Source organism: Zootoca vivipara, chromosome 6 (genome assembly GCF_963506605.1).
Source record: "Zootoca vivipara chromosome 6, rZooViv1.1, whole genome shotgun sequence".
Lineage (NCBI taxonomy): Eukaryota > Metazoa > Chordata > Lepidosauria > Squamata > Lacertidae > Zootoca > Zootoca vivipara.
The window spans coordinates 5,191,163-5,260,758 of NC_083281.1; the positions used below are offsets into that span (position 1 = coordinate 5,191,163).

General features: G+C 47.5%; 2 protein-coding genes across 4 annotated transcripts; both read left to right on the forward strand.

Annotated features, from left to right (window-relative positions):
* The first annotated feature begins 5,197 nt into the window (after positions 1-5,197).
* Positions 5,198-13,957, forward strand: SPMAP2 (sperm microtubule associated protein 2). Its single transcript, XM_035117237.1, has 6 exons — positions 5,198-5,280; positions 7,040-7,098; positions 7,485-7,551; positions 10,781-10,907; positions 12,647-12,734; positions 13,770-13,957. The coding sequence occupies exons 1-6, from the start codon at positions 5,198-5,200 to the stop codon at positions 13,955-13,957; spliced, it is 612 nt and encodes a 203-aa protein (XP_034973128.1).
* Positions 13,958-18,808: 4,851 nt separating this feature from the next.
* On the forward strand, positions 18,809-49,152 carry MIER2 (MIER family member 2). 3 transcript variants are annotated; one of them, XM_035120740.2, is made up of 13 exons: positions 18,809-18,844; positions 24,310-24,397; positions 25,918-26,078; positions 28,854-28,979; positions 31,107-31,230; positions 34,540-34,646; positions 35,963-36,032; positions 36,476-36,627; positions 38,550-38,631; positions 38,829-38,923; positions 40,126-40,229; positions 42,503-42,639; positions 45,650-49,152. In XM_035120740.2, exons 1-13 carry the CDS (start codon positions 18,836-18,838, stop codon positions 46,108-46,110), a joined length of 1,716 nt encoding a protein of 571 aa, XP_034976631.1. In that variant the 5' UTR covers positions 18,809-18,835; the 3' UTR covers positions 46,111-49,152. The 3 variants fall into 3 exon arrangements, with proteins under 3 accessions (XP_034976631.1, XP_060131321.1, XP_034976632.1); XM_060275338.1 differs by lacking the exon at positions 18,809-18,844 and adding an exon at positions 19,762-20,559; XM_035120741.2 differs by lacking the exon at positions 18,809-18,844 and having other exon boundaries at positions 24,385-24,492.
* Positions 49,153-69,596: the final 20,444 nt, after the last annotated feature.

A 69,596-nucleotide genomic window follows, 5' to 3' on the forward strand; every position in this document is an offset into this window, starting at 1 on the left:
TGCAAATGTATTTCAAACAATTCCAGTGCAGATGAAAGGAGAGAGCTTCACTTGAATGGCTTGCTGGAAGAGGAAGGTCTTTGGTAGCTGGCAAAGGACACCAGGGCAGGTGCCACCACACTGAAGGCCCTGATTCCTGTTTAGGCCCTGGTTCCTGTTTCCTACATTGTGCCCTGCAGATTTGTCTTTCTTTGGTTTTGTTTAAGTTTGCAACACAGCTGTAAAATATATATTATTCTTTTTTAGAAAAATAGAAATGGGGGGGGATAAGGGCTGTGATGTCAAAGGTCAGGGAATTCCCACGTATGGGTACTGCCACACTCCAAATTATTACAGTGGAACCTCGCTTTATGAACACCTCGGTTTACGAATTTTCGGTTTACGAACGCCGCGGACCCATCTGGAACGGATTAATTCACTTTCTATTACTTTCAATGGGAAAGTTCGCTTCAGTTTATGAACGCTTCAGTTTATGGATAGACTTCCAGAACCAATTATACCCATGCTTTGGGTTAAGTACGCTTCAGGTTGAGTACTCCGTGGACCTGTCTGGAACGGATTAATCCACTTTCCATTACTTTCAATGGGAAAGTTCACTTCAGTTTATGAACGCTTCAGTTTATGAACAAACTTCCGGAACCAATTGTGTTCATAAACCGAGGTACCACTGTATATCATTCATCAACCTTTTTATTCCTAGGATCTCAAGGCAGTGTACATAATCCCCCTCTTCCCCATTTCATCCTCCCCACAACCCTGTGAGATAGGTTAGGCTAAGAGATTGTGACTAGCCCAAAGTCACCTAGTGAGCTTTCATGGCTCATTTCTGCCCGGGTCAGACCACGCCTGGAGTCCTGTGTCTAATTCTGGGCACCACAATTTAAGAAGGATGTTGAGATGCTGGAAGGGGTGTGCAGAGGAGGTGATCAAGGGTCTGGAAACCAAGCCTGATGAGGAATGGTTGAAGGAGTTGGGTATGTTTAGCCTGGGAAAGAGAAGGATGAGCGGGGATATGACAGCAATCTTCAAATATCTTAAAGGCTGTCACATGGAGGATGGAGCAAGCTTGTTTTCTTCTGCTCTGGAGGGTAGGACTACATCCAATGGATTCAACCTACAAGAAAGGAAATTCCGACTCAACATCAGGAAGAACTTTCTGATAGTAAGAGATGTTCACCAGTGGAACGGACCCCCTTGGAAGGTGGTGGACTCTCCTTTGTTGAAGGTTTTTAAGCATAGGTTGGATCGTCATTTGTCGGGGATGTTTTAGTTCAGATTCCCACATTGCAGGGGGTTGGACTAGATGACCTTTGGGGGATTCCTTCCAGCTCTACAATTCTATAATTCCATGCACAGGCTCAGAAATTCTGTTCTCATGTTCTGAACCGCCCTGAGATCTATGGATATAGGGCGGTTTACAAATTTAATAAAAAATAATAATAATATTCTTTGCCATGTTTCAATTTATTTATTTTCTTGCACACATATATTTATATATTAAAAACATCCCGCTTTCTTCCATTGTGGGCTTAGATTGTGCCAGGCTGGGAGTCCCAGTCCTAAACATCGTGAGGGCGCCAGGTTCAGAAAGGCTTTGCCAGATGGACCATTTCGCCTGATCCGGCAAGGCACCCTTCTGATGTTCCCGTTGCCACCTAGGTATTTGGTCCAAAGGGGTTTCCCTGGCAACGGAAGACGCTGTCACCATCTCCGTGGCAACAGATGCTAGCACTGATGCACTCTGTTGAGCCATGGATAGACTCAGGACAGGCTAGTATCTTGAAGGGGGGAAAGGGGGGGATATATGGGGAGGGGAACCAAGGCTGGAAAGAAAAGGGGGGCACTATATATTTAAACCACTTTAAGCAGCCACAGCTTCCCCCCCCCAATAATCCTTGGAAGTGCATTGTTTGTTGTGGGTGCTGAGAGATCTTCAGAGACCTCAGTTCCCCCCACTGAGCTGCAATGCCCATAATTCCCAGGTTTTTAACCCCCCCCCCAATGACAACTCTCAACACCCTTCGCAGTCTCAGCTTCCCCCAGTGGCTTCTCCTATCCATTCTCTACAGTTGCCAACGTGGTTTAACAACCAATCCCTCTTCGAAGGGCACTCTGGGAACTGTATGAGGGGAACTGGGGTCTCTCAGCAACTCTCTGCATCCTTTAAAAATGTTGTCCCCCATGGCATCTCCAGGTGGGACCAGAAATTTCCCCTTGCCTGAAGCCCTGGAGAGATGCTGTCAGCCAGAGCAGACAGCACAGAGCTCGATGGACCCAAAGATCTGTCTTGGGGGGGGAAAGCATATTGAGGAAAGGGTGACACTTATTTCTCAGGGCGGGTGAATCTATTTGACATGAATCTGGGGAGCGACACATGAAAATTCTGTTTGTTTTCTCTCAAAATGTACAAAATGAAAATGTGATTTTAATCAGATTCGTATTTGCTAGAACCCGGAAAGGAGACAGTATCCCCACAAAAAGAAGATTGGATAAATAAATAATGTGAATTCATAGATTTAGCTAAATTAACGGCAGCCATAAGACACCAGACAAATCGGAAACTTAGGATGGAATGGCAATGTTTTGAGGACTACCGGTATATGAAAAGATACTGTTCTAAGGGCAACATGTTGATACGCATAGATTAAGTATGTAAAGTTGATATCAGGCTAAAATGGACAAAACTAATCCTGGGAATAGATTGAATGATAATAAGATGACAATGATAATAAGACTCTACAGTATAAAGAATGTCAAGCTGAGGTAGAGGGAAGTCATATAAAAGGTAAAGGGACCCCTGACCATTAGGTCCAGTCGTGACCGACTCTGGGGTTGCAGCGCTCATCTCGCGCTATTGGCCGAGGGAGCCGGCGTACAGCTTCCAGGTCATGTGGCCGGCATGACAAAGCCACTTCTGGCGAACCAGAGCAGCACACGGAAACACTGTTTACCTTCCCGCTGTAGCAGTCCCTATTTATCTACTTGCACTTTGACATGCTTTCGAACTGCTAGGTTGGCAGGAGCTGGGACCGAGCAACGGGAGCTCACCCCGTCACAGGGATTCGAACCGCTGACCTTCTGATCAGCAAGCCCTAGGCTCAGTGGTTTAACTCACAGCGCCAGCTGCATCCCTAGAGGGAAGTCATATAGGTGTAATTTTATTTTTATAAGAATTGTAAAAATGTTTTCTTTTCTTTTCTTGAATAAATTTTTTTTACAAAAATAAAATTTGATTTTAATCTTTTTCTCTCCCCCGCCCCTTCTTTTTCTTTTTCTTTTTTTAGCTAAGGACTGTGTCAGTGACTATTTCGGAAGTGTGAGATCTGGTAGATAAGAGATACCTTCTGATCACATTTGCCCAGGAGGTGAGTATTTCCTGTTGCATAAATAATTCCCCAAGCATCCCTGTCTATAGATTAGGCCTAATTCCCGCACAGTGGTCATGGCAGAACAGATTCACCTTTGCAAATAAAACACAGTGTGCATATTTTTGCCAGGGCTGCGCCCTAGTGGTGATGGTCAGTATTAACATTTTCAAATACTGTAATAAGACGGTACAGTATATATTTTCTAATATAAGGTTTATACCAATGACAGTTTTCTAGATAGGCTTATAAAATGGCATTGGTGGGCTTGCTAGATTTGTGACTCAACCTCCAACCTCCCCAGAACTGTTGAAGCTGTAAAACACCCTAAAACGTATTGCGGTTTAAAAAATTTGATCGGGAATGGGGACGGAGTGGTGGTGGCACTGATGCTTGAGTAAGAATGAGTGCATCTGTCAATTTTGGTTTCTCATTTCTGCAGCAATTTGCAATTTAATTTAAAAAGATTTAATTTAAAACCCTGTCCCAATGCTAACCAACGTTTTAGAGCAAATTTTCCCAAATTTTGCAGGTAGCTTTGACTAAGGTGCACTCAAGTTCCCCTAACAATACATTCCCCCACACACACTAATGTATTGTTATTATCAACCTGCCCTTTGAATCATAGAATCATAGAATTGTACAGCCAGAAGGGATTCCATGGATCATCTAGTCCAATGTCTCTCAACTGGGGGCCATATATTAGGGTTGCCATATTTCAAAAAATGAAAATCTGGACACAGAACAACACTTGCCATATGCCTGGGTTTCCCCCGGACATTTTTACTGATTTTGGAAATTCCACGCAGACGCAATTTCCGACAAGATGAACCCCAGATATGTCCATATGGCAGTCCTACCATATGGGCCCCTGGGGCCCCCCCCCATAGATATTCCAAGTGGTGCCACAGGTGAAAATCATGTAAATTGGGGGGGGGGTGAGGTCATGGCACAAGATTAGGGGGCAATGGAGGGAAGTGAGAAGTGGAGAAAACAGAGTGGGCCACAGGGAGGAAACAAGGTCGGAAGGGGGCCACGGTCGGGAAAAGGTCGAGAAACACTTACCTAGCCGATCCCCCTGCAATGCAGGAATAAGGGCAAGTTGGGGCAAGTTGCAATAATTTAAAGTTTAAAGCAAGTTACGGTCACAAAAATTAGGGTAAACCCTAAAAGTACACCTCTCTGGTGCCAAACATAAAGAAGTGTGAATATATTTTAAGGCATATATTGACCAACGGACCCAATTTGTCTTGGTTGGATGTCAGCGCAGAATTCAGGGAATTCTGCTCTGGAGTCTTCTCTTTGTAGGCAGGGGAAGTCCCTAACTCACCAAGGGTTTGAGACCCATCGGCTACCCTCACCTGGTTTAGAGTGTGTATGGGCTTGGGGTGTTAGAGGGTTAGTACCCCTGGTGGGGGACACATTGTGCTCCTTCTGGGGTAGTCTGTCCGCCTTTGGTCCCAGCTCTCATCCATGGTTCCTAAAAGCCGACAGTCTCCACTCCCCGCAGAATATAAAGGGAAGAAATAGATTAAACACACTTGGTCACTAGGTTGAACTATTATAAATTGTTTCCTTTGGTCTTCCATGTTGCTGTCTCTACATCTGACATCGACAAGTAGTAATGGAACTAAACTCACATTCAAGATTTGCTCTGTATGTTTTGTTTTTTACTATGTATTTTTGGGTTGTCTGAGGAAATCAATCAGTCAACTTAAATTATATATATATATATATATATATATATATATATATATATATATATAATTGCTGGCTGCCGCTGGCTGAAGCACTTTCTAGGAGGTCTCCGGAGTCAGGTGCCCTGTCGACTCATGCTTCCGAAATGGGCTCGGGAGCAAGACCGTATCAGCATCCTTGCCCGGCCGAAAATTATCCACCAAACCGTCTTCTGCAGGTGAGAGCCTGGTTGCTGGACTAATAATAATAATAATAATAATTTTATTCCCCAGCTACTCTGGGCGGCTTCCAACAAAACATTAAAATATAGTAATTCATCAGATATTAAAAGCTTCCCTAAGCAGGACTGCCTTCAGATGTCTTCTAAAAGTCGGATAGTTGTTAATATCTATCCTCTGCCTGGTTCCCTGTAGTTTTGCTTCTCGCTGTGAGGGAACCACCAGGAGGCCCTCGGAGCTGGACCTCAGTGTCCGGGCTGAACGATGGGGGTGGAGACGCTCCTTCAGGTATACAACACCCACAGAAGCAACCGCCATTTTAAGTTTTCACATAGCATTTCCAGGGTTGCATCCAGCTAAATTGTGCTGTGGCCTTATCTGCACTGTGCATTTAGAGAACATTAAGAGTCCTGCAGGATTGGCACAAACAAGAGTACTTTCTCCTCCTGCTGGCTTCTGGCAACTGGTGTTCTGAAGTATCAGTGCCTCTGACCGTGGAGCCAGAGCGGAGCCATCATGGCGAGGAGACACTGACAAACTTGTCCTGTCCCCCACCCCACCCGACTTGGTCTAATCCTCTTTCAAAGCCATCTGAGTTGGTGGCCATCCCTGCCATCATGTGGGAGTGAGGTCCATAGTTGAGCTATTTAATATTTATTTATTTTTAAAATTTTAAAATTTTCTATATATTTCTATGTATTTTTAATAAAAAAATCTCAAAGCCGTGTAAAGCATATTAAATCAATAAAACAATAGCCAGGCGATGTTCCTCCGGCCTCATGAGGAGCCTATTCATGTATTGCATGAAGAAGATCTTCCACCCTGGAGAACCATGGCTCCCTTTCAGCAAATCCTGGGAGCTGTATAGTTTCTTACGAGCGCTGAAAGTTGTCGGCGGACCCAAATTCTCCTCGTACAGCTGCAATTCCCAGTGTTCCCTGGGAAGAGGGATTGCAGGTTAGATCAAGGACTTTGTCACGCAAACTTCCCTTGCCAAGGCAGAATCAGGGACACACCTTAAGGTTCCTGATCATTCATTGGCTGCTGAACCTCTTAACTGCCCAGCGCCTGACGTTGTATATGATGGGAGGTGCCCACAGTTTTGGTGAAACGGCATTGCCAGGCGAGGTCTATGGGCTGGATGGAGGGAGTTCTGCCCATCCCTCCCTCACCAGCACCTGCTTCATCAGAGCAGTTTACGACAATTGCACATTAAATTAGACAGCAGAAACCATGCAGAAATGTTAAAATCAGATGGAACAATGCGTTCTTCACTGTCTGCACAAGCCTGGCGGAACGGGAAAGTTTCCAGCAGGCGTTTAAAAGCTTGAAAAGGAAGTTCCAAAGGACTGGGTCGGTGACTTGGTTCCTTGTTGTGTTGAATGAACTTTGCCAATTCAGGGAATGACCATCTCGGTGATCTCCCCACCAGACCCACCCTCCTCGCGCAGTTTGCAGGAGGAGGAGGAGCTTGAATATGTGAAAAGAAAAGAAAAAGGATGCTCGCTTTTCTAGGGATGGGTGGCAACCCTACTCTGAGGTGCCCCCGGGCCTAAGTTGATCAGGGCTTTGTAAATTAATATTCATTGATACTAAAAGGTGTGGGGGGGTGCAGATAAACACCAAAACCGAGGCCAAACAGAAGTGGCTTGAAGGGAGCAGCAGAATAGGTGTCACAATTGCAGGAGAGGGAGATATTATGCCAACTCATCTCTAACCATCTTTTCCTCCATGCCTTCTTCCTTTCTCTTTCTGCAGGCCTTCTGTATACTGGGTAGATAAGATACCTAAGGCACAGCCTAGAACAACAATTCCAGGCAAGTTTTTTAATAAAAAAAAGAATTTAAGTGTTTTCTTTATCAGGTGCTGCCTTGCGCATGCTCTATCCTAGTACATGGATTTTTCTGTACGCTTTTCTTGGTTGGAGAATTGCATTGCAAAATTCGGGAAAGTGCAAATTTTGGAAGGAGGGTTGAGTTGCTGTTTGCATGTTGTTTTGGAAAAGGGGTGAATTAGGTAGGTTTGCCCTTAAATGAAAATTGAATCAAATTTCTCTCCCGCCCCCCCTAATGTCAAGCTAGGGGAGAAGACGATGTTCTTGGCACAGATGGGCTAATCTGATCACGTTCTGGCAAGGCTATATCAATGTTCACATCTATTTACCTTTCTTTCCCCCCTTCTTCCTCCACCTGTTCTTTTGCAGTCTTAACTCCGCGGCAGGAAATGCTGTCTCGATCCAAAACGGTTAATGCAGACTTCAGCGGGGACAGGTAGGGGGAGAATGTAACCAGACCAAAAAAGCACCCAAACAAAACAACATACTGGGTGGACGGGCTTTTTTGAGGGGGATAACAGCTGTAAACAGAAAATACATACAGTGGTACCTCGGGGTAAGAACTTAATTCGTTCTGGAGGTCCGTTCTTAACCTGAAACTGTTCTTAACCTGAGACACCACTTTAGCTAATGGGGCCTCCCACTGCTGTCGCGCCGCCACTGCACAATTTCTGTTCTCATCCTGAAGCAAAGTTCTTAACCCGAGGTACTATTTCTGGGTTAGCAGAGTCTGTAACCTGAAGCGCCTGTAACCTGAAGCATCTGTAAACCGAGGTACCACTGTAGATGTATTTTGGCTGAAACTTTTTTTTTTTTGCCCATTGCATCTCATTTAACTCTGGGTGATTTACAGGCCCATTAAAATTCATGCCAATGTTTTGGACAATGAAATCAATTATAAGTAATAAAAAGGATAAACGGTAGTAACCCTCAAACCCAGCATAGACAAAGCAGCTAAAATGCATTTGTAGAGCTTGGTGGAAGAATCAAGGAGCAACAGAAAAATATTCCCACTGTACAGTGGTACCTCTACTTACGAATAACTCTACTTACAAATGTTTCTACTTATGAATGGAGCTCCGTCCGCCATCTTGGATGCGGTTTAGATAGGATTTTTTTCTACTTACGAATTTTTAGATAGGGTTGTTTCTACTTACGATTTTTTTCTCCCAATGCATTCCTATGGGATTCGACTTACAAATTTTTTCCTACCGGTATGGGATTCGACTTACAAATGTGTGTTCGGAACGCATTAAATTCGTAAGTAGAGGTACCACTGTAACTGAAAAAGCCTGGGAGAAGGAAATACCTGCCTAAAAGATTATGGAGTGGGCATCAGGCAAGCCTTTCTGGGGAGTGTATTGCATAATCAGCGGGCCACCACCAAGAAACATCTGGAGGTCACCAAGTTTTGGGTGTGACAACTTTGCTCTGTTCAGGGGACAAATTTAAGCCTGGTTTCTATGTAGGAGAATCCAAGTTGGACAGTTAGGTTTTTCGCCTTAGTTCCCTCTGTAACAACAGCCACATTGAAGGGGCAAATCCTTTACATATCTCCACACAAAAAATCTAGTGCTCAAGGACGAGTATTCGGGAATACATTCACTTTGCTTAGCAGAACTTAAGCATTGCAGAAAGTAATATAAATGAGGTCAATGGCATTAAAAATAAACATTAGAAAATACTAGCATTACAAATGTAGAATGCTGATTATTTTCATGCAGAGCTGAGAAACCCTAGTTACGGTAGATCAGGCACAGGCAAACTCGGCCCTCCAGCTGTTTTGGGACTACAACTCCCATCATCCCTAGCTAACAGGACCAGTGGTCAGGGATGATGGGAGCTGTACTCCCAAAACATCTGGAGGGCCGAGTTTGCCTATGCCTGAGTTAGTTCATAGTTACTTGAATCAGCAAAGTTAGAACAGCAAGCGGCTCAGTCAGCAGAGCACGAGCCTTTTAATCTCAGGACTGAGCGTTCAAGCCCCACATTGGGTGAAAGATTCTTACATTGCAGGGGGGTGGACTAGAGGGGTGGACCCTTGTGGTACCCACTCTACAATTCCATGATTCTACGATACTGCTGTGAAATGCCCCGAGATTGTTGGAGGAAGGGTAACATACAAATTTAATAAATAATACTAATAAAGGGTGAGAGATGCTCAGAGGGAAGGAATATTTACACCCAATCTTTCATCTTTCTAACCTTAGATGGGCAATGTCTCTTGAACCAGATAAAATGGGACAGAAGTGAGAATATTTTATTTCTCTTTATAAAATTTATATACCGCTTGATTGTTGTTGTTGTTTTAAAAAAACAACCCTCAAAAGTGGTTTACAAAAAGAATAAAATAATTAGTAAAAATGAAACATTTTAAATAATTAAGACCAGCCATAAACTAAAAATGCACCATTATTCTTGTCCGAGCAAAAGGTGCTGAAAGAGGGCAATGAAGGTGCCTGCCTGAGGTCAATAGGCAGGGAGTTCCAAAGGTGTCACACTAAAAGATTGTCTTCTTACTTACTTTTTATTTATTAAATTAATAATAATAATAAATTTTATTTATACCCTGCACTCCCCAGTCAAAACCAAGCTCAGGGCAGCTAACACCAATAAAATTACAATAAGACATAAAAGAAAAGAAAACAATTAATTAAAATACAGATTAAAATACAATATTAAAATTTAAAATGCAGCCTCATTTTAAGTAGTCCATAAATCCAAACCATGAGGGAGGAAAACACAGGGGTCAGACTGAATCCAACCCAAAGGCCAGGCGGAACAGCTCTGTCTTGCAGGCCCTGCGGAAAGATGACAAACCCCGCAGGGCCCTGGTCTCCTGTGAAAGAGCGTTCCACCATGTTGGGGCCAATACTGAAACGGCCCTGGCCCTAGTTGAGGCCAATCTAGCCACCTTATGGCTCGGGATCTCCAGAATATTGTTGTTTGTGGACCTTAAGGTCCTTCGCGGGGCATACCAGGAGAGGCGGTCCCGTAGGTACGAGGGTCCCAAGACTTCCCTTCATCCAAAGAGGGCAGTTTGCAAGATAACTGATGCAGGTATTACGTGGCACCTGTAACATGACCAGTTCTAAATACATAGGGCACGGTGAACTAGTCCCAAGTTGGGTATTTGCCACAAAGACTGCCAGGCCCGGCTCTAGGTAGACCCCCGGTGGCGCAGGGCACCATGGCGCCGGCCCGCCAGAAAGGCGCCGCGAGCTGCGCCTGCCCACTGGCCGGCCGATCCGCTGGCCCGCCGCGCAGCTGCGCCTGTGGGAGCCGCACTGCGCGCGGCGCCCACCCGCCCACCGCGCTGGGAAACGGGGTGGGAGGGCGCCAGAGAGATCGTGCTGTGCCTGCCCGCCCGCCGGCCGCTGCGCCCACCCGCCCACCGCGCTGGGAAACGGGGCGGGAGGGCGCCGGAGAGATCCGGCACACCACAGCGGCACGGGCGTTTAAGACGGCCCTGAAGACTGCTTTTATTTGCCTTATACTTCTTGACTTTTGAAGGTGTGGGTGGGTCTTCTTCTTCTTCTTCTTCTTCTTCTTCTTCTTCTTCTTCTTCTTCTTCTTCTTCTTCTTCTTCTTCTTCTTCTTCTTCTTCTTCTTCTTCTATATGGCTAAGTTCCCAGTACTGTATATTCTCCCCCTAATCCTTCCAGACCCTCTGCTGTGTGGCCAGTAAAAGCTGCAGCCCTAAAGGTGAAGGCGTCGTCAAGGCTGCTAGAACTGGCACAGCCCCGGCCTTACCGGTCTGCCTGGGAAATAAACCGCCCCCCTTATCCGTTGGTATGTATACCCTGCTTCCTTAACTGTGATTCCAGCATTGCGGGGGGGGGGGCAGTTTGGACTAAATGCTCCTTTGGGTGCCTTTCCAACTCTACAATTCTATTATTCCTGGCCACGGGGCAGCTGCTTTTGGCATACCTGCCCATGGCTGGGAGGTCATATGCTTTGGCTCAGTGGTACCAAAGCTTTTGTTTGGACAAACCACTTGAAAATTGGGAAGACCTCCCAGGAGACCATTTAATAAAGCCCCTACCATCCTGGTCTTGGCGCTGTTGTATAATGAATTCTCCTTTCCTCCATATAGTATAACTTATTTATACTATAAATTGTCATCTGAAGACCTCCTTTGTGTGCCCTCAGCATGGAAGGCCGCATCAAGAGAACAGTCCTTTTCAGTGGCTGCTCCCCACTTCATTCATTAAAAAACCCCTCGAGTGGTTTACAAAAAGAATAAAAATTTTGGTAAATGATTATTGGTAACCACAGAGCCTAGGGCTTGCCGATCAGAAGGTCGGCAGTTCGAATCCCCACGACGGGATGAGCTCCCGTTGCTCGGTCCCAGCTCCTGCCAACCTAGCAGTTTGAAAGCACATACATCAAAGTGCAAGTAGATAAATAGGTATCGCTACAGCGGGAAGGTAAACGGCGTTTCCATGTGCTGCTCTGGTTCGCCAGAAGCAGCTTAGTCATGCTGGCCACATGACCTGGAAGCTGTACGCCGGCTCCCTTGGCCAAGAACGCGAGATGAGTGCTGCAACCCCAGAGTCGGTCATGACTGGACCTAATGGTCAGGGGTCCCTTTACCTTTACTGCAGGGTGAATTCCCAAAAACTTTGGGCGATCTCAGGAGCCGTCAGGGGTTGCTACCTTCCTGTGGCTGCCATGAAGAAACTGGCAGATCCGCCAATCCATCTCTGTCAACAGAGTTCTGCCAAGCCTTACAGGGTGACCGCAGCTGATGCTTTAATATATGATAGGGGGTGGAGGGTGTTGGAGCTCCTGGGCAATCTGCAAAAAAGAGCTCAACAACTTGGGGCAGGCATAGGCAAACTCGGCCCTCCAGATGTTTGGGGACTACAACTCCCATCATCCCTAGCTAACAGGACCAGGGATGATGGGAGTTGTCGTCCCAAAACAGTTTTAGAAAACGGTTTCAGAAAACATCTGAAGGCAGCCCTGTTTAGGGAAGTTTTTAATGTGTGACATTTGAATGTATTTTAATCTTTGTTGGAAGCCGCCCAGAGTGGCTGGGGAAACCCAGCCAGATGGGCGGAGGTACAAATAATATATTGTTGTTGTTGTTGTTGTTGTTGGGCGGAGGTACAAATAATATATTGTTGTTGATGTTGTTGTTGTTGTTGTTACAAATAATATGTTGTTGTTGTTGTTGTTTGTTGTTGTTGTTATTATTATTATTATATTTCCTATGCCTGACTTGGGGCAATTTTGAGGGGTTGTTATTATCAAAGTCGTTTTCTTTGATGTTTAAAAGGTTGGTTTCCTTATTTTGGGTTCAAAACAAATAGGGGTCGTCTTGTACATGGAAAAATATGGTAGGTGGCTTTAAATGGGGATGTGGCAAGTTTATGGAGCTGAGCTGGCTCTGCCTCCACAGTTGGAATACCAGTTGCTAGAAACCGCAGGCTGGGCACAGCGGGAACAGGAAGCTGGAATTGATGGGTCATTGCCCTGATCCAGCAAGCTCTTCCTCTGTCCTTAGCTTTGTCTCTTGTCTTTAGGTGAGCAAAGGAGCACTGGCCGCTGTTCCCTCACAAAGGATAATTGCTCTAGCCGTACCAAGGACCGTGCCCGCCTCCGTTGCAAAGAGTAAGAGATACGTTTCCACCTTCTTGCTAACGATGACGATAGCTGCGGCTCCTCTGGGGAGGCTCCTGATAAGTAAGCGGGTGGGGAAGCTGTGCCACCCTGCCGCTCACTTAAATAATAAACCTTACCATTTTTAGAAGATGAGGAACATGGGAATATTGCTGTACAAACACAGGTGCCTAAGTGCATTGGTAGCAGGGCTCCCACCGGCTTCCAAGATCCCCCTTCTGACAGCCGAGCGGTGCGGGAACGGCTACCTTCACACCTCCTGCCCTGAGGGAAAAGCCGTGGGGAATCAGATCGCAGATGCCAACTTGGAAGACTTTTGTTTCTGCTTGGGGGGGGGCACCTCCCACCTAACTTTTCAAACTACTTACTTTGCATCTCACCCTCCGCAGTAAGGCACACACCTGAGTACTGTACTGCCTTCTGTTATTTTGCTGGGGCTTCAACTGCCTTCTTTGCCTCTGGGCCAGGAAGAAAAGCAGCACATGTCAACACCGGGTTGCTGAATAGATGTGCATCAGGCTGGGGGGCAAGACAAGTTTTTTTAACAGACCCAAAGGTGGTGTGAGAGCTTTCGTGGTGCATATCTTTTATGCGGTCAAACACATTTTTGAAAAACTTGGTGGGAAATGTGAAAAATTTGATTGCAGAGAGAATGAAAATAAAGTGTTTCCCCATCCGCCCATGAGAGGTGCCATTGCCTCCTCACGCTTATTCTGCCACCTAGCATTCACAAGTTTCTTCCTTTCCATATTAATTTTATTGGATTTATATGCCACCTTTATCTTCCAAGGATATCATTGATATTCCAAGGATTTCTGAGGTATCCTGACATGAGTCTTGTTGGCCACATGTTTCGCCCTATAATGTGAATTTCCCCAAGAAAGCAGAATGCTCCCAAACTCAACGGTTGTGAGTGATGTTGCATCGCTTCTATCTTCTAGGCTTCAGACCTTTGAACCTTTTGGGGAAAGGGCTGCTTGTGTCGAATTTAGCCATTTTTGCTTCTCTTTTGGTTCACTCCTACAGAGCCACATAGAAAACTAATCCACCGTCCTGCTGGAGCGGCAAAGTATGATGAGCTCTCTAAACCCAAAATCTACACGTTTGACAAACGCGATCCGCTCAAGGTTTCCAAGGCGGCTCTCCAATACGTTCCTTCTCCCCGCATTATCGAAATTAGCCGCCCAGTGAGAATAAGAGGCAAAGTGGCTTGAGTTATGTAAATGCTACTCTTCCTCAATTTCAAATTAAAGGATCCCAGACCTCTCGGACCTGGAAAAGAAGCCATGATGTATTTCATTTCTTATTTGGTTGTGGGACTTCTGGCCTGCTGCTGCATCTCTGACCTGCAGGGAACAGGTTTCATTAAAGGATGAGCTATCGTGGCTCTGAATTACTGTAATGCATCTTGTGACAGGAGAGCTGCCCCACTTGCCTTCCAATACCAGCTGTGAGATTTTATACTGGCATATCATTTTGTCTTGTTTGCCCCAGGTTTCCATACTCTTGTCATTTGGCACTTCTGTTGGTGCCTGGCCATGACTGTTGGCACAAGGCAGTGGGATTCAGGACAAAGCCCTCCTCGCCTGCACATGTGTACACCTTGCGGTCAAGGTCATTGGGGAGCAAGAAGCAGTAGAGCCCTTCTAGGCTCTGCCACAGTTCCATCATTTAAGTACACTGAGCCTCTTGGGCTTGCTGATCAGCTCAGCAGTTTGAATCCCTGCAAAGGGGTGAGCTCCCATTGCTCTGTCCCAGCTCCTGCCAACCTAGCAGTTCAAAAGCATGCCAGTGCAAGTAGATAAATAGGTACTGCTGTGGCAGGAAGATAAATGGCATTTCCATGCACTCTGGTTTCCGTCACGGTGTCCTGTTGCGCCAGAAGCGGTTTAGTCCTGCTGCCAACATGACCCAGAAAGCTGTCTGTGGACAAACACTGGCTCCCTTGGCCTGAAAGCGATGAGTGCCACAACCCCATAGTTGCCTTTGACTGGATTTAACCATCCAGGGTCCTTTACCGTTTTCTTATATAATAACCTCGTCAGGTCAGATCCTGGCTTTGATCTGTGCATTCCCTAGATCTGCCTCCATGTCAGAAGAACATGGGTAAGTATACGTGGGCAACTAAGAAAAATCTGAAGTCAGGCCCAGAACCTGTTTCCAAAGTGGCCACTGGACCTTGGAATCTAAATCCTTCATGTCGCATTACAAATCCTGCCTCTCCGATTGATTGCCCTGCCCAAAGTGAATCCAACAAACTGTTTCCACCCCCACCCCCGTCCTATCAGATTTATTTTTAAGAATTTGGAAATCTGATTCACCCATTTCTCCTTGAGCCTCTTTTCTCTAGGCTAAATGTATCTGGTTCTTTAAGGAACTCCCCTTGCTATGGTTTACATCATACAGATGTTTTGCTGGTGTCCTCTCTCCTCTTGAGAGCTGCTGCTTGCTTGAGTCACAGTTGAATGGATTCCACTGCTAAGCACCGCGCTCAAGGTGATGATAAGTGATACACATCTAAGTTTACTTATTATTTATTCTATTTGCTTTGGTTTGTATCCAACTAAGTTATGCTCAGGGTAAACTCACTGAAAATAGCACTTGTGTGGGGGGGAATTGAATTAACAAAATAAAATCGGCAAAAAGTTTGAAGCATAAAAACGCTTTGGTTAATATAAACTCGGATAGGAACTTTCTGTGGCTGTCTGGGATAGGAACTTTCTGTGGTTTGGGGATGTTATTCTGGATGTGTTGTCTAAACTCCCATCTTCTGGGTTAGGGTGGGATATGGTACTTTATGTGTGTATGATGTTGGTAGATGTTGTAATCTAATTTTTAAAAGAAATTAACAGACCTAAGTTAGTGATGTTTATTATTTCTAATGGGTCTACTCAGAATGGGGCCAACACATCCTATAACCTTGTGTCTCCAGCATCTGATTTTTGATGGTTCACATTTAATGTACAAAAGTCGTACTGGATTTTACGTGTGTGTATCTTTCCAAGCTGTCAATATGCTTCCTGAATGATGGGGCTCAATGCCAAAAGCAAGGGTATCTTGCAGACAAGGTACAGATGTGAAGTGCTTCTGAGCATGTGTAAAGTACCATCTTCTCACTCACAAAAATGACCACATCGGTTTCCACATGACTTGGATTAGACAGAAGAGAGCAGGCCACCTGTCAGGAGGTCTCAACTCCCATCCTTTTTTTTTAACGAAATGAGAACTGCCTATCACTGTCTCAGACATATCGCTTTCTAGTTCCACATTATTTGGCTTCACCTCTCACCTTTTACTTTCCCCTCATCTCTTAGAACTCTAGCTCTCCTCATCATAAGGAGTTCAATTCCAGTTATCTGTCAATTTCAAAAGGTCTACTCTGCATAGGATAGCATCTGAGAAAACCCAATGTTCCAGGCCCTAGTCTGAAGGCACCTGAGTAAATTTTGCTGAAGCTAAACAGGCCTGGGGTCTAGCATGTCTATGCTACAGACCGATTACCTGCCCTCGGTTCCATGATGGAAGAAAACCAATGAAAATAGTGAATTTAAAATCATCTCCGCTCTCTTTCCCCATTCAGTTCCCACCTTTTTTAGTTTTCTACTCCTTGCCCCAAATGCCTTTCCACTTCTCACTGCCTTATACTTTGTAACAGTACCTTCTCACCTCACCATCTTTTTTTTCTTTTTTGCTTCCACATGCCATGGTGACTTTAGGGTACAATAGAAATAATTCCCCACAGTTTGACTCTTCACCGCATAATATCGTACCTCAGCAAGCTTCACATTTTACTTGCTTCTCTTTTTATTTTCCCCCTGAACACCCTACCTGTCTTCCCATTTTTGACACTTTTTACCTCAATGCTCTCCTCTACAACTAAAACCCCCTACTTACCTCCGCTTTTCACCTCTTTGAAACATTTCACCTCACTGGCTCATATTTTACCTCAATTTTTTAAAAAAACACTCATTCCCAACGAGCCATTAATGGTACACATCAGTCAGGCCACCCTTCCCTAATTTCCTTCAGCAGCACCCCCTTATTCATCCCTCTTGACACCTTCCTCCGTCACATTTTGCCCCTTTGCTTTCTACCGCCTGCTTTAGTCCCCATCTCTCTCCCCTCCTCATGTTACCTCAGCTTTCTGCTCCTGCCCTATCTCCTCCTCCTCAATTCCCCCCTCCACTGTTCCCTTCCCTTACTATTCCCCAAAGCTTCATCTCCCTTATTTCCCTACTACAACATGTTGTTGTAGTTTAGTCTTTTAGTCGTGTCCGACTCTTCGTGACCCCATGGACCAGAGCACGCCAGGCCCTCCTGTCTTCCACTGCCTCCCGCAGTTTGGTCAAACTCATGTTCGTAGCTTCGAGAACACTGTCCAACCATCTCGTCCTCTGTCATCCCCTTCTCCTTGGGCCCTCCATCTTTCCCGACATCAGGGTCATTTTCCAGGGAGTCTTCTCTTCTCATGAGGTGGCCAAAGTCTTGGAGCCTCAGCTTCAGGATCTGTCCTTCCAGTGAGCACTCTGGGCTGATTTCCTTCAGAATGGATAGGTTTGATCTTCTTGCAGTCCATGGGACTCTCAAGAGTCTCCTCCAGCACCATACATACAACATATTTTACTACAACATATTTTATCTCAACTTTCCACTTTTGTCCCTATCTCTTTCCCACCTCAATTCTCCACTCTCTTCCTTTTTATTCATCCTTCAATCTCATGTAAAAAACCTCAAGCTATCCTTTTTTTGTTTCAACCCCCATTCCCGCCCCTTAACTCCTCACATATTGCCCCCTGTATTCTCTCCAACACCCTTTCTCTCTAATCACCGCATCTTTTACCTCAGCAATTCCCACTACGCCACACTTCCCCCCACTTTTGTCCTTCCCATAATTCCCTTTACTCATCCCATTTTACTAGTTACAGGTAGGTAGCTATGTTGGTCTGACGTAGTCGAAACAAAATTTTTTTAAAAATCCTTCCAGTAGCACCTTAGAGACCAACTACCGGTAAGTTTGTCATTGGTATGAGCTTTCGTGTGCATGCACAGGTATGTGAAGAAGTGTGCATCCCATTTTATTTATTCTCCCATTTATTTTTGTTTCATCCCATTTTATTTATTCATTTATAAACTGCACTTTAATATGAAATATAACAAGGTGGCATACAAGATAACAGCAGTATTTTTTTTTTAAAAAAACTGATATCTCCTTCCATTTGTATTTTCCCTCAGCTATCCCACTTTTATTTCATATTTATGAGGTTTTTTTAATTTAAAAAAATCTCCCTCCCTTGCAACTTTTTACCTGAAACTCTCCAACTGCCTCACATTTCTACTTTGTTCATCTCCCCTGAACATTTTACCTCAGATCTCCCCACATTTCTCCCTTTAACGTAACTGTCCTAGGAAAATTTACCTCAGCCTCCCTACTTTTCTTTCACAGTCCCACTTTCTTCCCTCCCCTCCCCACATTTTACCTCAGTTTTCCCCATTTTCACCCCTTCATTCACCCTCCCTCGCATTTTACTCAGTCCCCCCACTTTTCTCTCACATTCCCACTTTTCCCCCTACCCCACCCCACACTTTACCTCAAATCTCCCCATATTCACCCCCTTCATTTCCCTTTCCGCCCTCCCTCGCATTTCACCTCAGCCTCCCCACTCTTCCTTTACACCCCCACTTTCTTACCTCCCCCTCCCCCATTTTACCTCAGTTCTCCCCATATTTACCCCTTCATTTCCCATTTCACCCTCCCCATCATTTCCCCTCAGCTTCCCCACTTTTCTCTCATTCCACTTTCCCCCTCTCCCCCCCACGTTTTACCTCAGCCCCCCCTCCACATCCACCCCGCTTCGCTCCCCCTTTCACCCCACCTCGCATTTCACCTCGGCCGCTCCTCACCTGCCTTCTCCCTCACCTACATCGCACCTTCCCCTCCCGTCTTTCTCTCCCCCCAACCCTAGAATTTACCCCCCTCCCTTCCCTCTTGCCTCCTCCCCCTCCCGCTTCTATCTCCTGCGCGTAGCAGCCAATCAGCGGGCGGCTCCACATCCGGGGCTCTCCCCCCCCCTCGGCCGTTCGCACTCTCGGCTATGGCGGAGGTGAGTGTGTGTTTGAGTGTCAAGCGGGGGGGGGGAGAAAAGTCGGGTCTCTCCTCCATCCCCTCCACCCCCAAAATCGGGAGAGGGGGCACCGAGGTGGGGGAGGGGTGGTGCTTGCATTTGTTTTGGGGGGGCTGCTTGAGGGAGAAGTGGTGGGGTGTGTGGTTTTTTTTAAGGGGGGTCTTCCAGGTAGGACTGACGTGGGCAGGTGAAGACGTGCATCTTATTTTGGGGGGTGACTTTTGAGGGGGGCAGCAAAGGGCTAATGGGGTGCAGGGGCGAGGATGGAGCAGTTACGACTTTTCTGGGGCTCAACAAGGATTTGGCAGCTGGAGTTTTTTGGGTGGGGGGAGTCGGGGGGTTTCGACCCACACTTAGGGGCCCCAGGAGTGTTGATGTGACGAGTTTGGAGCTCCTTGGGCGGGGGTTCTGGGGCGCTACAACGATTTGGGGGTGCAGCCCCTGGCTATGAAGAATCAGGAATGTGCTAGGGGGAGGTCTTAGTAAAAACTTTGGGGTGCAGGAATGGAGGTGTGGGGGCCGTGGCTTTTCTTGGCGGGGGGGCGCAGCAATAACTTGGGGGTTCTGCTGCTAGTTGTGAAGTGGCTGGACTTTTTTGTGGGGGTTCAGTTGGGGCGCAAGGGTGCTGTTGGGCTGGTGATGCTTTTATGGGGGGCAGCGATGGCTTAGGGGGCAGCTGGTGACTATGGAGACAATTCGGGTTCTTGTGAGAAGCCTAGCATAGATTTAGGGGTTCAGAGACGTGTGTTTTATGAGTGGCGCCTGCAGAACTTTGCATTGGATTTGGGGGGGTTAAGTAGCGGCTGTGTAGCAGCTGGAATTTTGTGGGGTGCATGTAGCTTATACCTGTAAAGACTTGGGTTTGCAGAGGGCTTTGGGGAGGGGGGTAGTCTGCTAGGTCACAGGGGAAGTTGCTGGTGGAGACGGTGCAATTCTGGGGGTTGCATAGAGCAAGCATTTGGGGTTGCACAGGAGAGCAATGAAAACAGCTGGGGCTCTGGAGGGAACACATCTGGGGTGTTTCGGGGCCAGCTGAGACTTCGAGGGTCGCACTGCAGCACTTGCGGGGTCAAGCTGGTGGAGCGAAGTTCTTGCGACTTGAGAGGAGTTTCAAGGGGTGTGGCTGGAACTGAGGTTGAGAGTTCGAATTGCCATGCTTTTGGGGGGGGATGAGGAACTAACGGGAACGACCCTGAAAAAAGCCATACGGTACATTTTGGGGAGGGGGCAGGAATTAAGAGGCTAAGGAGGCAGCAGGCAACATCCCAAGAGTGATTTAAGGCCTGTTAAATGTGCATATATATCACTTCCCACCCAAAAAACACCCCAAAGTGACTTATCGAGCAAGGTGCAAGAGATGAAAATGAAACAGATGTTGTGATGGTTGGTGACACTTGGGGGCTGAACCCTAATGCAACTAGGTCTGTGAAGAATTAAGGGTGGTGTTAAACTGCAGGTGCTTTCGAAGGGTCAAGCCAACTTTGTTTGGGATCCCTTGGTGGAGGCTGCTGCTGCTGGGTCATGTTAGGGGACCTGCCTTGAGGGTTGCAGGGGTTTGGGGGATACAGGTGGAGGCTGAGATAGTATGGGAATGACTGAGAAGTGATGATTAGAAAATGGTAGAGGGATTCTTGTTTTGTTTTGTTTTTGAAGGAAACAGAAAATTGGTGATAATGGAGGAATCACGTTGGATTGTGAGTGTTTCACTTAAAAGTTGCCTTCATTGGCTTCCGTGCCCTATACATTTGCTCTCTCTACCCTGAATAGTTTTTTGGGGGTGTGCAGAACGCAGATGTAAACAAAGAGGTCACTTCGGTTCTTGAAAATGGACTCTGCCCATGCTTCTGATTTGGGTGCTGAATCTCACCACCAGTGCCATGTGCTTCACCTGAGAAACACAGACACACACGTGTTTGGTCCAATGCAATACCTTCCGGAAGTTGTGGGGACTACAAATCTCATCGTCCTATGCTAGTGCAGAAATGGACAGGGATGATGGGAGTTGTGGTCCCCAAAAAATGTGGAAGGCACCACATTGACACCCTAAAGTCTTGTGGGGACCTGAGATCATATTCGGAAAAACTTGACTAACTACTTGAAGGTATAGACTCTCTGTCACCCAACCCTCAGCTTGTCTTGGGAGGCAACTTCAATGCCAGGATCGGCCTTGTTTCCCCACAAAATACAATATTATCTGGACTAAACTTGGAGGACAAACCCGAAATCTGTCAGAGGGCAGCAATGGAGACGTTGACACCCCCTGCTGTAAGGTCTCCCAGAGTGGGACAATGATATCCAGGGAGAGGGTGTTGTGACTGAGGTTGGGCCAGCTTTGTAGGTTTGGGAGATCATCTCTGGTGGAACCTCGATGTCCATGAGAATGCTGACATTGTGTGGCATCAAGAGCCCATCATCACCCTCTTTGTCCCGTGCTGGTTGTAGCTGTGAAAGTGCCTCAAGAGGTTCGCAGGAATCGGGATGGAACCATGGTGGAAATGGTAAAACACATTCTTTAAGCGAGAGCCGCTCCTTGCCCGCCCAAGAACAGACTGGAGCCTTAAGAACACGCTTAACGCTCAGGGCCCATGGTTTTCGCTGGGATATAACTGGGTTCATTCTCTCCAGGTGTTGCTGGACTACAACTCCCATCATCCCTGACCGTTAAGCCATGCTGACCAGGGCTGATGGGAATTGGAATCCCACAACATCCGGAGGTTCCCTACCGCATCAGTAGCGGAGCGGAAATCACTTTGTTGTTTTCAAATGAAGACAGAACCGCAGGGTCTGCATTCAGGCGATCCTCTAAAACAATGGCTTGGAACATGGAAGCAAGCAAATGCAGGAGTGAGGAGATGGGTTTAATACTCCCTGCTTGCCTTGTGCTCTCATAAGAACATAAGAAGACCCTGCTGGATCAGGCCAGCATCCTTTCCTCGCAATGGCCAAACAGATGCCTGCAGGACCCGAATGCAAGAGCTCTCTCCCCTCCTGTGGTTCCAGCAACTACTATTCAGAAGCGTTAATGCCTCTGACCGGCATCCGAAATTCGCCAGGCGCATTTTGCACCTTGCGACCAAGTGAAGATGCCCGGGTGCCAGGATGGCTGGCGGCCTGACTTCTCCACTACCTGGAGGTGCATGCCTGGGGGATCCTTGGATCTGGACCATCTTCACACAATCGTACCCCACCCTGTAGAATTTCTATATTTCATCCGCACGATCAGAATGAATTTCGGGAGCCAAAAAGTCGTATTGAAAAATACAACTTTTGAGCTGCCCAGCCCCCAAAATGGCAACTAGGCGTTCCGTTCTGTAACCCTGGTTTAAGGAGCCATTTGGCGCCTAGCTTATATATCTGAGTTTCTAACCCTGGCTTTGACCGTGAAGTTCGGCTCACTTGGGAAGGGAGCCTCAACTCAGGGTATGTGACCCAAGACTCCTCTGAAATCTGCCACCACCGCTGACGAACACTGAATGATCACCAAGTTAAGAGTTTGTCCTCAGAACCTTCTCATCGTTTTGGTTGTCTGAATCATGGTTCGTTATTTTTAATCACAATTTAAAATCTTAAGTTCCTAGGGTGGGTTACAGCCATTTAAACACAATATTAGTATTGAAAGCGCAGTATTAAGAACTGCTCCAGCAGCTCAGAAGTTACAGAAATAAGGTGTGTCCTAAAAAAAAATTGCGTGCAAAGTGTCCAAAGCCAGGGTATTAATTATTAGTCGCTTTCCCTCCCTCAAAAAATGAACTCAAAAGTTACTTACGAAAACCCTGCCTGGAATCCTGGAGGAACGCTACTAGTCCCTGCAGACTAGTGTTAGAAACTGAGATATGAAAGCTAGGAGCTCAATGGTGCCTTAAACCTAGGTTATGGGTGTAACAACGGAATGTTTAGGTGCACTTTTTAATAACAAGAATACAAAGCTGAAAATGAATGAACTGCAACGAAAATATTTTGTTCATTTTTCACATGGTCTAGTCTTTCCCCTGCTCACCTCCCTAATATTCTTAAGAGGGTCTCTTCTCCAGTCTACAGAGAGTAGCTAGAAGTGGGGAGGCGGTAAAAGCTCCTTCTTTCCTTCCACTCTGCAGTTTTAATCTGAAATCTTAGGCGCGGTACTGTGCCCAGAACTCAGAAATTGCTCACGCTAATGGAATTCCCTGTCGCAAAATGCACCTAGAAAAATGGGAGTTTCGAACACTGGTGTAGATTATATTGAGTTAGGTGGACTGAGAAGGCAGCTTCCTTTAAAAAAAAAAGTATACATTTACGAAGAAGGGAAGACGCGCTGTAACTGTTAACATTTTGGTGGGATCTCTGCCTAGGTGATGATTCTGCAATGGAACCCCTGGAAGCTCGACTTCTGTTGAAAAAAGAAAGCAGGGATATATTAGTAACGGATCATGGGAAAATATTGCACGTTGGAGGAAATCTTCTGCAAGGAAGAGTTTTTACAGGATTTCCAGTATTCAGATTTGGTGCATGTCTAGTTTTGAGCCGCCCCCAGAACTTTCCAAATAAAAGTGGGGGATAACTTCAATGAATAAATAAAATAGCTGCAAAGAAACCCCAGCCCCTGCTTTGAGAGGAGGAGAGACTCTCGTGGAAACTCTCGGGTCGAAACTCTTGTTCTGACTCCCATTCTTGGCATCCATTGGATTCTTTCTGCAAGCAGACAGGGTGGTCTCTAGTGAGAATACACCGCCGGCCGATAATGAGACACCAGGGACTAGCGCATTGCAGCACATGTTGAGTGCCTGCCTTTAAGTTGGGAGGCAGCCTCCTTTGCAAAGTTTTCCTGGTAGGCAGGGAGCTTTTATTCCCATGGTTGCCTTGTAAAATCCTGCGCTCCATCTCCGCAGAAGCTCTCTCTTCTTAAGAGGGCAAGGTGTGCCCTGCGACATGCTCACACTGGGCTGGGCAGCTTTCGATGTCGATGCCCTTCTGCGGCAAGGTGTGACTGTTTCCTTTGTGTGCTTCTTAAAACCGCTCGGGGCCCATTGACTATTGTGAAGGAACGGTGGAGAATTAAGACTGGGGCAGGGAAGGTGGAGGGGAACTGGATGGTTGGAAGGAGAAAATGAGGAAGGGTCACTGGACGCAGTGAGCGCCTCTCAGTGTCAGCCACTGGGAATCGAAAGTTGCCATCCCACCTTTTTCCAGTGTGTTTTCCTGTTGCCTTCCTTACCACGAAAGCCTGGTATTCTTTGGGCGTGTGGTGTTAAAGTGGCTTTAATTTCATCCCGTCAATTTTATTTTATATACGGCTCCCAGTGCGGGACCCCAGGCAGTTCATGGCATAAATTGAAACAGCTGAAAACACAACAGTCAATAGGAGCATGCAACACACACACACACACACCCGAAAGTTGGCGAGGAGGGAAAATCCTAGAAAGGCATAGATAAATACTAACCATGTGTCCTGCTTTTCTTTTTTTAAGGCCTCAGTTGGGAGGCAGAGTCCAAGGGTCGTGTCCTACCCTGCGCGGAACTTATGTCCTGGGAGACCCAGCCTTCATACCACGGCAGGTACGGAGATCTTGAATCTACCTAGCGCCCCAGGTGCTGCAGGCCTTCTGCCTTTCCCCCCTCCTCCGTCACCTGGCTCTCACCTCTGCGGGAAGGTAGGTCGCTGAGCATCCACCTTGTCCCTGGTTTCCATTGGCTCTGAACCAGCGTGAGGAACTTGTCCCGACTCCCTATCTGTTCAGAAAAGGCATTCCCCTTTCCTGAAATGGAGGGATGCGAGAGATGGAAGAATGTCTCTTGTTTACAATTCCTCCCAAGACAGGGGGAATTCCTCTTCTTAGATTAGGGACAGTGTTAGACATTAGCCAGGTGCGTTCTGCGACTGACACGGGTCCAACTGCAAACACGTGGAGATCTCTGGGTGCTGGGTTGGCAACTGACGTCTCCTCCGGCCAACCCCCCAGCGTTCTTAAGCAGATCACCAGAAGAACTTGTTTATTGCATTTATCTCCCACCCTTTTCTCCAAGGAGTACATGGCTCACTCCCCCCTCCTCAGTTAATCCCTACAACGACCCTGTGAGGTAGGTGAAGAGGCTGTGAACTGACTCCAAGGTTACCCAGTGAGCTCCATGACGGAGTGCGGATTCGAACCCTGATCTCCCAGGTCCTAGTCTGACACTCTAACCACTACACCCCACGGGCTTCCTAGAGTCCTTCTGCTAGAGGGCAGCTCTATAAATTAAGTAGGTAAACAAGTATAAGGAAAGCAAAATGGGGAGAGAAGCCTAGACATTCCATTGTGGCAAACATAAAAGTTCAAGGTGGCATTTGACAATTAACTTAGCCTTATATTATCTGAGTTTCTAATACCCCCCTTTGGTAAGAGATGGAATGGTACCCTAGCGGTGGTGTTTGTAGCGGAGCCTTTTCTGTGGTGGCTCCACGCCTTGCAGAATCACCTCCCCTAGGAAAGGTGCCCAACCCCGGGCATCATTGCCCAACATCAGACTGTTGTTTTGATCTACATTTAGATTGACTCGACTAACTCTCTCCTTTTAAGTTTTTTTTTTCAACCCTTCTATATTTTGCTGCATATTTCAACCATTGCTATACAGTCATACCTTGGAAGTTGAATGGAATCTGTTCTGGAAGTCCATTCAACTTCCAAAATGTTTGGAAACCAAAGTGCGACTTCCAATTAGCTGCAGGATGCTCCTGCAGCCAATTGGAAGCCACCGAAGCCACGCCGGACATTCGGCTTCCGAAAACCAGAATACTCACTTCCGGGTTTCGATCGTTTGGGAACCGATTTGTTCAGCAGTCAAGGCGTGTGAGATCCAAGGTACGACTGTATTTTGCTGCAAATTTGCTGCTATATTTTGCTAAAATTCCAACCTTTGCTATATTTTGCTGCAAATTTCCCTTGCCATGGCGGCGTGCCTCGAAGGGCCTTTTTGCAAAAGCAACACCCCCTTTTTTAATCAATGAAACTCCCAGCCCTGGTGATACGTCGCTGCTAGTGTAAGGAGCGTTCTTCGGAATGAACCTGCTTAACTGTTCCAACCGTTGTTCCATGCAGTGGTGTCTATGGGCTCAGGTGACCACCGCTTCAACCTGGCTGAGATTCTTTCCCAGAACTACGGAGTGCGGGAAGAGACTGAGGAAGAGCAGCGGCAGGAACACTCACAGGGGAAAGCAAAGCCTTTGGAGGACCTAGATAAGAGCTTCAATGCCTCCCAGGTAAGGCACTTTGAAGTTTGGGAAAAGAAATACAAAGGTTATCGTCAAATATCTTTTTATCGAAGGCTAATCTAAATAAAAACACAAGCCAAAAGTAAAAAAAGAGTGATAGAGGTGGAATCTAGACACATATAAAAAACACGATGAAAATGCTTTTAAAAAAAAACACTTAGAAAATTACAGTGGTACCTTGGTTCTCAAACTTAATCCGTTCCGGAAGTCAGTTGCAAAACCAAAGCGTTCCGAAACCAAGGCACGCTTTCCCATAGAAAGTAATGCAGAATGGATTAATTCATCCCGGACTTTTAACAACAACCCCTACCATTGATCCACAAAATGAAAGCAATAAACAATGTACTGCAGTCACACAATCAGTCAATTAGTATCTGAACTGGGTTCCACACAGTCACAAAAACAAAACAAAAAGCAGCAAAAACAAAAACACAAAATAAATAGCAAAAACAAACAGATCTCAGCGTAACACTCAAAACGGAAGCGTAACACTCAAAATGGAGCACGTTCAGCTTCCAAAAAAAGTTCGCAATCCGAAACACTTTCCCCCGGGCTTGCAGTGTTTGGGTTCTAAGGCGTTTGAGAACCCAGGGTACCACTGTAAATTGAAGTTGCCACTAAGCTTGCAATCACGTGTCCCATTTGTGTAATGCATGTAAAACACACTTAAAACATTCTATTTGCAGCTGAGTCCAGAGAGAGATAGGGGAGAAAAGGATAAAGGGGAAGAGGGGTAAGAGAAAGAAAGAGGAAAGGCCGGGAGGAAGCAGAAGAAAAATAACTTCCAATACTGATCTGCTTCTGGGGCAAGTTCAAGGTGTTACTGTTACGATATAAAAAGCCTTTAACAGCTTGGGACCAGTTTACCTAGGAGATCACCGAACTCTGTATATGCCTGCTTGACCACTTCAATTGGCAGAACCGGCACTTTTATCCATTCAATCTTGCAGTGTGCCAGCACCTGCCCTTTGGAACTCCCTGCCTCTTGAGATCAGTCAGGTGCCTTCGCCGTGCCCTTTTCGGCATCGGCTGAAATCATTGTTTGTTTAGACAAGCCTGCTGAGATGTTCAGAAAGTCGGTGAGAGTTTTAACCTGTCTTCAGCCTGTTGCCATCCTGGCATTCCGAAAGCCTCAAAACTATTGCCGTTGATTCTTTTTTACCGATACTTTTATTGCTTAAACTGCCTGAAACCTTGGAAACCTACGGCCCACCCATGTTGACAGTACCGAGCTTAGATGTCTATTCACAGAGCTTCCTAGGTTCCCGTTGAAATCAGTCCTTCATTCAAAATCACGAGGACTGGAATCTTGCTTTTTATTTTCAGGGGAAGGGCCATAGTTTAGCAGTAGATGCACCTGCTTCATATACAGAAGGCCCCAGATTCAATATAACTCAGCTGGTAGAGCAGGAGACTCTAAATCACAGGGTCATGGGTTCGAGCTTCACGTTGGGCAAAAGACCCTACATTGCAGGGGGTTGGACTAGATGACCTACGTGGTCCCTTCAAGCTCTACGATTCTATGATCTCCATAGGGCTGGGGAAGTCTTCCGCTCGGAGCCCTCCAGACCTGCTGCCCATTAGGGTGAGACAACTGAGCTAGTTACTTATTCAAAAAAGGTTATTTATGTATGCTACTACTGTGGCCCATGTTTCGTTATCCCAGAAATGGAAAACGAGTGAAGTCCCAACTATAGAAGAATGGCAACTTAAGTTGACGGAATATGCACAACTTGCAGGCTTAACATATAGCAGGGGTGGCCAACTCCCAAGAGACTGCGATCTACTCACAGAGTTAAAAACTGGCAGTGATCTAGCCCCTTTTTTGGAGTTCAGGTCAAAATTGTTGAGCTTTTTTTAGGAAGGTAAAGGTAAAGGGACCCCTGACCATTAGGTCCAGTCGTGACCGACTCTGGGGTTGCGCGCTCATCTCGCATTATTGGCCGAGGGAGCCGGCGTATAGCTTCCAGGTCATGTGGCCAGCATGACAAAGCCGCTTCTGGCAAACCAGAGCAGCACATGGAAACGCCGTTTACCTTCCCGCTATAGCGGTTCCTATTTATCTACTTGCATTTTGATGTGCTTTCAAACTGCTAGGTTGGCAGGAGCTGGGACCGAGCAACGGGAGCTCACCCCATCACAGGGATTCGAACCGCCGACCTTCTGATCAGCAAGCCCTAGGCTCAGTGGTTTAACCCACAGCGCCACCTGGGTCCCCTTTTTAGGAAGGCCAATTTTGGGGGGGTTCGGGTCAAAGTTGTTGAGGTTTTTTTTTAGGGGAGCCTCAGTTGTTCAGCTTCTTTGGGGGGAGCCAATGATCTACCAGTGATCTACCGCAGACGTCCAGTGATCTACCAGTAGATCACGATCTACCTGTTGGACATGCCTGGACTAAGAGAACAAGAAGAACATACGTTTAGAGAAGACTGGGAAACGTTTTTTGAATATATGGGAAATAGCTGTGTAGAGCTGGAAACGCCAGCAGCATTAAGATAAATTCAACAGTGTAGGCAAGTTTTGATGGATGCAGTAATGGAATACAGAACGGTGTAGTTTTTGTAAAATATGCAGGGATTTGTGATGTGTAAAATGAACCATGGAAAGAGATGAAGGGAAGTCATTGATATCTTAAGGATGTAAGTTTACCATGACATGCAGGCTGTTTCAGCTGCCAAGCCTGCCCCCTTGATGCTCTGCTCGGCCAGCGTAGCTCTGGGGGGGGGGAGCCCCTTCCCTTCCTGACGAAGTTCTCCCGCTGTTCAGAACTCTGAAATGCCGTTCGAGGAATTGCTGGCACTCTACGGCTATGAAGCCTCTGACCCCATCTCCGAGCAGGACAGCGAGAGCAACGATACCTCACCCAACCTTCCAGACATGACCCTGGACAAGGTAAGTCCTGTTTTCCCTGCCAACCGCCATCCCCTGCTTCTAGTCCTCATGAGAGTCACCTTTAAGGGGGAGAAGCACAGCGATAGAAACTGAGATATGAACGCTAGGAGCTAAACGGCACCTTAAACCTAGGTTGTGGGCGCAACAAGGCGCGGGTTTTTTTTAATAACAAGAATACAAAGCTTAAAGTGAATGAACTGCAGCAAAAACATTGTGTTTATTTTTTATTCACACGGTCTAGTCCTTTCCCTGCCCACCTCCCTAATATTCTTAAGAGGGTCTCTTCTCCGGTCTTCAGAGAGAAGCTAGAAGCGGGGAGGCATAAAAGGGTCCTCCTTTACTTCCACTCTGCAGTTTTAATCTGAAATCTTAGGCCCAGAGCTCAGAAACTGTTTGCGCTAATGAAATTCCCGTTGCAAAATGTGCCTAGAACAAGGGGAGTTTCAAACCCTGGAGAAGCACAAGGACCCACATGCCCTTTGAGGTGCCCCCTCCCCTTTATAGAAAGGGTATGGGGTGACTCCCCAATGAAGAAAGTGTGCGGCGTTTTGGACTTTTTTTAGCTTAGGGAAAAGGCGAGTTAAGAGGTGGCATGATATTTATTATCATTATCATTACCATCATTATCGTTATTTATTAAAGTTCCATACCACCCTTCATCCGAAGATTGCAGGGCAGTTTGCAATATATATATAAGAAATACGATCTATAGAATCATGCAGTGCAAGGGGAGAGCTGATAGAGAAAACCTTTTCCCGGGAAGCTGTCGACACGCAGATGAGTGTTGGAAAGCTCAGGACAGATAAAAGGAAGCCCTTCTTCACTCAGCACACAGTTAAACTATGGAACTCCCTGCCACAGGAGGCAGCCAACTTTAAAAGAAGATTAGACAAATTCGTGGAGGAGGGGAAGGGTATCGATGGCTGCTAGTCCAATGGCCGTGTTCTCTCTCTAAAAGGGCCATGCCAGCTGGGACTAGTGGGAAGTTGTTGTCTAAGCCACTACGTTGGGGAAGCCTGATTTCTAAAGCCATTTAGGGGCTTGAAGGCGATAACCCCAATCCTTATGAATATTAAAACAATGCTTCCATCATATAATAATGGTGTTACAGGTAGGTAGCTGTGTTGGTCTGAGTCGAAGCAAAATAAAAAAATTCCTTCAGTAGCACCTTAAAGACCAACTAAGTTTTTATTTTGGTATGAGCTTTCGTGTGCATGCACACTTCTTCAGATACACTTGAAACAGAAGTCAGTCCCTTATGTATATACAGAGGGTGGGGGTTGGGAATGGGTGATGGGCTGATGGGAGTGGTAAACCTGTAGATGGCTGTTAACGACTGCTGATGACTGCAATTAGTCCTGGGGGGAAAAAAACAAGGGCTGAGGCGCTAAAGAAAGCTTGATCATGCATAATGAGATAAGAATCCGATGTCTTTTTTCATCCCAGGTGGCTCCATGGTTTTAAGCTTGGTAATGAGTTCCAATTCAGCAACTTCTCTTTCCAGTCTGTGAAAGTGTATCTGAAGAAGTGTGCATGCACACGAAAGCTCATACCAAAATAAAAACTTAGTTGGTCTTTAAGGTGCTACTGAAGGAATTTTTTTTATAATAATGGTGTGTTTGTGTGTGCATTAAAAACAAGAACACACAACCTGAGTTAAAGCTGACCGGAAGTCCATTATTTATCAGTTTACGACGGGGTGGAAGGTTCGCAGGCTATGAAGCGAAGGACTTGCTCACAAATTTATTGACAGCTGCACAAATTATGATAGCTAGGAAGAGGAAGGGGCAAGGTGAATATAAAATGGAAGGATGGCATAAAGGTGTGTGGGATATAGCTCTTAATGATAAATTAACACGTGCCATTAAGGTAAAGCAGGGGATACGCAGGAGAAATGATTTGGAGGAGATACGGAGGGTGTTTGCAGAATTTGTATCTTTAAAACGGAAAGGGGTCAAAGCATCGCAAGAGGTGTTGAAATTTGGGGAGGTTGGATAGTTACAATGGAATGGTCTCGGGGGTGGGGTGCGCATTTCTTTTCTTATTTATTTCTGATTATTTCTTTGTCAAAATAAAATTAAAAAAATTAAAAACAACAACAACCCCTGCTTCCTTCTTTCCGGTCAGGAGCAGATAGCGAAGGACCTGCTTTCTGGGGAAGAGGAGGAGGAGACACAGTCCTCAGCCGACGACCTGACCCCTTCCGTCACCTCCCACGACGCCTCGGACCTTTTCCCCAACCAGATGGGATGTAAGTTTTCTCTGAAGTGTGTAGATGTCTCGAGAAAAAGGGAGCAAAGGGGTAGTCGTATTTCACACACGCGCAAAGGAAATGCCAGCTGGGACCCTTCCCCTGCTAATAATAATAATAATAATAATAATAATAATAATAATAATAATTTATTTATACCGGTACCTTGCCCATCTGGCTGGGTTTCCCCAGCCACTATGGGCGGCTTCCAACCGAATATTAAAAACAGTACAGCATCAAACATTAAAAACTCCCCTAAACAGGGCCGCCTTCAGTTGTCTTCTAAAAGTAAAATAATTGCTTATTGCCGTGACATCTGCTGGGAGGGCGTTCCACAGGGCGGGTGCCACTACCGAGAAGGCCCTCTGTCTGGTTCCCTTGCTTCTCTTGGCCATATCATTGGACTGAAAGCTCGCCACAGGAATTATTATTATTATCATTATTATTATTATTATTATTGGTTACAGGTAGGTAGCCGTGTTGGTCTGGGTCGAAGTAAAATAAAAAAATTCTTTCAGTAGCACCTTAAAGACCAACTAAGTTTTTATTTTGGTATGAGCTTTCGTGTGCATGCACACTTCTTCAGATACCTGAAGAAGTGTGCATGCACACGAAAGCTCATACCAAAATAAAAACTTAGTTGGTCTTTAAGGTGCTACTGAAAGAATTTTATTATTATTATTATTATTATTATTATTATTAGTTTCATTTATTAATTGCTTCCCATGACGCATCTCAAAATGATATGCAGTGTAGTGACCTGTACAGTGGTACCTCGGAAGTCGAACCAAATGTGTTCCGTAAGTCCGTTCGACTTCCAAAACGTTTGAAAACCAAATCACAGCTTCTGATGGGCTTCAGGAAGCTCCTGCAGCCAACTGGAAACCGCGGTAGCCCTGTCGGGCGTTCAAGTTCCAAAGAACATTCACAAACTGGAACAATCACTTCCGGGTGTTCGGGAGCCAAAACATCCCAAGTTCCATGGCGTTCAGAATCCAAGGTACGACTGTATATTCAATTCAATTCAAACCTTTATTGCGTTAGCATACAGCCATAGCAAAATAAAAACAATACAAAATGCCAGAGACAAGCAACAAAGCATAATTCAAGGCGATATTGCTGGTGTAATAACATTTAAATTACCCTAAGACAATAATGCAAAGATTTAGGTGCCAGCACCAAAAATCTAATATGCAGATATATAAAACAGCCCCTTATTAATAATTACATATATATATATATATATATATATATATATATATATATTGCAGAGGATTGTATCTACACAACCCTTGAGATCCCTTCCAACTCTACCATTCTCTGATTCCGTGATGATAATAAAAATTGAAAGAACAACGACCCATACTTGAAAGAAATTGAAGTCCAAGGCTGACGCCGTCCAGTATAAATATTTAAGGAGACGCGTCGGACTGAGGGACATCTCCAGCAGGCAGAAAAGGCTTCCCACCAGCCCCAACCAGGTGGCCGCCAGTCAGGGTGGATGACTGGACTGGCCCAATAGCGGCCGGAGGGGCTTGGCAAGTCCTTGCTAGGCTTTTTACAGCAGAGCTCTCCTAACGCTTCCTTGTTGGTGCTTTTTAGACAGGCATCATTTCGCGACACAGTGATTCAGTTTTACTAGCTAAGCCTGGAAGTTAAACTAACCCCCTTTCCAGACCCGGGAGGAGCGCAGGGAGCATTTGTGCTACACGCCGCAGCCGACATACTGTAAAGTGTCGCGACACACGGTTTGGGGGAAAGCTCTTCTTTACAGGGTCGTCGTTTGGAGAGTTGGGTTTCCAAGGACGGGGCAGAAGCAAGGCAACGGGTCAAACTGCACTGGACGCTGAGGTCCAGCATTGAGGGCCTTCTGGTGGTTCCCTCGCTGCAAGAAGTGAGGTTACAGGGAACCAGGCAGAGGGCCTTCTCAGTGGCGGCGCCCGCCCTGTGGAACACCCTCCCATCAGATGTCAATGCAATAAGGAACTATTTTACTTTTAAAAGACAACTGAAGGCGGCCCTGTTTAGGGAAGTTTTTAATGTTTGATGCTCTATTGTTTTTAATATTCGGTTGGAAGCTGCCTAGAGTGGCTGGGGAAACCCAGCCAGATGGGCGGGGTATAAATAATAAATTATTATTATTATTATTTAATTGCTGACTCTTTCCTAACGGGTTTTGTTTCTATTTCTTTGTATTTTACAACAATGCTTTGAAACTCTGGGGGAGCCGCCTCAAATCCTAACTTGGGAGAAAGGCAGGATATAAACATGAGAAATAATAATAATAATAATAATAATAGGAGGAGGAGGAGGAGGAGAAAGGCAGCATATAAACACATGAAACGACAGCAGCAACAACAAGAGTGGCAGCTAGCCATCAAGCTGAGTGAAAATGCCACATTCAGGGGCAGTCTGCACCCAAATTCATTCATTCCTTTATCCGTTCGTTATATTTATATCCCAACTTTTTACCTCCCAAGGAACTCAAGGGGGCAGGCATGGTTCTCCCCCTCCTCACTTAATCCCCACAATTGCCCTGTGAGGTAGGCTTAGACTGAGAGGCAGTGACCAGCCCATCGTCACCCACCCAGTGAGCTTCATGTGGCCTAGAGGGAATTTGAGCCCCTGTTCAAATTCCCAGGTACTCCTCTCAGTTTAATCCCCACAACCACTCTGCAAAGCGGACTAGGCTGAGAGATTCAGCGGCTGCGCCCCCCCTCACCGGTCCCCCAGTGAGCTTCATCTGTCCAAGTGCAGTGGATTTGAACCCTAGGGATGTGAGTGGCGCTGTGGTCTAAACCACTGAGCCTAGGGCTTGCCGATCAGAAGGTTGGCGGTTCAAATCCCCAGGACGGGGTGAGCTCCCATTGCTTGGTCCCTGCTCCTGCCCACCTAGCAGTTTGAAAGCACGTCAAAGTGCAAGTAGATAAATAGGTACCGCCCCAGCGGGAAAGTAAACGGCGTTTCCATGTGCTGCTCTGGTTCGCCAAAAGCAGCTTTGTCATGCTGGCCACATGACCTGGAAGGTGTCTGCGGGCAAACGCCGGCTACCTCGGCCTATAGAGCGAGATGAGCGCGCAACCCCAGAGTCGTCCGCGACTGGACCTAACGGTCTAAGGCTCAGTTCACCTCACCAGCTCTCCGGATGCCAGCTGCCTGTGGGCTTCTAGTAGACCCCTGTGGCAAAGAGGACACTGGAATTGACGGGCGTCTGGCCTGCTCCGGACACAGGGCCCCTCTCTCGTGCTCCTTACGCCTTCCAGGCATTGAGCTTGTCTCTTCACCTTCCTCCCTTTCCGGAAAAAAAAGCAAACTTCCTCGCTGACGGAGGCAAAGGCCGCTGCTCCTCCCCGTGTGCTTCCTTCTCGGCCGAGGACTCAGAAGAAGACGCCATTCCTGCCAACGAATGCAAGAAGGTAGGCCTTTGGGTCCGGTGGCAGGTCCCCCCCCCCCCGTTGGGACAGGTGGGAAACAGGGAGGGGGCCCTGGCTAAGAGGAATTCTAAGAGAAGTTTCTTTCACCTGTTCTTTGGCCAGTATTGAAACACTCAGGAGTGTTGTTAGCCAAATCCCCATTAGGCTCTGTCTTTTATTGGGGCAAACGATTTCACAGCTCTGTTAGGTTTTGCAGATCTGCTGAACCTTAATCTATATAGGGGCTGGCCCTTCTCCCATCTTCAACCAACTTTTCCACCAAGCAGTTTGGAGGCTGAAAGGATCTGGTTGATCTCAGTAGGACTAGGTTTTTCAGGACAGGTCTTTGATCCCTTGCTGGCTTCCAATCGTACTTAAAACACTTCCTAGAAACCTTGCCCATCTTTGTGTTCCCAAGGTTTGTGGTGGGTCCTCTCTCACGGCATTCACAGTTTTCTTCCGTTCCTTCAGGAAGGGATAAATAAGCAGTCAGGAAAATGGTTGGCGAGGAATGGAAGAGTTGTCTCGCCTATTGTCCTCTACGTGGGGCTACCTTTGGAGGTGACCCGGAAACTACAATTAATCCAGAATGCAGCAGCTAGACTAGTGACTGGGAGTGGCTGCCGAGACCATATAACACCGGTCCTGAAAGGCCTACCTTGGCTCCCAGTATGTTTCCGAGCACAATTCAAAGTGTTGGTGCTGACTTTTAAAGCCCTCAACGGCCTCGGCCCAGTAGACCTGAAGGAGCGTCTCCACCCCCATCATCCATCCCGGACTCTGAGGTCCACCTCCGAGGGCCTTCTGGTGGTTCCCTCCCTGCGAGAAGTGAGGTTACAGAGAACCAGGCAGAGGGTCTTCTCAGTAGTGGCGTCCTCCCATCAGATGTCAAGGAAATAAACAAATACCTGACTTTTAGAAGACATCGGAAGGCAGCCCTGTTTAGGGAAGTTTTTAATGTTTGATGTTTTATCATGTTTTTAATATTCTGTTGGGAGCCGCCCAGAATGGCTGGGGAAACCCAGCCAGATGGGCAGGGTATAAATAATAAATTGTTGTTGTTGTCCTGTTTATTTGTTTGTTTATAAAAATACTTGTTGATTGCTATGTAATGATAGATAGATAGATAGATAGATAGATAGATAGATAGATAGATAGATAGATAGATAGATAGATAGATAGATAGATAGATAGATATGGAAGAGGTTCTCCCCTCCCAGTTTACCTCCCAGAAGCAGGAGAGGCGAGGAAAGATTGGCACACAGATACTGTCAATTGAATGATCCTGCTGTTGTTATTTGTTATTATTTCGCTCACAGGAGATCATGGTTGGTCCTCAATACCAGGCAGCTGTTCCTCTCCTCCACCTGAACAGGCATGGCGAAAAAGGTAGGCAAACGTCACCCTTTGGGCACTGACATGCTCCGGACTTCATCTTCATCCCAGCCAGCGTTTTGTGTGTGTGTGCGGGCGTCTGCGTGTGTTCCAAGAGCACCGGGGAGAGTAGAATTTGGCTCCTTGGGAAATGCCAGCGTCCTCTTTCTAAGAGAAGGAATATTTATATTAAAAAATCATCCTTCGCATTTGATTCCTCGCCTGGTCACCACAGGCGAGCAGGGATTCCGTGTGGGCGAGCAGGCTTGGTGCAGGAGACATGTGCCTTTCTGTTCCGCCTGTTGCCACAACCCACTTAGTTCTGGTGTGGCTTCGGGGGGGAGGGTGCCCGGCCCACAGTCTGTGTCACTCCACCGCCAGCTGATTTAGTGGAAGGCAAAGTATTTGCTCGGGGCTCTTGATCTCAGACCCACCCTCCAATGTTTTCTCTCTGCCAGTCTACGAAAACGATGACCAGCTTCTTTGGGATCCAAACATCCTCCCCGAGAGGGAAGTGGAAGAGTTCCTTTACCGAGCCATTAAGAGAAGGTGGGACGAAGTCTCAAACGCCAGCCTTGCAGAGGGGGACACGGTCAAGGACAATGAGCAAGTGAGTTCAGTGTTCATTCCCAAACAGCACATGAGGTAATCCTAGGATGCCACCGGTCGATGGCAGTGTGCCCCGAGATACAAATCCGTCTTGAAAGCTCCTGTGAGCCCCAGCCCTTGCCGTCACAGAAGAGTCTGCCTGCCGCCTCTCTGCCTGAGTCTGCTCCGTTCTTTCCTCCTCTTAGGCCCCATCTGCGCTCTATACGTTTAAAGCCATTTCATGCCACTTTAAACAGTCACGTCTTTCCCCAAAGTATCCTGTAAAGCAATGTTTCCCGAACTTGGGCCCCCAGCTGTTGTTGGATGAATAATTAACAATAATAATGGTTTTATTATTTATACCCAGCCCATCCAGTTGGGTTTCCCCAGCCACTCTGGGCATAATAAAAATGTCAAACGTTATCAGGAGTCCTGATACAAAACTCCCTTCAGGTGTTTTCAAAAAGTCAGATAGTTGTTTATTTCCTTGACATCTGATGGCAGGGCGTTCCACAGGGAGGGCGTCACCACCGAGAAGGCCCTCTGCCTGGTTCCCTGTAACCTCACTTCTCACAGGGAGGGAACTGCCAGAAGGCCCCTCAGAGGAGGACCTCAGTGTCGGGGCCAGACGATAGAGGTAGAGACAGTCCTTTTCCCATCATGCCTCGCTAGCAGGACCAGTGGTGAGGGATGATGGGAGTTGTAGTCCAACAACAGATGGGGACCCAAGTTCATAAAACCATTAACAAGGTAACAACAGGTATCTATTAACTGTTTGGAAGGATGTAATCTTAATCACCTGCATAGGCTTGGTGGAACAGAAACGTTTTCAGCAAGCGTTTAAAAATTGTCGCAGAAGGTTCCTGCTGGAACTCTAGTGGAAGGGCGTTCCACAGGACTGGACCGATGACGCTAAAGTTCCCCGCTCCTTGTCGTTGCCCAACGAGCCTTACCTACTCGGGGGAACGATGCTTCTGCAGAGGATCTTGGCAATCGAGCTGGAAGAGAGGGGTTCAGGTGTAGGAGGCAACTGCTTTAAAAAGTTGATGGGCATTGCCATTAAAAATTGCGTGCGTGCACATTTTGTGATCGATTATGCAGACTGGGGCTTACCTGCCACCCCCCAAATATTTTATTCAGTTTGGCACTGAGGTACCCCTGGACCTATGTTGTTCAGGGCCTTGCAAATCAAATAATGATAATGATGAATAAATAAGTTATTATTTATACCCCGCCCATCTGGCTGGGTTTCCCCAGCCACTCTGGATGGCTTCCAACCAAATATTGTTGTTGTTGTTGTTGTTGTTTGGTCGTTTAGTCGTGTCCGACTCTTCGTGACCCCATGGACCATAACACGCCAGGCACTCCTGTCTTGCACTGCCTCCCGCAGTTTGGTCAAACTCATGTTCGTAGCTTCGAGAACACTGTCCAACCATCTCGTCCTCTGTCGTCCCCTTCTCCTAGTGCCCTCAATCTTTCCCAACATCAGGGTCTTTTCCAACCAAATATTTAAAACACAATAAAAAAATTCCTTCCAGTAGCACCTTAGAGCTTTCGTGGGCATGCACACTTACACAAAAGCTCATACCAATGACAAACTTAGTTGGTCTCTAAGGTGCTACTGGAGGGATTTTTTTATTTTATTTTGTTTCAACTACGGCAGACCAACACGGCTACCTACCTGTAATTAAAAACACAATACAGATTAAAAACACAATAACAGAACCCTGAACCTCTTTCAGCAGTTCTAACTCAGTAAGCCGAACCCTCCAGGTTGATGTTCATTGTCCCCCTCTGAAACAAGATCTGGACAGGGCACTCTGCCTTAGTGTGCTTCTTCCCCCCCTCCCCCCTCCAAATACACTTCTAAAATCCTTCTTCCCTGCTACTCTGCTCTCATTTAGGCCCATACTTCTCTTGGGCATGTTTCCCTTTGCTCTATAGGCGCTGTACGAACTGGTGAAGTGCAACTTCAACGCCGAAGAGGCGCTGCGGAGACTCCGGTTCAACGTGAAGGTCATTCGAGGTGAGAGATTCCGGGGGGTAGGGAATAATCCGCCTCCCCAGCCCTGTTGACTTTCCCAAGTGAGACATTATCAACACACCCTTCTTCCAAGGAGCGAGATGGGGTGGGGAGTACTCTTTGGTTACACAGAGGAAACATCTTTTGGAGAAGTTCTGCAAACTTTCAGCAAATAATTCCCCCCGTTGCCTCCGCTACAGATGAGCTTTGTGCCTGGAGCGAAGAGGAATGCAGGAATTTTGAACACGGGTTCCGGGTCCACGGAAAGAACTTCCACCTTATCCAAGCAAACAAGGTGTTTAGCCATTGTGTGTATGTCGCCCGGGACAGGAGGTCTCCCTGCAATCACAAGTGAAGCCCGGGAATAGAGGAAGAACCCTTAAAAATGCCCATAGAGCTGGAGGAGGAGGAGGTCTGGGAGACAGACGTGGTTTGAAACTTCTGCTTCTAGCTCGATGTGCTTTTCAAGGCTTGGAGTCATTGTACTGGGTCTCGCACCCAGATCCCTTAGAATTAGAATTAGAAAATTAGAATTAGAATTAGAAAATAAAGTATGCATGTACCTCGGAAGTCGAACGGAATCCGTTCCGGAAGTCCGTTTGACTTCCAAAATGTTCGGAAACCAAAGCACGGCTTCTGATTGGCTACAGGAAACTCCTGCAGCCGATCGGAAGACCCGTCGGACGTTTGGGTTCCAAAAGAACGTTCAAAAACCGTCCAAGTACCAAGGCGTTTGGGATCCAAAGTACGACTGTATGAGCTTTCTCTATTTCTGTCTCTCAGGGAGGGAAGGGTGGGTGGGTGGGGTCTCAAGACCTCCAGGGCTGACCCAGAGTCTTCCTTCAGGTGGGCAGGAATGTCTTTATTCTTTTGCATTTTTGCTTAATTAAGAAGACTGTGTGCAGCTTGCAAGGTTCAGCCCAGTAGGAACTTGGGTCTCAAGTTTGGGCCCCGAAATCTCAGGGGCTGGGATGCTCCTGAACTGGCAACCCTATGGATGGCTTCCATGCCCCCCCCCCCGCCCAAAGTCAGGTGGGCCCATGGGCCTAAAAATATTGCTAACCTGCGTGCTACAGAAACGTTAAGTAGTATTCTTTTGTGTTGGAGAGAACCCTTTGCACACTGATAATTAATCTCTCAGGCATCCTGCCCCTTCCTCCGCCCCCCCCCCCCATGTTATGTAAGCCTAGGGCTTCCCAGACAATTCTGGGACATGTGCTCTGTTCACACAAGTGTGGGGTTGCCATATTTTAAAAAGTTTTTAAAAACCAGGACACCCCCAAAGTTGGTGAGCTTTTTTTGTAAAACCAAAACACCAAAAAAAACCCTGCGATTTCTCAGTTTACTTGCCACCTTCCGGGAATTTCTCCCTGGACGTCAACTTCTGCCTTTGAAATCCCAGACGTACGGCAATCCCTACACAAATGTCACTCCTGAGAGGTGTTCCAGAAGTCATGACTTGTCCTAACTTTTCCCTCTCCTCCTCTTTGCCTGCAGGTCCGCACCCGGTCAGTTGGCGAATGTGTGGAGTACTATTACATGTGGAAGAAATCGGAGCGCTACGACTACTTCACCCAGCAGACGCGGTTTGGAAGGAAGAAGTATGTCCCACCCCCACCCTGGAGCAACATGTGGCTCCCCAGAGCTGGATGGAGCACTGGGGCCCGGGTCCACTGCACCGGGTGTATCGCAGGCCAGGGGCTTGAGTTGGAGAAGGAGAGCTGGAACAAAGGAGGGAGCTGAAGACCAGGAAACAGAAGAGAGGGGAAGACGGGGGGAGAGGAACACTAGGAAGCAGAAGGGAGGGAAAGACTAGGAAGGAGAAGGAAGGGAGAGGGAGATTCGGAAGTGCGAGAGGGAAACTGGCAGGTGCCCAGATTTAATCTGGAAGCATTTAACTTTAGCAGGAGGAGCAACTCACACACCCTGGACAACTGGGACGCGGGTGGCGCTGTGTTCTAAACCACTGAGCCTCTTGGGCTTGCCAGTCAGATGGTCGGCGGTTCAAATCCCCGCGACGGGGTGAGCTCCCGTTGCTCTGTCCCAGCTCCTGCCAACCCAGCAGTTCGAAAGCATACCAGTGCGAGTAGATAAATAGGTACCGCTGCAGCGGGAAGGTAAACGGCGTTTCCATCACAGTGTCCCGTTGCGCCAGAAGCTGTTTAGTCCTGCTGGCTCCATGAGCCGGAAGGCTGTCTGTGGGCAAATGCCAGCTCCCTCAGCCTGAAAGCGAGATGAGCACAGCAACCCCATGGCCGCCTTTGTCTGGACTTAACCGTCCAGGGGTCCTTTACCTTTTTTTTTTTAACCTAGACAGCTGGGTGCTCCTCCCACTCTTGACCACTGGGAGGCAAGATCTCCGAAGAGAGACCTGGGCTTTGGGCTGGGCCAGGGGCCGCTTCCCAGTCCTGCTTCGGAAGCTGAGGTTCTCTTGCATCCGTAGAGCAGCTCCACCATGCGCCGTGGCTCCTAGCCAACCCTGATTCTTCTCTCCTGCTTACACACCTGGTGAAAGGACCTCAGCTGGCCCTCTCCCCTGCGAGCCTAGCTTCCAGCTTCAGCCATGTAACTCTGCCTTGTGACTCTAGGCCACAGGGCAGTGCATAGTGGTGAGCAGTTTGTGAGGTGCGCTCTTTACGGCTGAGGCAAGGCCACCTCCAGTTTTCCAGGGACCTGATTTGCCTCCCCCCCCCTCCAGGAATCCCAAAGGCCCCCCAGCTGGAACCTGGTACCAAAGAATGTCAGTGGGTTGTTAGAGGGTGTGGGTAAAGGGGAAGCAAACTATGGACAGTTGCTTTCAGTTGCTTTCCCCTAGAATGCACCCTTCCCATTCCCATTTTTCTTTTTCAAAGAGTGTCCAGCATTTCTTAAACCTGACGTGTGAATGCAAGGAAGGAACAGCTGCTCCCCTGGGTTCCAACTCCCCCGGGCCCTAGGTGCCAGAGCACCCACGAAATTCCCCATGAAGAGGCCGGGCACCCACAGATTTCGGCGCCAGGGCCATCTTCTTTGGCGATCACTCGTAGCCGAGTAAGATTGTCTTACGTAAACACAGTTTTACAAGTGTGTCCGTAAGTGACTGTGGAGGCCAATTCTGGACCCACACATCCTTCCCCAGTGGGGACACAGGTTTCCAGGCAGGAGTTGATCCCGGTGAGGGTTTGTCAAGCGTGCCTTCCTCTTAGCACATTTATCCCTTTCGTCCTGAGTTCAAGCATCTTCAAAGCCCGTGACACCTTTGGTAAAGGCTGTTCTCCAACTGGAGCGCTCGCAGGCCAGTGTTTCCCAGTTGTCGGTGTTTATACTACATTTTTAAAGATGTGCCTTGAGAGAGTCTTCAAACCTCTTTTGTTGACCACCAGCATTACGCTTTCCATTTTTAAGTTTGGAATAGAGTAGTTGCTTTGGAAGCCGATAATCAGGCATCTGCACAACATGACCAGTCCAACAAATTTGATGTTGAAAAATCATTGCTTTGACACGGGTGATATTTGCTTCTTCCTGTGCCACACACGCTGCACGGTCGCGGGGTAAAGTTGGCACTCCTGCCTGCTCCCCACTCTGCAGGAGGGCAACCCCTGCCCAATATTTCCGTTCTTTAAAAAAAAAAGAGTTTCTAGGATTTGTAGAACCTGATATAGAATGCAAAACATGCAGGCACTATTCTTAGAGTGTGTGTGTGTGTGTGTGTGTTTGTTTGTTTGTTTGTTTGTTTGTTTGTCACTGCTTGTAATTCCAAATGTGTAGGCCTGAAAATGTGGAGCATGGATGCCCCTTGATAACCACTCCACCCCCCACCCCCAAGTAATCGGTTAATGCAGAGTGTAGACATAATCTACAAATGTGTTTTGTTTTGCTTCCCTCCAACCTGTAGGGATTACGTGGATAATTTTTTGGATGGTGGCGAAGTAGAAAGTGCCAGTCGTTCGCGAAGTTCCCCACCCATCCCATCGGCCACTGGATGCCTTGACTCTCGTTTCAACCCAGATCACCTGGCAATCGAAAGCACAGGTAGGCTGGTCGGAATTGCCCTTGTTCGGCTTTCAAAACTCTTGAGTCCTGGAAAAGCACGTTTTTTTGTTATTTACTACAACGTACGTTGCCAATTAATTACAGTAGTCTAAGCAGTGTACAAGTAGCTCAGCAGTACAGTACTGGCAAAAATGACAAATCACTCTCTTGTTATATCAAGTATTCTTGCTGTACAGTGGTACCTCGTCGAGCACCCGTTCCATCAAATGTCTGCAGCAAAACCGGAAGTACCAGAACGAGTTATTTCCAGGTTCGCTGCTCGTGCATGCGCAAAAGTGCTAAATCGCGCTTTGCGCAGAAGCGCAAACCGCTCTGCGAGCGTACACAGACGCAGCACTTTGTCCAGCATCCTTTTCGGCCAGTGACCGGGGCTCCAGAACGGATCCCAGTCGCAAAACGAGGTACTACTGTATCATGAAATTGTAACGCTGTCATCACCCTACAGTAGAACATGTTGGAATTTTCAGCTTTCGGATTCCAAAAATGAGGGGGGCGAAAATGTTCTAACATGACTTTGGGAATTCAAAAGATATTTTGGTTCAGTTACTATAAATCAGTTTTGCTGGGTAAGCAAATTAAGTGTAAAATTGCATAGAAAACAACTGCTAAGTATTTGTAACAAAATTTAAAAATTCCTTCCAGCAGCACCTTAGAGACCAACTAAGTTTGTCATAGGTATGAGCTTTCGTGTGCATGCACACTTCTTCAGATACACTGAAGCAGAGGTCCCCAGACGCTTATATATAGTCAGATGGGGGGGTGGGGAGGTATTACTCAGAAGGGTGGGGAAGGGTACAAGTATTTGTAGTTAAACTATATTGTTATTAGCCATAACAAACTATATTAATATATGGTTAAACTATATATTAATATTACATATTAATAATAATATTAATATTATTTAGCATTACCTGACATTTTCAGAAAGTAAAATTGATTGAGTGGGTTTTTTTTGTTTTCCGAAAGCAGTTCATACGCTTCTTCATCAAACAGACTTACCAAGCTAAATGTTATCCAGTCACAAAAATAACAGCAGGTTTGAATTTCTCACCCAGAAACATATATTTTAAGATCCCCCACTGAATAAATTTTCTGAAGTTGAGTTTCACCCCCCAAAATGACACGTTGCCTTAACGCTACGGTTTGCATCGAGTAGCGCTTCAGAGAGTCATTTGCCGAAGACTTCCGTAAAGCACCCCCCACTCTTAAAAGGGGTTATTGTTTTGGGGAAAGCTGGGGGGTTGGTAATGTATAAAAGGGAGCGGCGTTGGTGGGTAGTTGGGTTGGTGAGCAGAGCAAGCGAGAGCCTTTAGTAAAGCTATAAAATCAGAATCTACAGTGGCACCTCTACTTACGAATGACTCTACTTCATCCCACTGGTAGTGGCGAGGCCCCGATCCCGTGAGGCTGGCAGAAGGCCAGCCTCGCAGCAGCAGCGAGGGCTCGATCCAGCGGTGGCAGTGAGCGCAGGGCAGCGAGGGAGGTGAGGCTCCCGAACGAATTAATCCGTTCCCAATGCATTCGTATGGGAAACCGTGTTTCGACTTACAAATGTTTCTACATACGAATGTGCATCCGGAACAGATTAAATTCGTAAGTAGAGGTTCCACTGTAACTTGAAATGCTTGCTGAAATAAAAATGATTTTGTTGTTGTTGTTATTGTTTAGTCGTTTAGTCGTGTCCGACTCTTCGTGGCCCCATGGACCATAGCACACCAGGCACTCCTGTCTTCCACTGCCTCCCAAAAAATGATTTGGGGAATGTATAAAAATTAATTAGAACGTTTTGTATAAGCAGGGATGCCATGTTTCAAAAAGTGAAACCCTGGGCAAAAGTTGTTGAGCTTTTTTCTTTTTCTTTTTGGGGCAAAGTGGTTGAGCTCCTCCCACCCACCCACCCCAAAAAAGAGAAGATTTTGAGCTCTTTTTAATGAAATTCAACAAAATCAACACTGCAGTCCCATCATCCCCCAACATTGACGATGCTGGCTGCTAGGAGTGGTGGCCCTGGAAATGTCTGGGCAGGGAGAAAATCCTTCTCAAAAATTGCTGAGGAGAACTTCAGAGGAATCTTCCAGAGGCAGGTTTCTGAGAAATTCCACAGGGTCCACCAGCCCAAAAATTGTTTATTTATTGAATTTCCAACCCCAACCTTCTTCCCCAAAGAGCCCGGGGGCAGCAAACCAACTCACTCTTTGAAAATGAAACAAAAAAAAAGTTTTAAAGCATTTAGAAGTTCTCTAAAAAAAAAAACCATGATGAAAATGTTCGGAAAGCAGATTTGATTAAGAGCTTTATTCCATCCGGAGATCTTGGGGTTACCAGGAAAATAGTATTATTTGTGTGTGTATGTGTGTGTGTGTGTAATTTTTTATTAAATTTTCTGTTTTACAATTTAGAATACCCATTTAAACATCCTTAAAATATCAATGACTTCCCTTCTTCTCTTTCCATGGAATTCTGCATATCATAAATCCCTGCATATTTTACATAGACTAAACCAGGCTTCCCCAACCTTCGGCCCTCCAGATGTTTTGGACTACAATTCCCATCATCCCTGACCACTGGTCCTGTTAGCTAGGGATCATGGGAGTTGTAGGGTAAAACATCTGGAGGGGTGCAGGTTGGGGATGCCTGGACTAACCCATTCAGTATTCCATTACTACATCCATCCAAACTTATTTACACTGTTGTATTTATCTTAATGCTGCCAACATTTTCAGGTGTACACAATTTCCCCCCATATATTCAGTAAACATTTTCCAGTATTCTCTAAACGTATTCTCCAGCCACCGGGTGCCTGGGTTAAACAGGAAAGCTTTAAAATTCCTCCCGAAATAGCAATCTTGCTAGGTGGGACGGCATTCCCTAGCGGGGGCACCACCACCAAAAAGGCCCTGTGTTGGTTACTCCCGTTTTTAGAGTGTGCAGTAGTTGAAATCAAGTACCTGTGATGTGTGAACCAGTTTTTTGTGTGCCCCCCCTCCAGAACCTTTGAGCATCGAGAGTGCAGCGTGCAGTTTGGGCAGCACGAGTGAGTCGGGCCACGGCTATGAGTACAGCACCCCTTCAGAAACAAACTGTTCCTTCGACCCCGCTGAGGAAGCCGCTGCCGGCAGCCGTGCGCCCGCTTTCCTGCAGCACCCGCCAAACACCCCCGAAGCCGGCTTCTACCAGGTGGCCGCAGCCGGCAAGCAGGAGCCGCTGCGGTGCTCGGGGAACGCCCTCGCCGTGGACTTCACGCTCCCTGGGAATGTCGCGGAGGGGCTGCCTTTAATTTCCGGCCACGTGGGACTGGACAGGGATCCAGAGACGTTGGTGGCCCCCGCTCAAGTGTCCTTATCGGTCCCGGATTTCAGCCTCCTCGGCATTGGAGATGTAAATAGCTTCCTGGCCACTCAGCAGGCCTGCCCAGCTCCCAGGGGCCACTCGGAGTCCTTGTCTCAGTGACTGAAGCCTCTGTGTAGGGGTCCGCTGAAGGACGAAAGCTGGCAGAACTGGATGGAATTTCCCTTTGGGGAGGGGGCACGGAGATGGGTCAGCCTATCGTCACCCTTCCTTCCCCCCCACTCTCCCCCAGGGCCATGAGTGCCGGTCAAGAGCCGTCCGGTCCTCGCCTTTCCAAATCGCAGGGGGGCAGAGGGGGCACCCACTGCTCTTTCTGCCCCTGTGCTCGACGTCCCTCTGGTGAAACCAAACGCCTCTGTCGTGCTCTCTCACACAGCTTTGCAAAAGAGAGAGAAAGCTGATGGAGGAGGTGAACCCGTGACCCCCATGGGGCCGTTGTAGATGGGGGGCAAAGCCATGCAGGGTGTAGACAAAGTCTTCCTCCCCAACAACCCTCCCCTGGGCAAGCTGGATAGCCAGCATCTCAACCTCCCGGTGCAATGTGGGAGGCCGCAGAGATAAGAGAGGGTTGCCAGGAGCACTTTTAGAGAAGGAGCTGTATTGGTGGGGCGGAAAGCTTTCACGCACGGCGCGAGCGGACGTGGGACACAACTGGTCACAAAGGTGCAGAGCAAGCTGGGTTGGGCACTTTCCTTCAGTTGTGGTGGCACCTCTGTTTAGTTTTGTTTCCAGTAGCAGCGGGGGACGTTCCTTTTTGCCAAACCTTGCAGCCGCATCCTGGTTTGCCATAGGGTGGGTGGAATCGTCACCCTGCTCCCGCTTTTGTCCCTAGGCAAGCACGCCGCCCCAGGCTTTTTTAAAGGCACCCTCTTATCGGGACCCGCCTTCTGGGCAGAGGGAGAAACTTCATCCCCTCCAGCAGCATCCTGCATTACGAAGACGGTAATCCACACGTCGGGGCCTTCCGAGGATGCATCGGCTTCCGGGGATGCAGACGGGCCGGGTGACGGGTTGGGGAGGATGTGGAGGGGCAGAACGGAAGAAGGCTCCTTGGCCCTGTTGCCAAAACTGCACAGCTCTCAGGTGCGGGGGGTGGGGCGGGGCACTCCAGGGGTTGACATTCGCCGTGGTGATCAGGAGGCCAGGCTTCCGAAAGCCAGCAAAAATCTGCGCGTTTGCTTTTGCCGGAAGAGAGGCGGTCGGGTAGCGGCAGGAGCACAGGGCTGCCGGTTGGAGTGCCAAACTGAGACTCCGGGGAGGGAGGTATACATGCGTTCTGTGCGTGAGAGAGAGCATGAAAAGTGACTGTGCCCGCCCGCCCGCCCCCCCCCCCCACCTTGCCTGGTTCGGCCAGCAGGCAAAATAATACGAGGGCGATGGGGGCGGACTCTGTGCCATTCAAACCTCCTTGTCTCCTTCTTCCTCCATTTTTCTCAACCCCTCTCTTCCACCTCAGCCATGGGGAAGTTCCCCCCCCCCCCCGTTGCTGGTAATATGGTATATCCCTTTCCCTATCATTTTCAATTTGTGGTGCAGGGCGATGGTGGTTCGTGGCAGCATTCATACCCTTAACCTAATTTTGCCCCACCCTTCGAGCATCCACCCATTCACTAATTTCTTGGTCATGCGGCTAGGGACTTTTCTTCCAAACTCCTGTGTCTGTCTCTCTGCACAAACCTTGGTTTCCCCCCCACACCCACCCACCCACACAGACACCACCCCACATTTCCATGAAGGCAGTTTCCGAGTGGCGGTTGGCAGCCGTGCATTGCAGGCTCTAATCATCGCTTCGTTGGCCTCCACTGAAGCTGGTGGCAGCAATCGTGGTTGTTGCACAGTTCGCACCTGCCGTGCGAAAGGCAGGGGAGAGTCTTGCATAAGTGTCGTGCCGGCTCTGATCAGAGAGGCAGGCGGCAGGTTAAGAGAGCTAGAGAGGGCTCGTTTATTACTAAATGTGGGGCTTGTGGTTGCGGACCCAGCAAACAGAGCACAGTGCGTTGTGGCAGCAGGTCAAGTGAGACTCAAATGTGCATCCATGCCTACTTTGAAGATTCACAGGAGTTGGCGAAGACGCAGCTGCCGGAGAACTCCAATAAGTGAGTTGTGCAACGGTTATCTAATACCACCCAAGTCATCCCGGGTCACCGCTATTCCATCGGCTGCCCCTGTGACCGCCTTGACTACGAGGCCTCAATGAGGACTGGTGGCTTGATCACCAGCCGTGCTGCTCTGGCGTGCAGTTTTCCTTTGGTGTAGCATTTTGCAGCTGAGGTAGGGCCACCCATTCCGTCGGCCGTTATGTCTTCTGCTTCCTCTTCTCTCTCTCTCTGCCCACCACCCCACTTTTGCTTCCTTCAGTTCATGCCAGTCCAATCTGGACCTTCCCCAGACAAGCCCGCCCACAGCTCTCAGGGGTGCAGTTTTCTTCCTATGAGTGCTCTGGATACAACCCAGAGGTGCTGCTGTAGGGTTGCATAATTTCCTTTGCACGTGTTGGGAAGGAGCCTTCGACAGTGCGGGGGGGGGGGAGGGGGTAACGACACCCCCCCCCATTCAAATTTCTTGGCATTCCGGTATAGACCATAGAGAAGATCTTAGGAAAACAGACATGTCTCCATCCCTGAGATAAATAACGCAGTGGTACCTGGCCTGTTTCCTCAGGTCACCCAGGTATGAGCTGCCTCTAAAAGTCCCAGAATTCTCCGGTTCCTGGAACTTTTAAGAAATCGGTTTTTTGTGTTTCCACTGCATTGCACCCAAATAAATGCCTCTGGGTTTACACTGGGATATGTTTTCCCACCCCACCCCCATCCGCCAGGGCAGCCTCTGTAAAAAACAGGGGGAAGTGAAATTTGACCCACTTAGCTGCCCATGAAGCACTCTCACCTGTTCATAATACCCCTTTTTCCTTTTTTTTTATTTAAGGGATGCTTTCTTGCAACATTTAGGAAACTTTCTCTCCACTGACTCTCTGCCATCTTGTTACCTATTTCCTATTTCATTTCTCTCCCTCCCTCCCCCAATTTCATATTTTAATATGTCTAATTTATAAATGTATTCTTTCTCCTCCCCCTCCCCGCAGAAAAATGTTTGTTTACAGGTTGTGGGGAAGCGGGATATATATATATATATATATATATATATATATATATATATATATATATATATATGCCACAGAAACTTGTGTGTGTGTTGGGGCGACGGGGTGTTCCACAAAAGGGAGAGGCAGACCAACAGCTTTTCTCTCCTCTTTCCCTTCCTTCTGCCTCTCAGGGAGGAGAAGGGATTTCGTTAACAAAGCGTTGCCTTCCTCGTGATTCCGATACACCGCACCCCGGGCGCCCCATTGATGTGTTCTGGTGAGAAGCAGGAAGGGTCTCTCCACTGTGAAGTGAAAAAACTGCCTTGAATACCCTTCATTTATTTATTTAATTATAAAGCCTACGTTGGAGGAAACAACAACGAGGAAAAACAGACGAAAGAGTCGGGTTTTTATTTCTTATTTTCTCCCCCCGCAGATAACGCCAGCAGTTGCTTTTGCTCTGGAATTCTAACGGCGAAAAAAACCTCTGCAGTTTTGAAAGGTTCGGTCAGCCCCCCCTCTATTCATAAAGGGCCTCCAAAACACAGGCGAACTTCCGCTCCTCGATCCCAGGAACTGTCATGCAAAGTTTGGCCAGGATATCTCAAGATCAGAAAGGGCCATCGGAGAAAATATGGCTAAGTTTGGCGCAGTTTTGAAAGGCTCCCATCTGCCATCTTGATTCAAAATGGTACCTGGCTGTGTCCAAACGTGGGTGGAAACTTTTTGATCCTTCAGTACCACCGTGGAAATTTGGGTTACGGTGTCTTGGTGGCTGAATGTGGCCCTCCAAAACTTTCTGGCCCTTGGTACTCTCCTGATGCCACTCCCCCTTTGCCTGGACACACCCCTTTCCACAGGCCACGCCCCTTGTCTGCCCTGCCCTGCACCCTCCTCAAGTGCTTGTGTCTTGCTGCAAATGTGACTCTTAACACTGATCATGCTTTCTCCTCGCTTGGATGAAGGATGCAGAGGATGTTTATTTGTAGACGGTGGCCTTCTGTAAAAATTTACATCGCTCTGCTTTCCATTGGCGTTTGGCCCTCGGGAAGTTGCCCAGAAAGTGAATCTGGCCCTCAGCCCAGAAAAACATCTGCACCCACTACGTAAAATGATGTTCTGTCCCTAAACTGATTCATTGCTCCAAAGAGTAAGCGGCAATGGTCGCATCCCAACCTGCCGATATCATAATTGTAGGGATGTGAAAAGATGCTAGGAAAGGAAATATTTATTAGGTATCGTCCTTCCTCATGTTTGTGAGTTCAGCAGAGTGCCATTCCTTTGCAGCTTAAAAAGGGAAGCTTAGATAGGCTAGTTTTAGCCTTTTGGTTGAAATAATCCAGGATGCTTTAAGGCAGACTGAATTCGCCTGGTATTTCCCCCTTTTTCTCCCTCTTTTAAAAACAACTATTTTTTATACCCTGCCCATCTGGCTGGGGAAACTCTGGGCGCCTCACAACAGAACATTAAAAACACAATAAAAGATCAAACATTAAACACTTCCCTAAACAGGGCTGCTTTCAGATGTCTTCTAAAAATCAGATAGTAGTTTATCTCTGACATCTGACAGGAGGGCTTTCCACAGGGAAGGTGCCACTACCGAGAAGGCCCTCTGCCTGGTTCCCTTAACCTCACCTCTCGCAGGGAGGGAACCGCCAGAAGGCCCTTGGCGCTGGACCTCAGTGTCCGGGCTGAACGATGAGGGTGGGGATGCTCCTTCAGGTATACCGGGCCAAGGCTGTTTAGGGCTTTAAAGATCAGCACCAGCACTTTGAATTGTGCTCAGAAATGTACTGGGAGACAATGAAGGTCTTTTAGGATTACTTGATCTCGGTGGCCACTCCCAGTCACCGCACAAACTGTCTCGTGAAAGGTGAAAATAACAGTTACTCAGAGTACTTGTTGGAAGAGTAACACACAACAGGCAGCTTTGTTCAGGCAGGCTTAAAACAATTTGGTTACAAAGTTGTGCTTAAGTCTGGCTTAAGAAGGAGTTTGAGCTGTAGCTCAAGACTTGGCAGTTCTCACAAGACTTGGCAGTTCTGGTGATGAGATGAAGAGAGCAAGGAGAGGCAAAAGAAAGTGTGCCTGCGCAGGTAAGGAGTGTGTGTGTGTGTGTAAAGGTAAAGGGGCCCCTGACCATCAGGTCCAGTCGTGTCCGACTCGGGTTGCGGCACTCATCTCGCTCTATAGGCCGAGGGAGCCGGCGTTTGTCCGCAGACAGCTTCCGGGTCATGTGGCCAGCATGACAAAGCTGCTTCTGGTGAACCAGAGCAGCACACGGAAATGCCGTTTACCTTCCCGCCGGAGCAGTCCCTATTTATCTACTTGCACTTTGATGTGCTTTCGAACTGCTAGGTGGGCAGGAGCTGGGACCGAACAACAGGAGCTCACCCCGTCGTAGGGATTCGAACCGCCGACCACCTGATCAGCAAGCCCTAGACTCTTCTATATGGCAATGGCCTCCCCCTGCCAGGACACAGTGAGATTGTCTTACAAAGTTCTCTCTAGCAAACTTAACGTGAAAACTTTGTGAGCTTCAGCTCCCACCATGCGCCTGCCTGGCAAACAATGAATCGTTGCTTTGACTGCCCTTTGAATAGCCCAGGATAATGCCATTGTGCGAGGGAGGGATGTTTTTCTCCCTCATGACCACAGAACTTAGGGGCTTCCCGTGAAGCTGAGTGTTGGGGGATTCAGGACAGGCTAAAGGGAGTCCTTCCCCCACCAGCTTCAAAAGAATATTAGAAAAAATCATGGAGCAGGGGACTATCGATGGCCGTGCTCTGCCTCCACAATTTGAGGCAGCAATGGAAACCCACTCTCTTGCCCGAATCCCGCTTGCCGGTTTTCCACTTGAGGCATCTGGTTGACCACTTTGAGAACAGGATGCCGGGCCAGATGGGCCGTTGGCCTGATCCAGCAGCTTCTTCCTTATATTCTTAGGCTGGCTCAGTTTCCCTAGCACCCTTGTCCCCCTCATGCAACAGCCCAGCAGTCACGGAGCTATGCAGATGCAAAGAAGATCTCCTATGCATAGAATTATGCTTTGCTGCTTCTCCAACCTCTCAAGGGGGACCTCCTGGGCATCCTTTGGGCACCCAATCTGAGCAGGCATCATTCCCCCCCCCCCGTACATATTTTGACACCAGCAAACCCCTCCAAGCTGTTCCCCTGTTGCATTATTTGAAGGCTGTCGTCACCAGGAACAGGGAGAGCTCGAATCTGTCACACGTACAAGTCTTCCACCTCTCTCCCCCCCACCCCTCAGTTATTTTCTACCCTAATCCTGCTAGGTTCTGGGGGGCCTCCAATGCCCTCAGAAGCTCCTGAAGGAGAGTAGAAGGCCCCAATCCACCTAAGACCACCTGAAAATAAATAAGCCAAACCAGGCACCTTCCAGTAACTAAACAGGAGAAATTGTATTTATTACAATTATATCCTGCCTTCCCTCTGAGGAGCTCAAGATGTGGTTCTCTCTGGTACACCACACCCCCTTCTGCCCCATTTTCTGCTTCACCCAGAGACATTGCCTTCTGCCCAACCACCCCATTTATGAAGCAGCGGGAAATCTGCCCTTGAGATTCTGAGAAAATTCTACCAAATTGGCCAGCAGAGCGGTTCATAAATGACTCCCGTCAAAAAGGCCAGCAATGAATGTTCATAGATATTCACAGGTGAGGGACGCTGAAGTTGAGCGAGAAGTGCAAGGCGATAGTTCATTTGGGGGGGGGGGGTGTTCAGAAACCCTCGCTGATCTGCTTCAACCAGAGACATTAGCTTCTTCCCACACACCTGTCACAGGAGCAGGCCGGTCAGCAATTACACGGTTCAAAGATGGAAGTGGCAGAAACATGATCTCCAGAGACTTGGTTGGTTGGATGTCAAGCCTGATGAGCAGAGGAGCTCCTTCCCGATGGTCCTCTTCCATAAAAATCAGCTGCCGAGACTGAAAGTCCCTACCTCCTAACAGCTGTCCATGTCCCCTCCTCTCCAGGGCTTTCCCCAAGCAATCAGAGACTGTGCCTGTGTGCAGCCAACCTCTCCTCCACCCTCTTCATACCTCTTCTGGTTCTGGGAGACCAGAGAGGAGGGGAGCTTATTGAAGCAGGATTGGGAGACACTCTGGCTTCTTCTGCAGCAGGACTCCTCTCTGCCTCTTGGTCTCCCTGCTCTCGCAGTGGGTACCATCAAACCACCATCATCATATTGAAAATATGGGGCAATGAGACTTTCTTCCCAAGGGACACATTCCCCTCTTAGCAACCTTCCAGGGGCCAGAGACAAAAAGTGTGCAGGGCAGTTAGTGTTGATAAACACATGAAGAAGGAATTTCTTTTCTCCATCCTGAATCTTCTAGCATTCAGCTTCCATGGATGTCTATGAGTTCCTGTAAAGGCCAAGCCATACCCTCCAACATTTCTCTGATGAAAATAGGGACGTCCCATTCCATAGCGATAATGTTGCTATTTATACCCCACACATCTTACTGGGTTGCCCCAGCCACTCTGGGCAGCCTCCAACATATAAAAGAAAACCATAATGAAACATTAAACAGGATTGCCTTCAGAAGGCTTGGGGGGTTGGATAACTCCATACCCTCCAATATTTCTCCAGTGAAAATAGGAGCGCCCTAAGGCAGAGGTTTTCAACCTTTTTGAGTCCATGGCTCCCTTGAACAACTGCATTCTTTCTGCGGCACCCCTGTGGGGCTCAGGAGCCCAGTTATGTCACCCCTTGCCTGCAGAACTGGCAGCTCCTCACCCCTTTTTCAAACACCCTCCTTTGTGGAGGGTTCCCTCAGCCTCCTCTCCCCTCTCCTTGGGAGTCCTCTGGGCAGCCGCTGCAGCTGCCCCTGGTCTCTGAACTGCCCCACCCCCACCCCAGAGAGAGGTGCCTCCTCACACTGCCCCACAGGGGCCTGGGACTTGCCTGCCCATTCCCAACAGCAAGGGCTGGCAGACTGGACTCCCTCACCTGCCTGCCTGCTTGCTTGCTTACTCTAAGTCTACCTCAGCCCCTGGCACCCAACACCCCCTGGCCGGCCCCAAAGGCACCATTGGCCTGGGGAGCTTGTAGCCAGGGCTGCTGCAACGAACAGTTGTTGCAAGCCTTTGGGAGGCAGAGATCATAGAATCATAGAAGAGAATCATAGAGTTGGAAGAGACCACAAGGGCCATCCAGTCCAACCCCCTGCCAAGCAGGAAACACCATCAAAGCATTCTTGACATATGCCTGTCAAGCCTCTACTTAAAGACCTCCAAAGAAGGACACTCCACCACACTCCTTGGTAGCAAATTCCACTACCGAACAGCTCTTACTGTCAGGAAGTTCTTCCTAATGTTTGGGTGGAATCTTCTTTCTTGTAGTTTGAATCCATTGCTCCGTGTCCGCTTCCCTGGAGCAGCAGAAAACGACCTTTCACCCTCCTCTATATGGCATCCTTTAATATATTTGAACGTGGCTATCATATCACCCCTTAACCTTCTCTTCTCCAGGCTAAACATACCCAGCTCCCTAAGCCATTCCTCATAAGGCATCGTTTCCAGGCCTTTGACCATTTTGGTCGCCCTCTTCTGGACACGTTCCAGCTTGTCAGTATCCTTCTTGAACTGTGGTGCCCAGAACTGGACACAGTACTCCAGGTGAGGTCTGACCAGAGCAGAATACAGTGGTACTATTACTTCCCATGATCTAGACGCTATACTCCTATTGATGCAGCCTATTGATGCGAGAGGGCATCAGAGGAGGGAGGGAAGGAAAGAGGAACGGAGGCCAGTGTTGCCCCTGGCACCCCTGGCCATCCTTCAAGGCACCCTAGGATGCCACGGCAGACTGGTCGAAAACCAGGATCCTAAGGAAAAGTGGGACATTCCAGGATCAAATCAGAAAATGGGACGGCTTCTCTAAATCAGGGATGCCCCTGGAAGATAGGAACACTTGGAGGGTCTGTGAAGCTGGCACGAGTTTTAAATTAATGGCACCTGGGCCATCCTCTTGAATCTCCCACCCCAAGATGTGCAAGTGCTTGCTTAAACGCTTTTTTAAAACCACTCAGATCTAAGCTGTCTTCGCGCCTCTCAATGGAAGGTGCGTAGGGGGAATCTCTGCCGGCACGGTGTCGGAAGGAGATCGCTAAGGTTAAATTCGGTGTAGGGTTCCACTTTGAGTCACTATAAGTCCATCCAGGTCTGTGTTGTCAGTGAATCATTTGCAGATATAATTAAGGCAACACGAACAAAAAGCGTCTGCGCAGAAAGGGAAGAAAAACACCCCTCTCTCAGGTAAAGTTCTGGCTACTGTAAGTCAGCACTAAGTGGAAAATATATCCTGCTTTCTCCGGTACCCTGAAAGGCCCTGTCTGAGCTGTACATTTCAAGCCATATCAAAAAGGCAAAAAGGTAAAGGACCCCTGGATGGCTAAGTCCAGTCAAAGGCAACTATGGGGTTGCAGCGCTCATCTCCCTTTCAGGCCGAAGGAGCCGCTGTTTGTCCGCAGACAGCTTTCCGGGTCACTTGGCCAGCAGCACTAAACCGCTTCTGGCACAACAGGACACCGTGACGGAAAACAGAGTGCATGGCAACGCCGTTTAGCTTCCCGCCACAGCGGTACCTATTTATCTCCTTGCACTGGCGTGCTTTCGAACTTGCTAGGTTGGCAGGAGCTGGGACAGAGCAACGGAAGCTCACCCCATTGTGGGGAATCAAACCGCCGACCTTCCAATCGGCAAGTCCAAGAGGCTCAGTGGTTAGACCACAGCCCCACCCTAGTGCCTAAGCAACTTTAAGGAGTCGTGGCTTCCCCACAAAGGAGCCTGGGAAGCGTAGTTTGCCAAGGCTGCCAAAAATTGATAGGAGACTCCCTATTCCCCTCAGAGAACTATATTCCTCAGAATTCCTTGGGAAGTGGGATGGACTGTCAAGCCACCCTGGGAATTGTAGCTCTGCGAGGGGAATAGGGCTCTCCTGGCGATTCTGAGCATCCACACAAACGACACTTCCCAGTATTCTTTGAGGAAAACCGTAGTAGTAGTAGTAGTAGTAATTTATTATTTATACCCCATCCATCTGGGTGGGTTTTCCCAGCCACTCCCAACAGAACATTAAAAACACGATAAAACATCAAACATTAAAAACTTCCCTAAACAGATGTCTTCTAAAAGTCAGGTAGTGGTTTAGTTCCTTGACATCTGATGGGAGGGTGTTCCACAGGGTGGGCGCCACTATTGAGCGCCACGGTCTCTTTTGTTTGCACGCAAATTGATATCACCCTAATTATTAGGAGGCATCTATGATTCTATGATTTTACATAGTAAGGAAGAGGAGAACTTTTTTGGGAGGGGGCTCCTCCTCCTTTCTTCTGATTGGCCCGGAGTCGCAGGCCACGCCCCTTCAGCATGCATCTTACCAAACCACCTTTCTGAATGCGATTCATTCACCTGTCGCCTTCATCCCGGGATGCGATGCAGCGGGAGGGGCGGGGAGTCCCGCAGTTGCAAAAAGAAAAGAAAACCACCGACAAACCCTAAATCGGAGCAAAACCTTATTTTTCTTGCTCAGTGAGAGAGGGGGGTGGGTTTCGTTTAACCCGGACCAGTTTTAGATGCCCAGAAAAAGGATTAACAGGTGCAGAATTTATCCTCACCGCCCCGGGGTCGCTGAATTGTTTGCAGAGATCTAGTTACAGGTAGGTACTAGCCGTGTTGGTCTGCCGTAGTCGAAACAATTTTTTTTAAAAAAAAATCCTTCCAGTAACACCTTAGAGAAGACCAAGTAAGTTTGTCACGGGTATGAGCTTTCTTGTGCATGCACTTGGTATCTGAAGAAGTGTGCATGCACACGAAAGCTCATACCCGTGACAAACTTAGTTGGTCGCTAAGGTGCTACTGGAAGGAATTTTTAAATTTTGTTTGCAGAGAGACTCTCTTGCCGTGGCATCGAGGGTTTTAGGGTCTTCCTTGGATCTGGGAAGTAAGCGGGATCTGTTCTTTCGTTACGGGGGAAGGGGGCGGAGAAGAGGCGATCTCTCCTGCTGCAGCTCAAAGGTAAGAGCTCTCCCTCCCCCCCCCCCGAAAGTCTCGTCGTTTGGAAGACCAACAGCCCAACGCAAAAGGCTGCCAGTTGGATGGTGTTGAAAACGGCACAAAAGAGAGCGTTGGCCGCTGTGCACTGAAGGGTGAGCTGTTCTCTCCATAAAGCTGGTTTCTTAGCGATGCTTATCCGTTATTTTGCAATGTGTGGCGATATCTGGGGCGGGCTATGATTCTGATTTTCAGCACTGGCAACCCCAGCAGTTGTTAAGAGGAAGTCCTCCAAGCAGCGTACGGCTAACCTGTGGAACTCCCTCCCACGGGGCCACCACCTTGGGTGGCATTAAAAGACGATTGGCGCTGATTTGTGGAGGAAGGGGAGAGGGCTATCCGAGGCTACTAGCCAGGACAGCTGGAGGAAGCAATACTGACTGCTGGAAGCCACAGGAGGGGAGAATGGGTCCTGCTTGTGGACATTTGGTTGGCTGCCATGAGAACAGGATGCTGAAACAGCATCTCCTCTCTGAAACCCTCTACCATTCCTCCTAAGGCTTGGTTTCCAGGCCCTGGATCATTTTGGTTGCCCAGTTCTGCACACTTTCCAGTTTGTCAATATCCTTCTTAAACTGGGGTGCCCAGAACTGGACACAGTATTCCAGGCGTGGTCTGACCAAGGTAGAATAATCATAATAGTAAAAATAAAAATTTATTCCCCAGCCACTCTGGGTGGCTTCCAACAAAATACTGTATTAAAATACAGAAATCCATCAAACATTAAAAGCTTCCCTAAACAGGGCTGCCTTCAGATGTCTTCTAAAAGTCTGGTGGTTGTTTATTTCCTTGACATCTGGTGGGAGGGCGTTCCACAGGGCGGGCGCCACCACCGAGAAGGCCCTCTGCCTGGTTCCCTGCAACCTCACTTCTCACATCTGGGTAGAACGATAGGGGGTGGAGACGCTCCTTCAGATATACTGGACCGACACCATTTAGGAATTTAAAGGTCAGCACCAACACTTTGAATTGTGCTCGGAAACGTAGAATAGATCAGGACTATGACTTCCCTTGGCTGGGACACTGTCCTTCTATGGATGCAGCCTAGAATAGCATTAGCCACTATTGCTGCTGCATCACACTGTTGACTCGCACCAAGCTTGTGATCTTTTAAGAGCCCTTGATGCTTTTCAGTGGTGCGAGCCGGGATGGATCGAACCACCCAAAAGGAGGCAATGGCTGATTGGCTCCAATAATAAACCTCCCATAAATAAAGGTTATTTATGTATGCCACTACTGCGTTCGGTTAGCCCCAAAATGGGAAATTAGCAAGGTCCCAACGAAAGAAGAGCGGCAACTTAAGTTGACAGAATATGGGCAGCTTGCAGACTTAACGTATAGAATAAGAGAACAAGAAGAACATGCGTTTAGAGAAGATTGGGAAACGTTTAATAAATAAATGGGAAATGACTGTGTACAGCTGAAAACGCTGGCAGCATTAAGATAAATTCAACAGCGTAAATAAGCTTTGATTGATGTAATAGTGGAATACCGAATGGTGTAGTTTCTGCAAAATACGCAGGGATTTATGATATGTAAAAATGAACCATGGAAAGCGAGGAAGGGAAGTCATTGGTATCTAAAGGATGTAAAAATGAGTACTTTAAATTGTAAAACAGAAAATGTAATCATATATATATATATATATATATATATACATATATATATATAAAAGGTAAAGGGACCCCTGACCATTAGGTCCAGTCGTGACCGACTCTGGGGTTGCGCGCTCATCTCGCATTATTGGCCGAGGGAGCCGGTGTATAGCTTCCAGGTCATGTGGCCAGCATGACAAAGCCGCTTCTGGCGAACCAGAGCAGCGCATGGAAACACCGTTTACCTTCCCGCTGTAGCGGTTCCTATTTATCTACTTGCATTTTGACGTGCTTTCGAACTGCTAGGTTGGCAGGAGCTGGGACCGAGCAACGGGAGCTCACCCCCTCACAGGGATTCGAACCGCCGACCTTCTGATCAGCAAGCCCTAGGCTCAGTGGTTTAACCACAGTGCCACCTGGGTCCCATATATATATATATATATATATATATATATATATATATATATATATATATGTAAAGGGACCCCTGACCATTAGGTCCAGTCGTGACCGACTCTGGGGTTGCGCGCTCATCTCGCATTATTGGCCGAGGGAGCCGGCGTACAGCTTCCAGGTCATGTGGCCAGCACGACAAAGCCGCTTCTGGCAAACCAGAGTAGCACATGGAAACGCCGTTTACCTTCCCGCTGTAGCGGTTCCTATTTATCTACTTGCACTTTGATGTGCTTTCGAACTGCTAGGTTGGCAGGAGCTGGGACCAAGCAACGGGAGCTCACCCCGTCACAGGGATTCGAACCGCCGACGTTCTGATCAGCAAGCCCTTAGGCTCAGTGGTTTAACTACATGCCACCTGGGTCCCACATATATACATACATACATACATACATACATACATACACACACACACACACACACACACACACACACACACATATATATATATATATACATACGATAATAATAAACCTCTCCCATGCTGCCATTTTAAAGCAACTTCAGCCTGTGCCAACAGGCAGGAGAAAAAAAGTGCAGCTGAGGTATACAGATCCCTGCATTTCAGGGGGTTGGACTAAATGACCCTGGGGGGCCCCTTCCATCTCTCTATGATTCTACAAGATGCTCTTTTTGAAAAAGAAAAAAAAGAGGAAAATGTGGGGAACTTTCCCTGTTAACCCCTCCATTACCATCTCTCCAAAGCTGATGTGACCTTCAGGATGCTGCTGACTCTGGGATGTTTACTGGCTCTCCTCACCTCTGTCTCCTGCTCAGGTAAGAACAGAGCTGCAGAATAAGTTTTGTGTTTGTTTTTTCAATTTAGAAAATTAATTTAGAAAAATTAAAAAATGGTGGATTGGTGAGCGCCCCATTTTTTAAATAAGGTGCATCATTTCCGGCCGGCCGCATGCTCCTGCCTTTTTTCCTGCCACATGGCGGGGCTCGTTTGTGTGGAGTAGTCATGCTGAGGTTACACTCTGCAAGCTGCTGTTTTAGGATGATGGTTAACTATAAGTCAGATGTGAAAGTGGGTCCAATCTGGCAGCTCAGGAGTCTGGACTGAGTCATGGGTCTAGAGCAATTGCACAACAGCAATAATGTGGTTAGGGTTACATTGAAGGAACAATGCAAAGCAACAAATTGTTGTTTAGTCATTTAGTCGTGTCCGACTCTTCGTGACCCCATGGACCAGAGCACGCCAGGCACCCCTGTCTTGCACTGCCTCCCGCAGTTTGGTCAAACTCATGTTCGTAGCTTCGAGAACACTGTCCAACCATCTCGTCCTCTGTCGTCCCCTTCTCCTTGTGCCCTCCATCTTTCCCAACATCAAGGTCTTTTTCAAGGATTCTTCTCTTCTCATGAGGTGGCCAAAGTCTTGGAGCCTCAGCTTCACGATCTGTCCTTCCAGTGAGCACTCAGGGCTGATTTCCTTCAGAATGGATAGGTTTGATCTTCTTGCAGTCCAAGAGTCTCCTCCAGCACCAGAATTCAAAAGCATCAATTCTTCGGCGATCAGCCTTCTTGATGGTCCAGCTCTCACTTCCATACATCACTACTGGGAAAACCATAGCTTTAACTATACGGACCTTTGTAGGCAAGGTGATGTCTCTGCTTTTTAAGATGCTGTCTAGGTTTGTCATTCCTTTTCTCCCAAGAAGCAGGCGTCTTTTAATTTAATGACTGCTGTCACCATCTGCAGTGATCAAGGAGCCCAAGAAAGTAAAATCTCTCACTGCCTCCATTTCTTCCCCTTCTATTTGCCAGGAGGTGATGGGACCAGTGGCCATTTTCTTGGTTTTTTTGATGTTGAGCTTCAGACCATCTTTTGCGCTCTCTCCTCTTTCACCCTCATTAAAAGGTTCTTTAATTCCTCCTCACTTTCTGCCATCAAGGTTGTGTCATCTGCATATCTGAGGTTGTTGATATTTCTTCCGGCAATCTTAATTCCGGCTTGGGATTCATCTAGTCCAGCCTTTCGCATGATGAATTCTGTATATAAGTTAAATAAGCAGGGAGACAATATACAACCTTGTCGTACTCCTTTCCCAATTTTGAACCAATCAGTTGTTCCATATCCAGTTTTAACTGTAGCTTCTTGTCCCACATAGAGATTTCTCAGGAGACAGATGAGGTGATCAGGCACTCCCATTTCTTTAAGAACTTGCCATAGTTTGCTGTGGTCGACACAGTCAAAGGCTTTTGCAATGGAGCAGAAGTAGACGTTTTTCTGGAACTCTCTAGCTTTCTCCATAATCCAGCGCATGTTTGCTATTTGGTCTCTGGTTCCTCTGCCCCTTCGAAATCCAGCTTGCACTTCTGGGAGTTCTCGGTCCACATAATGCCTAAGCCTGCCTTGTAGAATTTTAAGCATAACCTTGCTAGCGTGTGAAATGAGCGCAATTGTGCGGTAGTTGGAGCATTCTTTGGCACTGCCCTTCTTTGAAATTGGGATGTAGGCTGATCTTCTCCAATCCTCTGGCCATTGCTGAGTTTTCCAAACTTGCTGGCATATTGGGTGTAGCACCTAATATGCAACAAATAATAGGGATTAAATAACAGGGATTAAATATGCAACAAATAATAGGGATTAAATCTACTGCCAATGCAGGACCAAGAATGTTTTTCAGAATGCACCCCTTATAACACACCAGCCTGGAGTCTGAGCTTACTTTATATTTAGCTGATGTTAGAGCATCTGCGGAAGCTCACAGCTTCAGTTTCCAGCATCTGTAGGAATGAACTGATTTGGTATGGGGCAACTTCTTAGAACCGTAGCGACTGAGTAAATGGGGCAAATCTTAGAGAACGTGGGCTTGGGTAGAAATAGCCCAAAGTTATTGGGAAATAGCCCAAAGCCTCTTTTTAGAGCTGACATCCCGTAAATGAATCAACTGGGTACTTTTATGGATCAATACTTTTTTTGGAAAGAACAAACCGGTGCTGGATTCCCATCCCCTGCTCATGCTGCTTATCTGTGTCTCACCTTGCTATATGAGAAAAATGTAAGCGGGACATCACGCTGCAGTTTGTGCGGCTGCTGACAGGTGGCGCTGTTTACTAGGCCAAGTAAGCAGGAGCACAGTCCCTCGCAATGAATAAATTTGCTGAGAATTCCAGCATGCTGCTCTGAATTACTTTTGGAATTACTCTCTTTTTTTTTTTTTGGCCTGGAATCGTATCTTTCCCCTGGAGCTATTCGACTTCCAGTACTCTCAGACAGAGAGCAGATTTAGATTGGAAACAGGTGGACTTCATTCACCTGTGTCATTATCAAGGGCCCCAGAGCAATGTCCCTCTCATCTAGCTCAGCGCTGTCCACTCTGATTGGCAGCAGCCAATCTTCAGGCAAGGAGGGAGGCTCTTTCAGTCTGGTGTGCCTGGTTTTCTCTCCCAGGGCACTTGGAGGCATTGCAAATTTGATAGGTGTGAAGTGGGAGAGAAATATTCATTTACTCCTGATAGACAGGTCCTTGTTAGGGAGGGCGGTGTGTGGATTCTAGCCTCTGTGTCCACAAGATGCCTTGGACTGTCTTCAAAGCCCATGACACCTTTGGTAAAGGCTGTTCTCCAACTGCAGCGCTCACAGGCAAGTGTTTCCCAATTGCTGGTGTTTATACTACACTTTTAAAAGATTTGCCTCGAGACAGTATTTAAACCATTTTTGTTGACCACCAGCATTATGCTTTCCATTTTTAAGTTCGGAATAGAGTAGTTGCTTTGGAAGACGAGAATCAGGCTTCCACAAAACAGGACCAGTCCAAGAAACGTGTCCAGAGGAGGGCAACCAAAATGTTCAAAGGCCTGGAAACGATGCCTTATGAGGAACGGCTTAGGGAGCTGGGTATGTTTAGCCTGGAGAACAGAAGGTTAAGGAGTAATATGATAGCCATATTCAAATATATAAAAGGATGTCAAATAGAGGAGGAAGAAAGGTTGTTTTCTGCTGCTCCAGAGAAGCAGTCCCGGAGCAATGGATTCAAACTACGAGAAAGAAGATTCCACCTAAATATTAGGAAGAACTTCCTAATATTAGGGAGACTCCACCACACTCCTTGGCAGCAAATTCCACTGCCGAACAGCTCTTACTGTTCGGCAGTAAGAGCTGTTCGGCAGTGGAATTTGCTGCCAAGGAGTGTGGTGGAGTCTCCTTCTTTGGAGGTCTTTAAGCAGAGGCTTGACAGGCATATGTCAAGAATGCTTTGATGGTGTTTCCTGCTTGGCAGGGGGTTGGACTGGATGGCCCTTGTGGTCTCTTCCAACTCTATGATTCTATGATTCTATGATATTGAGGAATCATTGCTTCAACATTGGTGATCTTTGCTTCTTCCAGTACGCTGGTATTAGTTTGCCTGTCTTCCCAAGTGATGTGTAAAAATTTTTGGAGACACCATTGATGGTATCTTTCAAGGAGTGGGAGATGGTGTTTATAAGTGCTCCATGTTTCACAAGCATATAGTAAGGTTGGTAGTACAATAGCTTTGTAAACAAGCATTTTGCAGGGAATGTCCCGGTCCTCAAACACGCTGCAGTTTAATCGGGAGAAAGCTGCACTCGCAGAGCTCAGGCGATGCTGGATTTCAGCATCAATGTCGGCCCTTGTGCAAAGATAACTGCTCAGGTAGGAGAAGTGATCGACACTTTCCAATGTTACACCATTGAGTTGGATTTGTGGCATTGCAGAGGGGTTATTTTGTACTTGTTGGTGCATCACTTTGGTTTTTTTGGACGTTGAGTGATAGGCCATATCTTTTCTTCTGCAAATATATTTAGGATGGTTTGGAGGTCCTCCTCTGAGCTTGCATATACCGGGTACTACGTTGTCATCAGCATACTTCTGTCTGATGAAGAAGTCGGTCCGGGGATGGGAGTTTTTAAAAACACACGTGCACACACAAAGGCGATTGTCTCTGTGCATTTTGCCAATGGGCTGCAGTACATTGGGCATAACATTGAACTGTCCCAATGGGAGAAATTATCAAAATTATTTGATAAAGGAAAACATTCTAAAGATGCTTTGTAGGTGGTACATGACATCCAGCAAAATTGGTTAAAATGTATAAAAGAGGGTCAAAAACATGCTGAAAGTGTTTGGAGGTGGAGGGATCTTCCATATCTATGTGGTGGGGGTGCATGCAAGCACAAGAATATTAGGAGATGGTTTATGGTGAGATTAAAAGGATTTTAAAATTTGCATTCCCAAAAAGACCTGAATGGCCTTTTTATAGGCCATTGTCGTGATGAGATTCCCGTGAAAGCACAAAATCTATGCTACGGCGGCAGCCAGAATAGTCTGCACTAAAAATGGGAAAGATAGAGGAATCCTAAGCAAAGTGTTATGAGAATTCTAAGGTCTAAGACAGGCACCCCCAAACTTCGGCCCTCCAGATGTTTTGGACTACAATTCCCATCTTCCCCGACTACTGGTCCTGTTAGCTAGGGATCATGGGAGCTGTAGGCCGAAACATCTGGAGGGCCGCACTTTGGGGATGCCTGGTCTAAGATATAAAATAAATGTTCATAAATGTACCAGGCAAACAAAGCTGATAGAATTTGCAGGACTAGCCAACAGGACAGCCCAAAATAAGGAACCAGGATGACAAATGTATAAGGGACAAGAGGGGAGTATTTAAAAAGATACGATACCTAAATCAATTTCCAAGTTGGGGTAACTTTATGAGCAGTTGTGAACTATAACGAAGAGGGGAAAGAGGGGGGAAATTGAGTGGATGAAGTTTCTGGTATGCAGCAATACAAAGTATATCTAGAATGCCTCAGAATGCGGGATTTGGGAAGGCTGTAAATACCATATGATGGAAAAATTAGATGTATAAATTGGGTATTTATAAAGAGGATACAGTACCTTGTTTTTATTTTATTTTTAAGTAAACCAGACAGGATGCAAATTAACATTGTTTAAATGGAGGCTAAAAGTCAGCCTGTGGTTTTAACAGCCGCCCATTATTTCAAGCCGACGTCCTCACTCTCGTTCAGCACAGCCTTCACCAACCTGGCGCCCTCCGGTCATTGTTGGACTATGACTCCCATCAGCGCCAGGTTGGGAGCTGTCGTTCAACAACATTGTGATGTTGTGCCAGGTTGTCAAAGGCTAGCCTGCTAAAAGTCTGCATTGCAAATCTTCCTGGACGTTTTGCAAGCGAAACCTTGGGAGGGGAAATTGAGCTTTGCTTTGATTGAATTTTCCCTGGGTGGTTATATATATTAAAAAAATCTCCCCTCTGCTTCCTTTGTGCTTTGGGTCCATGTTCCCTCCCCCAAAAGCAGCCACGATGGCTAAGAAAGACAGTGTCCCCCCCCCCAAACTCTGTAGCGCACAGAGCCTGGAGGGTGAAAATTGCTTTCAACCAGAAGTCGATGTCCCGCACCACAGGAGAGGCGCAAGCAGGTCTCCGAGAAAAGAGGTTTCACAGTTGTGTCATCACTTGTTGTAAACAAAACCTGCCTTTATAGAGCAGGTAGGAGAAAATAACAGAGGCCAACCAGAGAATATTGAGAAGCAAAGCAGCTGGTAAGCCTGATCTTTATTGAACTGTTGCAACAGGGTGCTCCCCTCCCAGGCGGGAGAAAAGAGGAGGACCCAGAACAAAGGTGTGCCTGCCCTTATATAGACATTTTTAAATTCCCTGCCCTGGAGCTCAAGACCACCCCTCCAGATACATCAAACTTACATCACAGAAAAGGCTGTCTACAACAGAAATTTGAATGTTGTTGTTTTTCCTGTCTGCCAGGTTATCTGATAATGCCTTCTTATCTAATTGCTTTTCCTGGTAGTCTGGCCATTTCTTTGAGATGGTAGTTACTTAATTCCTGAGACAATGGGAAGGTTTCTTTCACCTCCTCCCTCCTTGCAGCCTGGTCAGCTTGGGACTCAAAATGGTTTCAGGACTCTTCTTCCTGTACTGTTATCAGTCACTGGTTTATATGTTGATGTACGTGTTTGTCTTATACATTTATGAACATCTAAGTCCTTAAAATTCTTATAACACACCCCAGACCTCTTCCCTTCCCCCCCACCCAGTCTTTGTTGACAGCTTTGGAAAGGTTATTTTTTGCTCCAGCCGTGTAAAATGATACGCTTTTGCCCGCTCAGTCGGGCGTAGATGTGGGGCTTTGGGGGTGGGGGGCCCCCACTGCTTCCACTCTCCACTCTCCAGACCCTGTCCCTTTCCAAGGCACGCTTGTTCCGTGTTGCGTACATCTCTGTTTTGATTCCTGAAAGCCAGGGGAACATTGTGTCCATGGTTGCAAATTGCTGGAGAGCAGCCAGCTCCTCTCTCCAGATCTTTGGGGAGAATGGCCTCCGTCAGACCCCCATCTCCAGAGAGGAAGGGGCCTTTCCGAGTGATTTTCTGGGAGCAAGCAGGTGTTTTGTATGTGTGGAGATTAATCAGTGGCAAAAACTGCACCGATGGGGTTGGAAAGGCCTGCAATTCGATGCCTAGTTAACAGATTGGATCAAAACATTTGCTCAATCTGTACAACGCTCTCCCCGAGCAGGTACAGGGGAGAATTTGATTAATAGACTCATAGAATCATAGAGTTGGAAGAGACCACAAGGGCCATCCAGTCCAACCCCCTGCCAAGCAGGAAACACCATCAAAGCATTCCTGACAGATGGCCGTCAAGCCTCTGCTTAAAGACCTCCAAAGAAGGAGACTCCACCACACTCCTTGGCAGCAAATTCCACTGCCGAACAGCTCTTACTGTCAGGAAGTTCTTCCTAATGTTTAGGTGGAATCTTCTTTCTTGTAGTTTGAATCCATTGCTCCGTGTCCGCTTCTCTGGAGCAGCAGAAAACAACCTTTCACCCTCCTCTATATGACATCCTTTTATATATTTGAACATGGCTATCATATCACCCCTTAACCTTCTCTTCTCCAGGCTAAACATACCCAGCTCCCTAAGCCGTTCCTCATAAGGCATCGTTTCCAGGCCTTTGACCATTTTGGTTGCCCTCTTCTGGACACATTCCAGCTTGTTAGTATCCTTCTTGAACTGTGGTGCCCAGAACTGGACACAGTACTCCAGGTGAGGTCTGACCAGAGCAGAATACAGTGGTACTATTACTTCCCTTGATCTAGATGCTATACTCCTATTGATGCAGCTCAGAATTGCATTGGCTTTTTTAGCTGCTGCATCACACTGCTGACTCATGTCAAGTTTGTGCTCTACTAAGACTCCTAGATCCTTTTCACATGTACTGCTCTCAAGCCAGGTGTCTCCCATCCTGTATTTGTGCCTTTCATTTTTATTTTATTTTTTGCCCAAGTGTAGTACTTTACATTTCTCCTTGTTAAAATTCATCTTGTTTGCTTTGGCCCAGTTGTCTAATCTATTAAGGTATTTTTGAAGTGTGATTCGGTTTGCAGCTTTTAACATGAGCAGGGCCGGTGCTAGGGTTATTTGCGCCCTAGGCAAGATCACCTTCTGACGCCCCCCCCCCGGGCGTCTGCCTCCTCCCTGCGGGCCTGGCCCAGCCTTCACCCCCTTCCTCCCGCTAACCTGCGGCGTCGACGGCTGGGTTGCTCTGGCTGCCCTCGGGCTTCAGCCACGGACCCCCGGGCGCAACACCAGCTGCTCCCGCCTGCCCGAGAAGTAGAGCGCGACGGCGCCTGGAGCCGAAGGCCCGGCTCTGGTGTGTGCGTGCCGCGGGAAGGGGCTGCTCTCGCCCCACATGTCCTCCACACGCTGCTGCCCTCGACGCTCCAGGCACGCCTGGGCTGAACCGGCGCCGCCGCTGCTGCCCACCCTGGACGCGGGTAGGTGGCATTGGGGCGCAGCGGCCGCACGGCAGAGTGAATCCTGTGAAGCCAGCAGCGCTCCCCGTCATGCCAGCGCCCCCTCCATTTTGGCGCCCTAGGCAACTGCCTAGTTGGCCTTAATGGACACGCCGGCCCCGAACATGAGCTGACAAAAATCGGCACTCTAGTTCCAGAACCAGAAACAGAGCTCTCCTTTGAAATCTGCACTTCTCTGAAGTATATTATTGATAATAGCAATTGCATTTACAGTAAGGTTGCCAGTTTTTTTTTTCCAATGAATCCGGGGACTCGTTTCAACTTCAATGGATTTTGTAGGGGGGCTGATTTGTAAATCTGGGGACTGTCCCTGGGAAACGGGAACGCCTGGTAACCTTAATCTACAGCCGTACCTTGGAAGTCGGACGGAATCCATTCCGGAAGTCCTTTCGACTTCCAAAACGTTCGAAAGCCGAAGCACGGCTTCTGATCGGCTGCAGGAAGCTCCTTCAGCCAATCGGAAGCTGAGGAAGCCCCATCGGACGTTTGGCTTCCAAAAATAGTTCGCAAACCAGAGCAGTCACTTCCGGGTTTGCGGTGTTCAGGAGCCAAAACGTTCGGGAACTAAGCTGTTTGACTTCCAAGGTACGACTGTATAGATCAGTTTTTCTCTCTCCAAGGATCTCAGGGTGGTGTGGGTGGTTCTCCCCCTCCTCATTTAGCCCCACACAACAACCCTATGAAGTAGGTTCATAGGCAGAGAGGCAGAGACTGTCCCCCAAGGTGACAGATTGAGCTTCATGGGCGAAGATTTGAACCCTGATCTCTGCCAAGTCGTAGTCCAACACACAGACCACTGTCCTGGCAATGCAGTTCTCCAACAGATCACCTTTGTCTGCAATTTTGTATGCATTTTTTTCGAGTAATTTTACCCCGATCGAAACTACTTTTGTGTATTATTTTCACATGGCATGTCAGGCTAGGAGCTTGGGAGATCTGAGTTCGAATCCCCAATCGGACATGAAGCTCGCTGGGTGACCCTCGGCCCAGTCGCCAACTCTCACCCTAAATCTACTTGGCAGGGTTGTGGCGAGGTTAAGTTGGCATGGGGGAGAGCCATCTGTGCTCTTTGGGGCAGTTGGGATATAATTGCAGTGATCACTCGATCAAATAAACCATTCAATATCAATTTCAGCAAGCGCTTTTTAGCTAACCCATAGACCAGGCATCCCCAAACTTCGGCCCTCCAGATGTTTTAGACTACAATTCCCATCTTCCCCGACCATTGGTCCTCTTAGCTAGGGATCATGGGAGTTGTAGGCCAAAACATCTGGAGGGCAGCAGTTTGGGGATGTCTGTCATAGACTAATGGTTGTCAGAAGGCAAACAGTCGTGTATTGGCTGAGGGCAGAGGGAGGTTGATGAGGTAGTGGCCCCATTCACTCTGGTGGAGCAGCCTCCATCATTTATTTATTCCCTTAATTCCCTTTAGGGACATGGGTGGCGCTGTGGGTTAAACCACAGAGCCTAGGGCTTGCCGATCAGAAGGTCAGCAGTTTGAATCCCCGTGACGGTCCCTGCTCCTGCCAACCTAGCAGTTCAAAAGCACATCAATGTG

Excerpts from the sequence above, each read along its gene's own strand:
- MIER2 (XM_060275338.1), top strand. The coding sequence starts at position 20,482 with ATGGTAGAGGGATTCTTGTTTTGTTTTGTTTTTGAAGGAAACAGAAAA. Across the intron at positions 36,033-36,475 it reads GAACAGGCATGGCGAAAAAG|TCTACGAAAACGATGACCAG; the intron begins GTAGGCAAACGT and ends TCTCTCTGCCAG. Across the intron at positions 38,632-38,828 it reads CAACGTGAAGGTCATTCGAG|ATGAGCTTTGTGCCTGGAGC; the intron begins GTGAGAGATTCC and ends CCTCCGCTACAG.
- SPMAP2 (XM_035117237.1), top strand. The coding sequence starts at position 5,198 with ATGCTTCCGAAATGGGCTCGGGAGCAAGACCGTATCAGCATCCTTGCC. Across the intron at positions 7,552-10,780 it reads GCAGACTTCAGCGGGGACAG|ACCCTCTGCTGTGTGGCCAG; the intron begins GTAGGGGGAGAA and ends TAATCCTTCCAG. Across the intron at positions 10,908-12,646 it reads ACCGCCCCCCTTATCCGTTG|GTGAGCAAAGGAGCACTGGC; the intron begins GTATGTATACCC and ends TCTTGTCTTTAG.